Source organism: Pempheris klunzingeri, chromosome 20 (assembly GCF_042242105.1).
Source record: "Pempheris klunzingeri isolate RE-2024b chromosome 20, fPemKlu1.hap1, whole genome shotgun sequence".
Classification (NCBI taxonomy): Eukaryota; Metazoa; Chordata; class Actinopteri; order Acropomatiformes; family Pempheridae; genus Pempheris; species Pempheris klunzingeri.
In genome coordinates, this window is record NC_092031.1 from 20,994,709 (window position 1) to 21,066,797 (window position 72,089).

Here is a 72,089-nt window from a genome sequence, read left to right on the forward strand (position 1 = left end):
TTATGACGTCTTATGAACTCTGCAAGGTGGACCAGACCAAAACGTCTCATTCGGCGTCAGCATTAATACGTGAACGTGTGTCTTAAGAAGACAGAAAAAACCTGTGCGAATGCGTCTAAAGGCGTTTGGACCATTAAGGCTTTCATGCTTTGACTGGTGTCAAGACAGCCACATAAACCAGGGGCTTCGTTGTAGCGTACACTACGATCATGTGGGCTCTTGCTATATGCAACTGTTATTTAGTATTTTACTGTTATTAGTATGGTATTTGGGACGATTGTGCAGATAATTCTGAACGCTGAGGAGATCAGAAAATGCCCTGTGAGTGACTGTGATATTTCCCATACATAAAACGAAACAGTGAAGAACTATAATAAGTGAAGAAAAGAAGAAAAACTGTGATACTCAGAGCACGTGAGTGTGTTCCCGGGTCAGTGGGGGGGGGGGTGTCTCCTCCTCCTCGTCTGTTTGCCTCCTGTAATGTTGAACTAAATGTAAAAGCTGTTTACTGCCTTGTTAAAGTGTTTGATCAATGCACTAAAACACTTGTCACACAGGAAGGAAACACCCCCCCCCCCCCCCCTGCATTGACACAGGAACGCAATACCTCCTTGTTTCAGACAAAGTAACTCAAGGTGCAAATGTGAAGCAACTGGTTTTGGCTTCTTATTATAAATAAGATCCAGACGACTTAGAAAGTTACTCTGAACCTCTGAGGGACGACACACACACACACACACACACACACACACACACACACACACACACACACACACACACACTATGATAACGTATTGTTTCCACTGCCAAAACTGCACAAGTGTAATACTGTTCTTTTTAAAATCAAAATCTGGTTGGTCTTATTTTTAACAGAACTCGATTATCTTGTGCTTATAAGAAAGATCTTTTAACCTAATTTAAGTGGATTCCTCTGGCCTTGTCTTCTTAAGCAACTTAGTCTTTTGCCTTATTGTTACAACCGCAAGCAGGTCAGGAGTCCTCTGCAGCCCCCAGATATCATAGCACCTCATTTTTGAAGTTACCAAAGGCGATAACAAGATTTGATTCCCAGGCCTTAAAAGTTGAACAGAACGTACGCAATGTAACAAGACAGTAGAGCCGAGAGTGCACAGTAACTGTCCGAGGAAAACAAACATGTAGTGGGGGGGTGGGGGCGACTGGAGGGGGCTGCTGTCTAGTGATAATAGAGCTCTCCAAATGTCTCTCGCCTCATTACATCTGCGGCGACAGGGATCCTTGCATTCAAACGCTGACCCAGGCCAAAGTTCACTTGCCGTCTCCCAGTTTAGTGTGTGTGTGGTGGGATACAGCAAGGCTCCAAGGCTGACACAAGATGACTGGAAACGCTTCTGTCTCTGCGAGTACGTGTGAGAATGAGGGGGAGACAAAGGGAGGGCACCGATATCTATATTGCGACTGGTGGCTCAGATAACGATGAGGCGCAGTCTGCATCTTTTGTTTCACTCAGTGGCTTTAAAGGGTCAGTTCACCCAAGTAAAAGAATGCTCTCACTACCTAACGGAACGGCCAGATCCTGATTACACAGCTCATACGATGCAGTAAATGCCCAAACATGTCGCCCCTGAAGACAAGGCAAACACTATAGAAGTAAGACCCAAGTTGCAATACATTGGAATTATCCTTTAATTGGAACAGCACACTGCATCCAAATCTAGAATGTGGTTTTGTGAGATACCTTGTCATGTAGCAGCCTGATGGTCATGGCATCACCTCAGGGGTCCATGATCCCCCACGTCAAACATCATGGAGATCTGGACAACAGTTCTCCAAGACGACCAGCCTGAATGCCGTTACCCATAATACGGTCTACTGAGCTGTACAGCACGCTGATCAACAAACAGGTATTGAATTGTTGAATAAACCTTTATTAACAGCACACAAAATAAAAACAACAAATGTAGGAAAACAACATCTCAGTCAGGGTGTCTTTCTGAGAACAATGATAAAGATAAAGCAAGGATTCCTTTGGATATCAAAATGTACCCTCTCTCCACAAGAAAAACAATCCTAGTTTCTTTTATTCCACTTCAAATAATCATTGGCTTTAAAGCTGCTGTTCTGTAAAACCTCAATTGAGAAAATTTGGATTTCACCAACAGCAGTGAAATTATCAAACCATCAAGACCCAAGATCGGAGAGCTTTGAAGTTTTGTGTCTAAATCTACTACATTCACATAGATCTTCTTTCATCATCTCACATGGTGGGACATTATACATCATATTGAAATACATACATGAAGTGTCCAATGTTTATCTCTGCTGTAGAGAGAGCCAGGTTTCTAATTCCCTTGTTTTCTAAGTTTATATCATCCGATTTCATCCTGACTCCCACAAATGACATTCACATACTTGGAAGAGCACATCCATTCTTAAGGAAATGTATTGCTGTCTGGATTACATTTCCTATGAAATGTTAATTGATTTATAGCAATTTACATATTTGGCAAATGGCAAAATGTTGATACTGAATTTCATTGTTTTTTCACTGGCCTTTATTTGTGAGGGCTGGCCCAGATATTATCATTTGAGTACAAACCAGTTTATACTTTTGAGATGAAACCCAGACAGAAGATGTTGGCACAGAAAGTTACCCAAGGAGCAGTTAGTTGAAATCTTTGGGACCGGTATCGACATACTGTATATTGGAGTGTGTTTATATGGTCTCTGCCTGAACACAATATAACACTTTATATCTTATAACCATGCAAATGAGTGGAGAGAAGGTACAGATGTGAATCACCGAGCTCCTCACACTGTACTCAACTGTGCTCACCATGTAAGCAACAAACTCTCACATATTCAAACATATTTTACCTTAGGTGTTGATGGAGGTGCATATCATAGCGTCAACCTCCAATTCTGTTGGTAGCAGACGTACTGCTGTAATATTTCCTTTACAAAATGTGCAGTATATACAGTGGCATTTACAAGCAACTTTTAAAAAAGGAAAAAAAAAAAAAAAAAAAAAATCTAAAAGGAAAAAACTTCAGTTTCAGTGCAAAAATGCCTGCTAAAAGTGGAGCTTAGACCCAAAACCTAAAGAGAATAGAAACAATCTCAATATACAAAATGTTTGTCATTGGGAGTGACGTGCAGGACTTATGTAAGCATCAACCTGCCTGCAAGACTGGAAAGGAACCAATTCATTATTGCTGTGCTTTGGATATATGGGGGTTATGAGATTCTAAAGCTTCACTTCACCCTGAGGAACAAAAAGAAAGAATTAAAAAAGTTATTGAACTGTTAAAGATGTATGTATATATCATATATATAGAGAGGTCATGTATATGTAAATCAAGAATAACATAACAATTCCCCAAGTGGGCTATGTTTTCCTGTAAGCATGAATCAACTCGTTTGAGTGGGCTGTGAGACAAAACTGGTTTTGTACATCACATAAATAATGTCCTTAATGGTTCCCTACATGCTGTGTCCCCCCCAACCCTTTGCTTCTGCCAGGGCACAGATGTGTTGAGATGTACCAGGGAATTTAGACCTCACCTCCGCCTGCAATCACCATCTAATCTGCATCTGGATTATGGCAGATCAAATGACCAATTACCATTTGCTATTTGTTCTGGTCTTCCAGTTACACCAAACATGTCCAGATACAGACTGCGTGCTAACACCAGGTGTCAGCTTCCTGTGACTGGGCTAAATTTCTCACATGTTGACATCACATGCAGGCCCTCCTGTACAATCCAGCACAACGACCTGCAGTGACCGAGCCAATGTGCGTGTGAGATTATGTGTTGTGACTTGGTGAAGTGTTGTGTTATGTCATCAAACCTGCGTGTGCACAAAAGACGGACCAAACCATTCCAGATGTTCACGCTCTGTTTTGCAGTGTCGTGTACAGAGAACATGTGGGGAGGGTTCCAACTACAGTCTTGGTGTCAAAGGCATCCCATAACAGCTCTCTGCTCGTGTTTACGTGTCTACATGGTGGCTAGCACTGTTGCGTCACAGCAAAAAGGTTCCAGGTTTGTATCCGCTGGCCGGGTTTACTGTTTGAACCTTCTGTGTGTGAGTTTCTCTGTGGTCCAAAGACATGCAAGTTAAGTTGAGTGGTGACTTTAAATTGCCCGTGAGTGTGAGCGTGAACGGTAGTGAGCATGAATGTGTCGGCCCTGTGACTGACCCCGCCTCTCGCCCAATGGCAGCTGGGATTTCTCATATATAGGACGCAGGATGTTCAAGCATGCTTCATGTTGAATCACCGTGAGGGCTCTGTGTCGGGAGGTTAACTTCAATGTACAATGTGAGGCAGAAAAGAAGACAAACAGCAAGAGTAAAGCCACCAAAGCGACACTTAGTTCAACTAAATGTCGCTTTTTTTCATGAACATCAGCCTTTTAAGACGTCATTATCCATTCATCTGCACTTCCATCCGTCCATGACCTTGGCATCACTTTGTTTCTACACACGTGCACACACAGGGACAAAACTTGAGGTACAGGGACACTGAGTTCAACTTGGTCTTTGCCACAACCATCAATGGCTATGTTTCTATAATCCCGGAAGGTTACCGGGAATCTTGGTCGGCAGACGGTGAATTGGAGACGCTGAAATGTTTTCGTGCCAGAGTAGCAGCCTGAATCTGTTCATCACATTTTTTTATGAGAATATTCTACAGGAGCTACTGGGGGGGTCACCTGGATCAAGCTGAAACCAGGAGACCAGCAGAAACTAGGTTACGAGGTTGGTCACACTTGAGAATGACACAAGCCTAATTCCAAAACATGATGTAGGCTTGGTGGCAGAGTGAGTGTTGAAATGATAACTCTCCTAAGAGGCACGTACATGTTAAAACTGAATGTTGATTTGCTGGTCAGATTGAGATTTTTTTACATGAGACCCATATTAAACAGATGCTCAACTGGTAGCTCCTATTTTGCAACTGATTTGTTCATCTTTAGAACAAAATGCAAGAAACTACATGCCACCTTCACCTATGGAGGACAAAAGTGCCTCAAAAAAAAAAGTTGTATTGGAGATGTAGAATAATATGAGTTTGAGAACAACAGGAAATGCCCTTCACTTGTGTTGACCTTTGACCTCACTGTCCCGTGCATCATTTCTTCTGCTGTACCGGTCTCTCTCTCTGCAGCTACAATCATTACACTCTCACAAATGTAGAAAACATAGTCTGTTTTATCATGGCCATTAAAAATACTCTACAAAGAAGTTACTGTTCACCCCTGTGAAGTGTCTGGTAAACTGCTCAATATGGGGGGGGGGGGTGTATTATTTACATTTAGAATTCAGTATACGGAGAGGATATGACTTCATGTATGGGCTGCATGTGCTAGGAGTGTGTTCCCTGCATGCATTGTGAAGTGTGTGTATTGCTGTGCCTTTATGTGATGTGTGTGTATGGAGACGGTCCAACAAGTGTGAGCAGGTTCACTGTGTGGTTCTTCTGTTACTGTTACAATACATATGTGAAATTCTCCTTCCTCTGTCCTGGCAGTGCAGTGCGTGCATGTGACTGCAGGCATGCTTCATTCTTTATATTTCTCTTTCTGACACATACATCCCTCCTCTGTGTGTGTGTGTGTGTGTGTGTGTGTGTGTGTGTGTGTGCGTGTTTAGGACGACATGCCGTTGACCAGGCTCCTCAGTTGTTTGACCACAGTCTCTATCAGCTTCTGTTTGTCTCTATCGTTCTTCCTGAATTGAGAGAAGATGTTGTTCTTCTTACTGGTGTCCTTCATCCTGGATGCAGAGACAGACAGAGTGTCAAAGGGCCAAGTCACACAAACACATTTGTTTGCTTCCTGCTATTTATTAGATCGTTACTGTCTAGGTTTCAATTTGTAACCGTGTTTCTCTCAGAGACATCAGCCGTGGATATATCAGTTTGGATTGGTGGAATAAATTAACTATTGCTTTTGCACAGCATTGCAGTCACTCCTAGTCAAACCTATGCGGTGCTTTTGAAAGTGTGGTTCACTATGTTTTTGATGTCGACAAAGCTGGCCATCCAACTCAGACCAACGGTGCCCAAAAAGGATGGTTCCTGTCCACTCCCAAATGGGCTCTGGTGCATTTCATTTGTTGAGTGGAATTTAGAAATTCAAACTATTATTGGAACCATACGCAGATCGCCTTAAAGGATAACCACGCCCTCATTTTTTTTTTTTTTTTTTTACATATTTTGGGTTCAAAATGAGTATTAGGTAGAAACAGGTTTGGAATTGGTCCAGTAGATCGCCTCAGCCAGCAGCCATAAAAAAGCATGTTTATGTTATTGTGTGTTGCACAGATGCTATGTTGGATCAAAACTATACCTGTAAAACACACAATAAGTCACACAATAACAGCAGTAAACCAGCAAGTTCTGTCTCTGTCACTGCAGTCTGGTGACTTTGAAGAGAGTGACGTAATGGCTGATAGATCTTACAGGTCTCTCTCAGTAGGGATCCTTTCCATAATATTGTCAGGCAATTCAAATAATCTGAGGGCATGTTGTGACAATGATGCAGTGAGACATTACAGCCAGCCAGCCTCTAGGAAATAATACTAATTATTTAGTTCCTTGGTCTGGCCGAAATGAACAGAAGCACAAGTGCAGCATGTCATATTTGTTTAGCAAATAAAAAAATCTGCCTGCTAGATTATCGGGTTTGACCTTAATTAGACAGAACAGGCAGCGTTTTCATCAGGCAAGTGACAAACATGACAATGGCCAATGGTGCGTATGCAAAAGTAGTTCAAACATGCTTATGTCATTCCAGCCAATCATGTAAACCTATTTAAATAAAGGATGTTTTACTAAGTTAAGTTATTAAAGTTAAGGATGTAAAAAACATTGTTGCAAAAATGATCAAAGACATATTAATAAATCCAAATATATTCTAAAATGATCTGGTGCAATGGGATTCACAAAACCATCACACACTGGTTAGTAGTGTGTAGTTTGTGTGCATGAATTTAGCCATCGATTAAATGAAAGAATTTAAGCTGAACAAAACTATTATGCCTTATATCACTATCTGTGCCGAACTCTTAACCGTAGAATCATGTTTAGATTGGTCACACTATACTAGTGGTACTGTGCACATCTGAGTATGTATGGAGATGAAAGAAAGGCAGTGAGGAAGCTGCACCTACCCCCTGTAGACTCTGAGCCGCAGCAGGAAAACAGCAGAGAGAAGATGATTTAGAAGAGCAGCAAAGGATTAGAGCAAAGAATCAACCAACATACAAGGGGGAGGAAAACAGACAAAGAAGCTACATGCAAGAATTAATATAATGAAGTGCTATCATTGTGAAATCTTCTGAAGCACTTCTGTGCTACTGATGTCATTTCCATCCACCTGTGTTTGTGCATTCAAACAATAAAGTAGAACACAAGTCAAACATCCATGCAGTGACACTTGGAAGGCGTTTTACACTGAAGACATGTTAGCCTGTTTGTTTATTGGTGGCTCTTCACACACACTCTAACAGCACACCCACATCCTAAGCCTCAACCCTGCACAAATGTCACTTTGAAACATCATATCCATGTCCCCAGCACATCAGATGCACTCACTTCTCCAGTAGAGCCAGGGCAGTGGCTGGGTTCACTCTTAGGTACTTGGAGGTTGGCTGGCCATAGTCAGCCAGGTAAGTTGACCAGTCCCACACCATGAACAGGTCCAGAAGCTGCAAAACACAGAGGTATACAACAGAACGTCAGAGAGGAACAGAGGTATACTGAGGCTAGTAGAGGGTGAGACTTTGATGAGGGAAAGAGACAGATGTGATCATTTTGTTGTATACATTTGCTGTACGTTTGAATGATATAAATGAATGTGTTAAAGCCAGAGTTGTGGGAGCTGGTAAAATGCCCCATCCAAGGGAGATAATAAACAATACTGTGAAAACTGTGCACCAAGCGAACTCTACAATATGTGACAGTTCATATTGCATTAGACATGTTATCTTAACCCTTTATCGGGCAAGGGACCATATTTGGTAACGTAAGTGGGAGATCAAAATGCCGCCCCATGTCTCATCATGAGGCAGTAGAAGTACGAGATCTCTCCAAGCCAATCAGCGACAATCAGGCTACATGACAGACCGGCAAGAAACAATATATGGTGACTTCACTGACCCTGATTTTCACCATAAAGTTGAATTTTTTTTTTTTTAAAACTCTTTAAAAATCTTGTAATGACCACCAGTAATGGTCTAGGGTTGATATTATTAATTTCTAAGTATTTCAATCAGTGCCCTATAAAGGATTAAACAGTTAACAAATGTCACTTTTTGCAAAACTACATAAAATAAATAAGAATTTTAAGTAAAAATAATCTAGACTGATCAACTAAGTACTCATGTACCTGTACATACTTAAGTGTATTTGCCATATGGAGTTTTAACAACTTACAGGCGGTTAAACGTATAACTATATGTACTATATATATATATGTCAGTCTGCACTGCAGTGATCACTTCAGCTGTGTACTGGGGAAAATTGTGCAATTTTATAGAATTTATTTGCCATTGAACAAAAAGTTAAAGGGTAACTGGTATTTCTAAACCTGGGCCCTATTCTGAAATGTCTTAGTTTGAAATGAGTGGTAGGTACAAAAGTTTTGGAACTGGTCCAGTAGATCACCTCAGCCAGCAGCTGATATTAGTGTGAATGCCTGGAGCATTCACACTAATAATGGCTGCAACGTGATCCTTTGGGACAAATGTGCCCGATCAAAGAACGTCCACTAAAAGTGTTCGTTCTTGTCACTCTTCAAAGTCACCAGACTCCATTGACAAAAACAGTAATTTTACCTCGCATAAGACAGGAATCACTGGTTTACTGCTGCTCCGATCGGTTAGTTTGTTTGTACCACTGTGTTTTAAACAGTTAGTTTGGATCCAACACAATATGTGTGTAAACACAAAAATGATCTTACAGGTCTGTCTCTGTAGATGTCCTTTCTGTAATGCTGTCAGACACAAAACAATCTGCGCCTGTGAGCACTTTGATTGGGCACATCGACCCCAAAGTTGCAGCCACTGCAGCCTGTTTTGTGGCTGTAACTGAGGACATTTACTGGACTAACCCCAGAACTTTTTCCACCTACCACTCATTTCAAACCCAAAATATGTAAAAAAAAAAAGGTTTAAAAGTACAAATGTAGCATCTTACACTCTATAATCATTAGATCATTACAGCTCCACTCAAAATTATTAAACCCCCATTGCAAATTAGGTGTATTGGCAAAATGTACAAACTTTCAGCTGTGTTCAATGAACAACTCACAACAATTGAAATAGCTCAACACAACTAACATAAGTGGTTTCTCCAAATTCAACACAAAATGCCATTTTTAATGACTACTGCAGTCTAAAAATTATTCCACCCCATGAATAGAATCCCTCTTAAGAGCACCCATTTGCAAATCAGGTGTCAGCACTAATCAAGAGTCTCGTTAGTTGCATGAGGTGTGCTTGAGATAGAACACATCTAATACCCAGACTGGCTACAGGTTTGTTCACAGTGACGTTTGGTTGCATGTTAGACAGAAAGGGAAGTCAAGAGAGTAGTTTGCAAGTTCAGAGCTAAAGGAACACTGGCTGCACTACCTGGATGTGGCAGAGAGAGGAAGCTATCAATGATATTTGATGATTAGATTTCTGAGGAGGCAGGAGGCCAAAAACCTTTGAGCGACTGCAGAAGACCTGCAGCAAGACTTGGTGGCAGCAGACACTGAGGTTTCACTTTCTTCAGTAAGGAGCAGACTAAACACTGAAGGCCTCTTTGCAGCACACAAACCCAAGAATACTAGAGAGCTGGAGGCTGTTGTCCTTGAGGAATGGGCTAAGATTCCTCAGGAACGCTGTCAGAACCTGGTGTCTGACTGTGCATCATGTTTGCAGCAGGTCATAACAGCAAAAGGGTGCTTTACTAAGTACTAATGATGCTTGTCAAGAGGGGGTTGAATGATTTTGAGACTGCAGAAGTCATTAAAAGTGGCATGTTGTGTTGAATTTGGAGAAACTATCTATAATATCAGTTGAGGTATTTCAATTGCTGTTAATTGATCTTAGCTGTAAGTTTGTACATTTTGTCAATACACCTCATTTGCAATTGGTGTTGAATAATTTTGAGTGCAACTGTATCTTAGATAAAAACAGCATTGATGGCTGAGAGGACAGAAGTCACCCTCACTACAGCCTGTAAGGTTACAGTAAACCTGAAACAATGCAGGAGATACCCTGTGCCTGTAATTAGTAGAGACTCCTGCAAACATATGTCTGAGCAGAGGGAGAACTGTGTTAGAGCCAGGTCAGGAGCAGGGTCAGATCATGTGATGACGGTAAACTGTAGTGCATCCTGGGTCACAGAGTCACTCAGAGATGTAGAGAGAAGACAGAGGATTGAGAAACGCAGAGAGAGAGAAGGGTGGTGGGGGGGGGTCTGCTGCTACATGATGAGTGTTAAGTGTGAACAGGAACATTTAAAATGAACCCCCCCCCCATGACCCCTTGTTAACCTGATGGAGATGACCCCCCTCCCACCCCATCCACACACACACAGTGTATGCTAATGTCACAGGGTGAAACAGCTGGGTGTTTGGGTCATGTTGAAAGAGCAGTGAAAGAACAGCTTTGTGATAATAGCATTATTCAGCTGACTGAGAGACTCCGACACACAGGGAGAGGCTTAGCAACAATGCCATTATCCTCACCTGGAGCGGGTGATGAAGTGATGAGCCACAAGCACCCATGTAGAGGGTGCCACATCTTACTCTCACATTTACTCAATTCATGACAATTACTGGGATCTCACTGATTTGGTACGACAGTTCCTGAAGGGAAAACTCCATTTTATTATATGATCTTATTTTATAAACGTGACTCGCAGTTCTATCACTTAGAATGCATTTGTGCACACTGTTTTCCTGTGCAGTGAGGGATTATTATTAGTGCCATTTCAGGTAAACGGTCTGTATTTGTATAGCACCTTTCTAGTCATTAGTGTGTGTGCTCACTAAAGCCCAATGGATCCTGTACTTTTGAAACGTATACCAATATTAATATTTATCACAACTATGATAACAACATATCAGCCGATATTCAATTTTCACATAATCCATTACACAAACAAATGCATTTTTTAAAGGAATTCCTAAAGTTGGTTATTAAACAACTGTGACTGAGATATGTAAAGAACAGAACAATTAAAAACGTACATGCTTACATTTGTTGGTCTATTTGCAGTGTGCAGTAAATCATCTATGATTGGCTGGTCTCAAAATAATGCACACATACTGCAGTCATCACAGAGGTTAAGTTTTTAATACTGAGTATCTTCTCATACCAACTCCTGAGCTGATGCATATTTTCCTATGAAATACAGTTGCACTATTTACCCTTGTGCCTACAACAAAACAGAGTTGTCCCTTGTTACTTGAAGTTAGGCGTTCATTCCAATATGGGTAAAAATGTAATATTTCAATTTTCATGCAGTTTAATTTAACTGATACATGAAATATTTGTAATGAAGATGAAGAGCATTTTCGTCCGTTTAAGATTTACTGCTTCTCAATATCCACCCAACCAAAGGAAATCTCTTTCACGGCACTTCACTCTGTCACAGAATCTGACAGATGACCCCAAATGCAGTGAAGACACTGATCAGTGTAATCTAGGAGGCTTCCCCAGGGCGAGCCGAGTCATGTCGTCGCAAGAGTGAAAAAGTAAAGTTTTGCTCTCGGCATCAGAGAGATAGAGAGATAGTGTGTGTTTATGTGTGGCAGTCGCTGTGGAAAGGTTGACTCGTACGATCTACTGGGGGTCATTATGTTGGATGTTTGCTCCAAAACCCAACTTGGCTACAGATTGAAGGAGTGAAGTAAAGGTGGCTGGCATTGCCATTAGAGGCAGTGTATGAAGGGTGCTGCCACGGTGGCCTGGATTGTGGATAACTGGTGGAAAATGGGTGGACAGCAGAAACTGCAAATTTGCAACTATAATGAAAAATGTTGAGAACACACACCTCAAACTTTAGGTGCCTTACACATTTTTACATTTTGTATTATTATGCTATTGGTCCAGAACTGATATTCCCAAACCATAATGAGTTTGAGGTGAGAAATGTATGTAATAATGTTGAAAGAAATAAGCAATTGAACTGTAACAAAGACATGGTGTCCAGGGTTAGACTGAGGTGAATGCTTATGATTAACGGAAAAGGGCCTGAGAGAAAGGAAAAAGACAATGAAGTGTGTGTGTGTGTATAATTTCCCAAAAGGATAGATTCAGATAAATCATCATCTCTGTGACATAACTTCATAGTTGGTGTGAAAATTGATGCTTTCACCTTTACATTGAACAACAGGTTAAGGCGGCATTCTGAAACTGTAGAAAAACTCTTTCTGCTTTCCTTTCCTTTCATGCACTAATATGCACACGAGAAAAGGCAAATTCCAGGTCTGACTAGATCATCTGCTCCATGTTTACACCTTTAAAAACCTGTGTGATGGATGACTCTTCTGTGCTGAATGACTGAGGGTGTTGCGTTAAGTTCTAATTGCATATACAGCCATTGTTAGACATGTTGGCTCCATTGTGTGAGAAAGTACCTGCCGTTTCTCTGGCCATTTGTCTACTCACAACATGGTAGCATTTCTGTGATGCTTTACCCTCCACTCTGCAAAAGAGGGTCTGATGTTCACTCAAACAAAAACAGGCCGTCTCTTACCCTCTAGGCTACATCAATACCAATACATTTTGATCTTAAACAGCAACATAAAACAAAAGCAATCTCTGTACACACAAGCATTTTAGCAATGCACCATGATTAATCTCTGTGAATAAAAACACAGCTGAAAATGTGCATCACATACACCCAGTGTGTGAAAAGGAAGACCAGAGAGTTCTTTGCTTGGATTGATGAGGAGGTGGAACTGTTACTGAATAAAGGCAGCAGGGGAGGGACATGTTGTTACTGCTGAGACCCACACAACACACACAGTGAAAATGAAAAAAGACAAAGCTAAGGGATCCACACAAAGACTGTATGTTTACATAATGTGATGAAAAAAACCACATTATGTAAACAAACATTTTTTATTCAGTATTCATTATTGTTATCATTTTTTTAAACTCCCAAATGTTGATATCAGTATCATCTTTTTCTCAGCTCTCACAGATGCGTCTTTGCCTCGTGTTACCTGGAGTGAAATTACATGTATGCGTCCACCCACGTTCCATTCACCTTACATGTGATCATGACACCTCAATAATTTGGAAGAAAAACATCTGTGGCATAGATAGATAGATAGATAGATAGATAGATATTCCTTTATTTATCCCACAATTGCCCTCTGCCAAGGTTTCTTGTCGCTGTGAGGATGTAAACTCTTGAGTGTCGTGTACAAATACAAATATCCTCCAACAAACATCACATGACTTGCACTCACGTTCATTTATACCTATAACACTGGAGAGGAGAGTTATACAAAACAGGAACCGCACAGTCTGCAGTAAAGACATTTTCCATATCCACAGCATGTAAAGATAGCACATCCTATCATTTCCACGGAACATGGGGAACTTCTCTGTACTACACCGCATTCTGTGCATCACACCTATAGACGAATATATCGTTCTTCCCTCCCATGTAAATGGAATTGGTATTGTTTATTTCAAACGTTATACATTTACTGTGTTTCTATAAATGATATGGTGGGACTTGATGCAGTAAAAGTAAGTAGAGTAAAAATAAAAAGCTGGATGAAAAATACTGTGCATCTAAAAGTCAGTCATAGCAGCAGTCACGATATAAAGGAAAGTGCAGAATGACCTCTGTGCAACCTCAGCCTGTGGATGCATCTCAAGCCCTTCACCTAAGGCTAGGATTAACATGTCAACCAAGCAGCCTGCATAAAAGGGAACATGGACACATCTTCTCTAATGAGCTGCATCACAGGAAACTAAGCTCTACTGTGGCTGTGGCTACCACTGAGGACACTGAGGTCATGTCCTTTGTGGGGGGTTTTGCCAGGGAATTTGGGGGTTTTTAGCAACCTGGTGCAAACATTTACATTCTACAATTACATTTTTGGCATTTAGTTTGATGTAAAAATACAGACAACAGCTTCCGTTACTTTTGTTTATAGGCAGCTGTTGATCACCAGGGGAGTTTCTTCTGAAAGAACTGTGCCTTTTAAACTGTATTCATTTATATTAGGAAATGTTATTCTTAATATATGTTGAATTCTATGCTTACCATTCTATGCCTACCTTAAGTACAGCTGATGTGCTGACTAAAAGACTTGGTAGGTTGTCATAGGATTTAAATGAAATTCATTTACAAAAACTGTTTCAAATAAACTCTATAAAATCCATCATAGTCATAGGCACTAAATCATGTCACCCCTCCCAGAGAAATTTCTTAGAAAACCTGACATCTTTAAGAGAATAAATGGATAAATGAATGATTCCATATTACTCAACCAGAATCTAACTCTTGTCAGTATGAACGGAGCTTTGAAACAGTATTTAGACCTTTTTGTTGAGAAATAAAACAGTAATGCTTTATTTATGAGATGTCAGTTCACAATAGTTTCTATGGGAGTTTCCGGAAGGATCCCTGTAATTGGAACTGATCGTTGTGAAACCAGAGCTCTGAATGAGCTACTTTAGTAATAGTTTAGATAGCTTTAAAATCCAAATAATTCAAACATGTCAGATCATTTTAGAGAAGAAGGGAGTGAAGGGATGTCTGACACACGACCTCAGTACTTCTGAACTGGCTTTGGGCCCAGCGCACACAAAAAGCAGGTCACTGGGGCCACCTCAGCATCCCATCGACATGCCTTTAAAATGCTTGTTTACAATGTCTAAGTTTACAATGTCATGCTATTATGTCAATGAAAATCATGGATCGACCTCTACCCTACAATTCTGGTGGATTGAAAGGATTTGTTCACCCCCTGGGGGAGGGGCCCTTGAAAACACAGTGTCAGGAAAGGAAAGATATTTGATTTATATACTCTACACAATTGAACCATATGGATTGAATGAGGGTTACTTTTTTCAGAATGAATGTTCTGTGAAATCAACCCATTGTGTTTTATGACTGCTCTATAAGTTGTTTCAATATACACACCACACCACACACACACACACACACTGATAAAGACATGGCTGATGCGCAGAATCCTTCACCTTTATATTCCCACATAGTTGTCCCTTGCCCTCTGTTTTCATGTCTTCAGTTATTACTTGAAATGTACAGCCAAATGTTTTGACTGTAGGAGGGTGATTTATCCACGTCAGATTCAGAGGCTCATGTTACTGTAAAAGTCTTTCAAAGTTTTAAGTCCTCTTGTAGCGTATTAAACAAACTCCCTCAGTATGGTGCTGTGACCTGGACTGGATGCAGAGCAAAGCCTCCACCTCAGGCTCAGATTAACAGGTCAGTAGAGAAATGAGTTGATGTGACCCAGTAACACTTTACATACCACTGGTGTTTACAACAAAAAAAGAAGGTAGGAGGTTTGTGTCTTTTCTTTACGAGGTGAACTATCGGACAAGTGAATACTGAAATACTGCTCTTCACTGGCTGTTACCCCGAGTTGTGATTGATTTGGTATGCCAACCTCTATGAGGTGCTGAATGAAGACTATTACAGGAAACTTAGAAACAACATTTGACATATTCATTTGATTTAAAAATGAAAATGTTTCTTCAGTGGGCTCCATTTCAAAGCACAGGATTGAAACCTGTTATCATTCCCAACATGATGACACATGTTTAAAGCCCCTGCGTGTAGGATGTACACATTTCTGGCTGTGGCAACTCATAGTGGATGAGTCAAAAGAGATAACCCTGTCCCAACACATCTGATCGAGGGACACTGAGAATGATTGCTGAGAGCAACACAGACGGCAACAGTTTCCACCAGGACTGTCTGTCTCATTCTATACACCAAGACTTAAAGAGCAACTTACAGGTTAGAGACTCCATCCAATCAATGTGTAGGAACATTATAGAAAATATACTCATATATATTCCCAATAGTGACTTCTGGAGTCAGTTTTGTGATAGAACTTTAATGATAATGATAATTTCTGCCCTTTTCCCGTCTTGTAAAACGTATTAATCCTGCATTAATATTGTCATTTTCAGACAAGGTTAAGTATAAAGGTGAAGAAAAAATTAACCTGCAAGTTGCTCTTTAAAAAAAATGAAGCTGTCTTAAATTCATTCTGTCAGTGAGACAATTTACCTGTCGTAGGTCGATGAAGGCCAGCTGGAGCGTGTCTCCCTGAAAACCAGGGACCGGCTCTGAACTGGCAAACACTGGGAAGAAACAAAAACACACAACCAAACAACAATCACATTACAGTATACAGAACACATAGCTAGTATCAGAGACTGTGGCTCCACACCTGCTTCTTAGTGCTGGACACAGTGGACAGTATATTCATTCAACTAATTCAACTTCACTTTCATTATCTATATAAAAACACCACTGATTGCAGGATGCTCCTGATTTATTGTGTTTTTGTGTATTTTAATACTTCAACGAGCAAAGAGTTTTCCAAAACTCCAGAATGATTATTCTTGTTGTGTATGAATCAGGTTAAAATCAGATTATGATATAATATGTTCTTTTATATATTTTGAAAATGCATTTCAATCTGACTGCCGTCTGATAAATCACTAAATAATCAATAAAAATGACAATTCCATTTATTTTTACTTACATTCACACTGAATGACGTCTAAGTTGAATTGCTGAATGGCCCCCATACTGATCTGTTTCAGTTCTGTGTCCAGCAGCATCTGCATCAGTGATGTGGATAGATGCTTGCAGGCGGACATACAAGCTGTCTGGGCCACTTTACCCTGCAGAGACGGGGACAGTGGGTAGGAAGGAGGACAAGGAAGGTGACAGAGCAGGAGAGGATGCAAAAGAGGAGGGAAGGATGGAGGTTTAGGAAAGATTAATATGAAGATGAGGAGAACAGGGAAATGAGGACAAAAAGGCAGAGAGAGAGGAGATGTGAGGGCATTGGAGGGGGTGAGCATGAATAAAAAGAGGGAGAGTTCATGCTCAGAAAGTATTGAGGTATGAGAAAGTGTATAAGGGGGACAGGTGAATAAAAAGAGGTATAAAAGAGATTGCGGAAAAGAATAGCAATAGGTTAAATGGGGATAGAACAGAGGGAAGGTTTGTGGGAAGAAGACATAGGAGTAAAAATAGATATGGGGGATAAAGAGCAAAAAGGGCAAAAGATAATAGACTGTTAGCGCCACCTTGAATTCTAACAGAGATACGGGTGCAAATATGTATCAGTCAAAGCAAAAAGCACCTCACACAATCAACTAACTAGCCCAGGGGTCAGGAACCTATGGTGTGTGAAAAAAGACACTTTATTATTAAAGTTTCTTCCAATTTCAGGAGTTAATTGACAACACAATTTAATGTGTTTCTGCTTTGAGAATTCGGCAGCTGCCAAACCCCACTTGGAGAACAGAGCGGAAAATGCGGAAATGACTTCTGTCACCAGAGAAGTCCAACATATACAGCAATATAGCTGTGAATGAAGTTGTTCTTAACAAAAGAAGAGCCCACATTTCTGGTCAAAAGGAGAAACACACCTACATTTGAACATTTTGATAAGATTTGGATATCAACAGGTTTTTGGATATGTACAAACATCACAATGCCAAGTTTTCAAAAAGGTGGTTGAAAGAATAAAAGAGGGAAGGTTGTGTTTGCACGGGCAAGCAAGTCCGCAACCGCTGGGTGCAGTGATATTAGTGGAATATTCATTTCATTAGCCATGTCAACAGCTACATAAGAAAATTATCTTCAAAATAAGGGCAAAAATGGTATATTTGGTGCATGGCAACATATTCAGAGAGGAATTCTCAAATATTAAACGCTGGCAGAGAGTTCAGCCACACAAACATGCAAAATCCATGACATTTTGTAGCAATACAAAATTTGGAATCTATCAGTGGTTTTGCTCCTACTGTAAACCTACTCGTGCTGACCTTTGAGGGAAAGGACAGCTGGAAAAACAGAGGAAGCTAGTAGAAGTGGCCAGCTACAATAGTACACCAACCAGTCCAACCAGATGTTTCAACAATTCTAGCACCACCAACTTTGTGAGGCTTCTCAGATTAACTTTGATGTGCTCCTTTCTCTTGTGACAAGGGCTTTAACATGTGTTAAAACACAATTGATAAAATTGCTGTAGTGAATGCTTTTTCTCTCTGGGTATAGACCACTTTGCAAAGTAAGATTATCTAAGACGGTGACCTACAGGGGCAAAGGGAACTGCCGATAAGACGAGTCTATTTGAAATCACGACCGAACCAAAACAGGAGTCGCTGCTGCTAACACGCGGAGAGACCCATCAGCTTTAGCACGAGTGGCACAAGACTAAAAACTGGCGAGGCAACACACACGTATCCTAGCGTTTACAACAATGTGGACAGAAAGGTGCTTGAAGCTTAACGATCTGTATCAATGCATAAATCGATACAAATTGCAATATGGTAACAACCAATCACAATGACAATGAATAACTGATAGAAAAGCAAGACACAATACAAGAAAGAAAAACAGACAAAAGGACAAAGATGGAGCATGTGGGTGTTTAGTCCAATCAGCCATGAGAGCTCTGTTCTGTGTGCAGTCAAGGAGTTAAAGACAGGAGGTCAATTTTCATTTGAGGTTTTAATTTACTTTTGTTTCAGTTACCCAAACCTCAAAAATATGTGTCCTCACTTGTCCCTTGATCATTCGGATTGTTACCCTTGTCTATTAAACCGATGGTATAGTGACCGTAAACTGTTTGCACTACGAGATATATTCAGACTAAAGCCCAAAGAATGAAAATAATCAATGACAAAAGTAAATTACCGTCAGAAGCATTTTTCAAGTAAAGTGGAGTATTTGAGTAAATTATAGAAGAAAAAGTCAAATTAATAATTAAAAGTTAATATTATAAATGAAAAATAACATGATTAACTTGACAAAAAGGTTCCCAACCCCTGATCTAGCCTAGAAAAGAACTACGATACAATGGAATTCATCACACATAAAAAACAAGTCTTAATTCTTTTTCATTTGAAGAGATTTTTATGTCATGAACCTTCACCTTACCATGAATTTCTCCTGAAACATGCTGTGATTACCATGAAGTGAAATTATCATTGTGCCATAAAATCTGTCACTGAAATTTGAGAGGCCTTTTCTAATGCTAATAATTTGTGTTCTCTGCAAAACATCACATGTGAAACAAAAATCACAGATAGCCCAGCACATGCAGGTTAGGCACAATATAAGCTCAATCAATAATTGTACATATGTTTCCAACCCCGAGATAAGAATCGTGAATGTTTCCGCTACTTGAAGTTCCCTTGATTTTGTGCCTTTTGTGAGCAGGCATGTTTTAACTTTATCTTATCCAACTTGAAACAAGTGTTCAGCACCCCCTCAAGTGTTTGAAACACTAACAGTAACTTTTAAGGGATCTATAAATCACAGTTACTGTTTGTGGTGAACAGGCACACAACCACAAATCAACACAAGCCATTCTCACAGATACTCATGCAAGGACTCTCAAACCCAGGGATGATGTGGTGACCCCAATGTCAAGGATAATGCACAGCTAGTAGTCTTACTGAAATACAATGCAAACACCCCTAGAGAGCTACAGAGGCTTGATATAACAACAAGAATAATAATAATAAAAATAATAATACATATATTTGGCTTTCCTTTGTTTGAGATCCACAACATCCCTTTTGTCCATCACATTTCAACGTCAGAACTGCAAATTTGTTACATCACACAAGCAAACTGCTGACTCAGTACGGACTGATAGCCAACTTAGAGACAACTGACAGATGTAGCACGAAGAAATAGGAAATTCAAAAAAGTTCCCACTTTAGACATGTGAAAACGAGGCTTTTTGAAAATGGTGTACAGAATGCCAGTTTGGGTTTTAATGGAAGATGTGGAAATTAAGATTTAAATAAAAATAACACGTTACTTTTAAAGAATTGCACCATGAGGTCTCACAAAGGCAAAAGATCAAAAATAAAAGATGACCCTAACTCATTCCATTATTATACTGTATGTTTTCTACGGTACACCTTAGAATTAAAAGAGCTTCACTCTTTAGGTTAAATAAAAAACTGTGAAAAAAAAAAATCAAGAAAGTGACAGAAGGCATTCTCAAAAGTAACATGAAAGCAGGAGCATGGGATGATGTGCCAGACAGTAACAGATAAACTAGTTCTGATAGAGCTGATATTCACAAACTGCCCAATGACCTCGATTGAAACAAAGCAGTGAGGGGAGAGAAAGGATACTGACGCTCATTTATGACTTTCCATCATGCAGCTTGAGTAGCGGTTTACAGGCTTGTTTAGAAATGGTATCAAAGTTGGTCCAACTTTCTAATTTCTACAAAAACAAATCCCAAGAGTGCTCCTATTCCTTTCGATACCTTTGTTCTTTAAGGGTATCAAAAGGGACCAGAAAAAATTATGTTCCTTTTATCAGGGATTTACACATCATTAACTCTGTGATCATCCTTCACAGGAACTTAGGAATAGTACATGTAACAACACAATCAAAGATAGGCAGCATGGTGGTGCTAGTTAACACTGTTGCCTGACCGCAAGAAGGTTCCAGGATCGAATCCAGGTTTGAACCCGGGGTCTCTCTGTGTGGAGTTTGCATGTTCTCTCCCATGCTAGCGTGACAGTCTCCGGGCTCCGGCTTCCTCCCACAGTCCAAGGACATGCAGGTTAGGTTAATCGGTCACTCTGAATTGCCTGTGAGCTTGCGTGTGAATGGTTGTCTGTCTCTCTGTGTGTTGGCCCTGTGACTGACTGGCAACTAGTCCTGGGTGTACCCCGCCTCTTGCCCAAAGTCGCTGGGATAGGCTCCTGCCCCCGCGACCCTGACAGATAAGCGGCATAGATAATGGATAGATGGATGGATGGACCATGGAATGCGATTGAAAGTGTAGGAAGAAAAAGCTAGTATGCAGACCTTTGAGTTGAAATGGTTGTGTCATATGACAGCTGCTATTATGCCTGTTTAATTATCCATAGTCTACTATTCTACTTTGCCTTTGCTCTGAAATCATGCATCCTCCCCTTCTGAAATGGAAGCTACGCCCATGTTTCTAAACAGACATTGTTGGGAAGTAATATTAGCTACTGAAACCATATCTCATGGAAAAAAGATTGAATTTGCATTTCAAAAGAGAGGTTGAGATAAGTGAATGAGCTTTCTTGGTCAGTATCAGGTGATAATTCAAGGACCTCCTCCTCTTCTTTGAACACCATCCTTCAATGTACCTGTAACCTAAGGGTTACAACAGGTGCCAGAAAAACCAACAAGCCTGGAGTAGGAGAGCTTCCACATTCAAACATAAGCATGCCTTTCATCTCTCCTCTGCCTCTAAAATGGCAGCATAGTGTTGTAACAGCCAGGCAGGAATACTCACCGACATCGATGCATGGTCATTGTTGTTATTCTGAGCAGAGAAACCCCCAAACCAAACAAAATGGAAGAGGGGGAGGAAAAGAGGGAAAGGACAGGAAAAGAAATGTGGGAACAATAAATGGACAGGAGGAGGTAAATTCAACCAGAGATATCTTGCATGCTTGACAAGTCAAATTAATCAAGGAATAAAACTGCTAGTAAAACAAATTAGTTGGAGCGCCGTTTATTACAGAGCGTGGATGGAAAGACGGGACATATTCTTGAAAAACCAAAACAACATAAGCTGGAACTCATTCAAGACTGGATAAGAGATGTTGGAGTGAAGATCGGGCAAGTGGCCAACTCAGAGTGGAAATGAACAGGCTGTAGCTGTTTATGGCCATAACACACATTTACTGACCAAGTTCTTCACACTTTGATATCACCAAACGTGTCCCGTTGAAGATAATGTCAGTAATGTGCAAAAGCAGTCTGAGTCAATAACAGCACAGTTACCATGCACGTGGACAGGTCACCGATGTAGCAAATAATCAATTCAACTTTAAATTCACAATGTAAAACATTTGACTTTCAGACAGTGCACGCATCTTAAAAGGAGTGTGGGGAACATAGAGTAAAATTGCAGAAAACAGTTGGGGGTTTAGGGATAGCGGGAAGAAAACAAAGAAAGGAAGTATCACATCCCTATTATCAGCAAAGATCAATCAGAGTGCCATACAGCACTTGATAGCAGCTAAAATATGTCTAAAAATCAAGAAGGCAACGTCCCACAGTTACAAAGTAAAGGCCGCAGGTTCTGTGGGTAGAGGTTAGTATGTGGATCAGACTCACCGGGAGATGTGTGAACACCTGGAAAGTGGAACGCAGGAAGTTAATCAGGTCCATGAGGTATCCAGAGGCACGCCCGTCTGACTCAGCCATGCCCCACTCATAGTCTGCTAACTGGATGAACTCATCAATCTTCTGGTTGAGTTTGGTGTAAATCTCTCCCTCTGCAGCGTGACGAGCATCCTAGAAAATATATTTCAGAAGCACTGAGGAGACATAATAGGACTCAATACTGTTTTAAATAGAGTTTTACTCACAGTCATTCAGAACAGAGACACAAACTTAGCAAACCTGGGAACTGTCAAGCTAGCAATTATGCTAGTGTTAGCAATAACTGAGTTAGTTTGATTTGACTGTTGACAATTTTTGACTTTTCTTTTTTAAAGCTGGTGCATCCAGAGCTCCTTGGTCCTTAAAAAGTGTACTCCATAGATTTAGCACTGCACTTCTATAACACTGTCAGTACTACTTTACTTTGTTAGTGTTGCCAGCTTATCATCCTTTCTTTCCAACAAAGTTAACCATGGGTATCATAAGTTGCTCTGTGAAAGACTGACGTGACCACTGGAGGAAGAGAGTTTTTAAATAGTGTTTTGAACAGCATCCTCTGCCTTGCTCACAACACTGTGGAGCCCCCTACAATTTGCATCCACCACTGAGAGATGAAGAAAAGCCGTGGCTGCGGCTAAAAGCTTTTCTGGGCTATGAAGTAGCCATGAAGAAGCCATGGAGGGTCCTGGAACCGGAAACAAGTGATTCGGCCCATTCTTTGTGCATTCATCTACCGTTGGCTAGCAAGCAACACCACAAGCGCCTCTTCTTGGTCCTGTCAAGATGCTTGGAAGTACAATCATTCAACCATAACTACATGCATAACCTGAAGTAGTCATTTTGGAGTTTTCAGTGTGCCACTGTGAATGCTTTCAGAAACAAGTCGCCTGAATCAACTGACTTGACTTTAGGTGATTTAACAAAACTACTGTTTGTACAGTATAATATTAACAAAGGTAAATAATCTAAGTTTAAAGTTTATTGATACATTTACAAAAGTATATTATTTGCATAGTATGTAATGCTGCTGATCTCCTAAAGTCTCCATCCTGTGATGTTCAGAGGATAAGTTACCTTAACATGTTGCAATAAAGTATAAACAGAGGCTTCGACTGCGTCCCTGTTGTCATGCCTGCTCATGTAGCGCACCATTAATTTACAATGGTGAACAGACAGTTTCACCGAAACTACTTAGTAGGTGTCCTATATCACATTTTAACAGGTGACCAGAATTAAGTATTCACCCAGAGGAATGAGAAATGAGAAATGAGACTTTGGTCATATTGCATAGCCCTACTGTCTTGTTTAGCACGCTGTCTCCAAGAATCTGGTATGCCTGAGATCACATTGCTTTCAATCCAGAGAGACAAGACTACAGTGAGAGCAGAACAGTCACCAGGTCCTGGGACCATCTTCCAGAACCAAGAACAAAGGAAATACTGTGCAATGTAACACCCTTTGGACCACTCTGTAACTCTGTATCATTTCAGCACAACTGTATAATCAACACAAAGAAAAAATAAAGACACAAAGGAGGCATCCACAGTGCATTCAATTGTTACCTTGAATGTGGACAAGCCATAGAGTCTTGTGGTATGTACTGTTTCGGGGGAGACATTGGTGATGTTTGTTATAAACTCCTCCAGATACCTGCAGGCCTGCTCCAGGTGGGTGGTGTTAATGATGATCTGCACCAGCTACAGAAAGAATTTTACAATTTCAGACTAAGTGACTAAATTCTTGATCTAGATGACGTGTGTGAGTGTGTGTGTGTGTGTGTGTGTGTGTGTGTGATTTCTAACAGTAGTGTTTGTCCCACCTCAGTCAATCCTATGTGGGGTTTCTTGATCAAGTTTTGCAGACAACTGCTGAGTGTTCTTGTCAGCAGCAGGTTGGTTGATTTTCGCAACATGTCGTCAATCTCTGTTGAACTGAATACACAAACAAAGTTTAACAAGTCCAGATGTTTTTCAGTGGCACAGCAAAAACACAAAAAGCCGAGGGAGATTTGAACTACAGAGGCATTCTAGTGAACACCTAATAATTGATCAGTAAGACCAACCTGCGGTGTAGGGACTCTGAGAACTTCAGGCTGGCATAAATGAACTCTTTAACCTGTGTGTAGATCTGAGGGACAGACTGCGACATTGGCAGCTTCTTTGGAAAGTCCTGCTGCTTACACACACACACACACAAAAACACATACACAACAATATTAATCAACCCATCTAATGTACACCCAGGTTAATAAATTCAAGTCTTTATGCCTTTGCTGAAGGAGAAATGTTTTCATTTTCTCGTAAAACGGCTCACTGACAACCCCAAGTTACATTCTTTTAAAACCCTTTCAACGTGGAAGCACTGTAGACATCAAATGTCCCACAACAGATCAAATTTCTAACTACACATTTATTTTATTGACTTTTTAAAAATCTGTTTCATGCTTATGATTCTATGAATATAAATCTCGCTAAAGCTAAGGGAAGGTAAGATGATTATTTTGCACACTTTTCCACTAGCTGCTTTGTGGATATCTAACTAGAAGTCTTTTTGGATGGAAAGGTTTGTGAGTCTATGCCACCTTAACTTGTTACCTTTTCTATCTCTGTGTCATGGAAGGGAAAGCGGCTGACAACCAGTTTGTACTCCTCCTCCGTCTCCACTGGGATGGGGCTGTAGTTGTCCAACTCAAAGATCTCCCTGTGGGAAATAACACAATTAAGTGTTTACGAACACTCACATGTGGCACAGGCAAGATCCAAGAATCTCTCTCTTTAACACAAATGTTCAAAAAGTGGAGTTTGTTCGGTTGTTTTTGTCAGATTTCGTCAACTGACGACAATATGGTGTTGTTGCTTTTGTACTCATCAGAAACAACATGCAATGGAGGTCACTATTGTCATGGAGACATGTACATGTGTTAAACCAACAAGATGATATGTGTGGAAGTGCAAAGAAAGTCTTAGTCTATGGTGATAAGTGAGATAATTCACTGAATGCACCAAGAAGGTTGATGTCTTTGGCCAAACGCTCCACAACAACCTCTGATGGCTATAGCTCAGAGATAAAGCAGGTTGTCTATGAATCAGAAGCAGCTTGATCCACAGCTCTCCTGTCCTCATGCCAAAGTGTCCTTGAGCTCAACTCAAAATTGCTCCCAAAACTGTACAGTCCATTTACCACATAGAATTAAAAAAAACTGTATTGTCCGACTGACAAGTCTGGCCCTGATTGGACTTGTTAGGCTCATGATTGGTCTCACAAAAAAGTTGTTCTCAACGCTAAAAGTGTTGCTTTCTCTTCTCCATGCAATTTGGAGGTAGGTAAAGTTGTGCCAAAAATGACCACTTTGGAAATGCTAATTTCTAACAGGGGCAGCTGTGGCTCAGAGGTAGAGTGGGTCGTCCATCAATCGGAAGGTCGGCAGTTCGATCGAAGTGTCCTTGGTGGGCAAGACAATGAACCCCAACTTGCTCCTGAAGCATAGTTTCAGTGTGTGAATGTGTGCAAAAGAACAGTCTCCTCCAACTTAGATTCCTCCTGTATGAATGATGTGTGTTTGGGTGAATGAAGATGTGATGTAAAAGTGCTTTGAGGAGTCGAAATGACTGGAAAGGCGCTGAACAAATACAGACCATTTACCATTTAACAGACAGACTTCTGACAAGTCCATGAGATGAGATTATGTTTTTGGTGTGCAAGAAGCAAAACAAACATGAGGTTTCATATGAATGTTTCACAGAAAATGATCACAGCCCACCTGAAAACCAGTGCCCACTTCTTCAGTAGCGTTTCATTGTACTGGTCTCTGACCTCAAACAACAGGTCAAACAGCCGGTTCACTGGGAAACCATAACTCTGCACACACATACACAGACATGGCACATGTCGAACATCAAAAGCGTCAATCTCAGTTGTTCTACACATTTCAGAGTCACAAGCTGTTCAGCTGAATTGCATGTCTGAACCAACCTGTAGTGTGTCAGCAAAGATGACTATGAGATTCTTCAGCTCCAGGACCAGGTCTGGGTCATCACAGTATGACTGGGGACAACAAACATCAGAATCAGCAGACAACCCTCAAACACTGCAGGTGGGGGGGGAAAGGGTCCATGGGAACAGCAGCAACAATAATACAGTAATCATTTATGAAGAACTGTTCATAATTCAAATGTCAAATGTTGTAGAATTTAAAAAAAAAAAAATAATCATTTGTTAGAATGTAACAATGACTTGTTGGATCTAAGGAAGATGAGGAGTGTTATATTTTCAGTTCTGGTTAGGTGATATAAAAGACAAGATTTGCCTGCTTTAAGTTGAGCCACTAACGTTACTATGCCTGGCCCACTAGTTCTCAACTGGCTGTAGCAACCTAGAGTTACTTTCATATGCAGGATTTTGCTTTTCTTTAGTTAACTACAGTATTACTTGAAAAAAAAGCTCCATTTAGAAAAGGCACTCCCACTGCGTGAGAGTCACTCTTGCTACTTTATCAAAACTGTTAGTGGCTTAGTCCACCTCTTTTTTAAAGGCCTGTGTAAGGGAATAGAGATATGTTGTAATGTAATATATATGTAAATGTTTAATTCTAAGTTTATGCTTTTCCACAAATGGTCCATATCATGTATAAGACTTTGCTCCAACTATGTAGAATGACAGTTGATAGATGTGAAAGGAACAGCTGTACAATCCTCCACCAGTGACTGATGAAGTAAAATGATGCTTATTCAATTTGCTGCTCACTGTACACTAAGCAAATGCAAGAAATGGTGTAATTTCTAGAAACTAAACTGTGTATTTGAAGTGCTTAGAAAGAAAGCTTGATAGGCGTAGCAACAGTAGGTAAGGGGGAAAGGGCTTAGCCCTGGGTCAGTCAAGACAAATGAAGTCCCTCCATTTTTCAGGAATACAGAGTGATTTATGACCCTGAAAGCAGGACAGCTGAGTCCCTCAACTCTGGCACAAGGATACTGCCAGGAGTGTGTAAATCAACAGAGTAAATGAACACAGCCTGAGATCGGATGTAAAGCAGCAACCGCCTGCCTCTTTGATTACTCAGACACACACACACACACAAACAATCAGGTGGAGACCTGACTAAACAGTAGCAAATCACAGCCGAGGCAGGAATGTACCTCACCATTTGAGACGGTTTTATCAGTCTAGATTCTGATCCATTGCTTTATGTGAATGTGGTGAAGGTGTTTTAGTCATGCAGTGTGTGCTATTGTAAGTGTATGCTTTTCATCTGTTGCTATAAATGATGATTTGATAACAGAACTTTATTTATCTAAATATTCTGAGCACTAACAGTGCAGAGGCCTCTTATAATTTGCCATAAAAGTGACACTGAATTGAAGTAGACTGACTCAGCATGTTTGGGAGAAAGACTTTCTCCTTGTGGCCTGACTGTGGAGTGGTTTTAAGGGCCGGACCCTGGCAGTGCAGAGCTGCCTGTGTCGTGGCCCAGCGGAGGAGCTGGAAGCCAGGGGGAGACCAGGGCTTTTGTTAGTCTTCTCACCCCACACTGTGTGGCCCATTCTTTGGCCTGTTAGCATAATCCTCTGGGTCATTTACAACTGACTAGAGCCCAGCGGTCAGGAATATGCCTTCTTAATCTCCTGTTATTGTTGCAATCTGTCTCTCATTAAGGCCCCAATGACCTCCTCTTTGGCTGCATGCGTATGTGTGTTTTGACCTCTTCTCTTGTGAGGGACATCATTAGTGCATTTGTGGGTGCACTGACCTCCACAGTGTGTGTGTCTGTGCGTCTGTGTGTGTGACTGTGTGTATCAGCCAGTGAATGAAGGCTCTTACAGGATAAAAAGATCCACAGCAGGCTCTATTATCTTTCTTAACTCTCATCTGTCTCCTTCTCATTCACAGTCCACTGCCTGCTGCCGTTGTGCATGTGTTCATCCAAAAGTGTGTGTGTGTGTGTGTGTGTGTGTGTGTGTGTGTGTGTGTGTGTGTGTGTGTGTGTGCCTACAGAGTGCGTGCGGAGCACAGCGATGATCTTGGACAGGGCCATGTTCCACAGTTCATCAGTGTAAGCTCTGGTCACCAGGCCCTGCGTGGCATGGAGGATATGGTCCTCCACAACAAAGAACCTGACGACACACACAGAATACACGCAGATTTCAATACTTTCATTTATGTTAACATTGAAACGAACACAACTGACTGACTGAGTTGGTTAGGCACACAAAAGAAAATGAGTTTTAAAAGGTCAGCAGACTGTCATGTTCCTGTACAATGAAGTGAAAATGGAAGGAACATCTTACCCTACAATCTGATTGAAGTATCTTCTGTAGCCTTCCACTGTCTCGTGCTGGACACACACACACACACACACACACACACACACACACACACACACACACACACACACACACACACACACACACACACACACACACACACACACACACACACACACACACACACACACACACACACACACACACACACACAAAAAGCAATTTTACACAAAGTATGTGAAACATCTGTCTTTTCTAACATTTTTTAACCTTAATAGGCCAACAAATACTAAGTAATAATCCATCCATCTATCCATTATCTATACTGCTTATCCTTAAGAGACACGGGGGGGCTGGCCAGACTTTGGGCGAGAGGAGGGGTACACCCTGGACTGGTTGCCAGTCTATCGCAGGGCCGACACATTCACACCTACTGGCAAGTTAGAGTCACCAACCCAACCTAACCTAAGCTAGTGCCTGGAAAAAACCCATGCAAGCACGGGGCACATGCAAACTCCATGTTCAAACCTGGATTCAATCCTGGCACCGTCTTGCATCAGTGCTAACCACTGCACCACTGTTATAAATGTTTCAGTGGCAGCGTAACTAGACAGTACATTTAACTATGAATTACACGGGGGTGGAAGCATGCTTTGTGGTTTGCCATGGTGTCTTTTTGATCTTACCATTTTTAGATTTGTAACTTTAAAAATAGTGACTATATCAAAAATGTGAATTTAGCACTATTAACCTTTCGTAGTGTATTTTTCCTTTAGTGAATTGATAATTGTCTGCTTGCTTCTCCCTTATTTGTTTATTCATTCAACTATCAAGTTTCTCTGGGTCAAAGTGCTGATCTTTTATTATAACAGCCACTGACTGTAATGCTATCTGTTGCTCACCATGTTGGCCTGTGGCTGCAGTACTAGCCGGGCCTGTTTCTTCCTCTGTTTCCGGTAGTAATTCTCAAATGTTTCTCGGTCACCCTGCAGACACAGAGAAATACAACAGAATTCAACAACTTCTCCAAAAGTTACTGACAATAGCAAGTAGTTAGATTAAGATTCTTTTTGCTGCCACGTGCCAGGTTTATTAACAAAACTATAAGCAACTATAGGCAATGACAGAATTGAGAAGAGGCATGTTTGAAAAGCGCAGTGGAGAAACTGACAGAGAGACAATCTCCAAAACCATTTATACATGAAAATGTTCTCCATAGAGGCTCAATCTGAAAATGTTAATCTCATGTTTTTCAAAATGATGCTGTGTGTCTATGCCTCCCGCCGCCGGGCTAGCTAGTAGGAGCAGCAAATCCAATATTCTCTAAGCTCTGAGAATCAGCAGAGCTCCGGGCAGTTGATCAAATACACATACAAAAATGTAGTATTCAGTGTGAAGGCCTTGAATCAATACGGTGTTACTGTTCCACTGAGATGGACTTGGCTTTCAACTTGTTTCTGCCCTCCAACAATAGGAATTCTAACGCTGCTACACCACAATGTTACATTTGTGGATTAGTGTATATATGTGTGACAGAGAGACACCTACCAGCACAGTGTAAATGTGTAAACACCTGTAGACAGGTGAGAAGTCCACCAGGTCCTGAGCCGTAAGAATCTGTCGGACAGTTGGGGAAACATGATCATTGTCAAGTACTTTTTAAACATTTTCTTTACATTCATTCAGCAGTGCTGAACACACTAAGCACTGACAACAAGCAAACAAACTATAAAAAGTACCTACCCTATTCACAGGAAATAAATGTAGTGCTTTTACAATTGTTACAGCGCTTCTGGATTTATGCTTGAAAGGGAGTTCTTCTACAATATAAACTCACTGCTGAGCCTATATAGTGAATGACATTTACATAACAGAGGAACACCACCTCCATTTTCTATTAACATTTAGCAACCATCACATGAGACAGACTGTAGTCTGAGGCTACAAATAAAAGCCAGTTTAGAGTGATGATCACAATAATCACTTACTTTCACATCCAACTAAACACAATGTTTTTTCACCTCTTCATCTGCTTCCTCCTCATCTCCTGTGTCATCGTCTGTCATCAGGCCATTGTGACTGTGCATATGTGTTCTTCCATTGAGGGTGTACACAGGCTTGGTGTAGTGTCCGATACTGGCCTGCTTGGCTACTGCACTGTTAAAGGTCCTGTGCTGATGTGCCTAAAGGAACGAACAGACCCACATACACACACACACAGAGTGAGTGAGAGAGATCATCCACCCATCCATCATCTATATCGCTATAGTCGCATGGGGCTGGAGCTAATCCCAGCTGCCACTGAACACAACACACATAGAGGACACACTTACACACCTACGGGCAATTTAGAGTCACCAATTAACCTGCATGTCTTTGGACTGTGGGAGGAAGCCAGAGTACACAGAGAAAACCCACGCAAGCACAGGGAGAACATGCAAACTCCACACAGAAAGGTTCAAGGCTCAAAGCACAAACCTGTCAGCCAGCGGATTTGAACCCAGAACCTTCTTGCTGTGAGGCACCAGTGCTAACCCCCGCACCACCGTGCTGCCCTGATCAATGACCTGATTTTCACAGCTATTGGGAGAATTGTTAAAAACAAACACTCCCGTACCTGTCTCATGGCAGTCTCTCCAACCTTGTCAGAGTGTTTTCTGATGCTCTCCAGGAAGTCCTTGAGGTCCGACATGGAGATCTCCTTGATCTCCTCTCTCAGTCTGGGCAGATTCTCAGCCATGATCTGACAGAACCTGTACTGATTGACCCTGAAGTGGACATATCAGAACCAGTCCAGTTATGCCCACTTTAAAAACTTATTATCCATTCTAACCAGGATTATTTAATTTTACATGTAAAACAATACAGTCTAACAGTTGGCAAATGAACCAAATCAAAATAATGAGACCATCTACCTAATATGGATAGTGGTCAAATGGACAGTAGTCTTCATTCAGTCGCAAACACATTAAGAAGGAAAGAAAATCCACAGACTAACTCTTGACAAGGCACACGTGTTAATTGAAAACCATTTAATTCAATGATGGTATAATCATACCTAGGGATGTAGATCTTCTCCAGCTGCTCCATGGTTTTCAACGCAGCATAGTATCTGCAGAGACAAGCGGTATAACTTGGGATGCAATGACAGCTATGGTCCATTAGTCACAACCTCTAAAGAACAGGTTCAGTTCCATCATCAGGACAGAAAAATCAGGTTTCCATATGAACAATGAATTAGTTTTTCTTTACTGGATTCATTCCCATTGTTCAGATTGATCTTTAAGAGATCTGTTCCTAATGTTCTTTCAGTATAAAAATCCATGGTTCTCATTCTGGGCAAAAATATATTGCAAATTTTATCTGTCCCAATTTGAGTCTTCAGCAATCCAAGTTACTCAAATCAAGTGAGTAACTTAAATTACAGATGATCATTATGTTAGTTATCCTTTCCATGCAGCTTAGCAAGAAAACATTGCCTGGGGAACCGGGAGATGAGAATATCATACTAAAACATTTGGAATACTTTTTTTACAGAATGAGCACAGTGGAATTGTTGGCCTGTCACTTGTGTCATACGTCCACCGCATGGTAAAACTCTACTCAGCTTGCTTATGGTGCCAGTTAAGTGCCAAATGAAACTGCAGGGACAATATCTTCAATGCAACATACACACAGAGGAACACTGAGGCTATGAGGGATGGTGCTCATGATTCTTGTGGTGGTGTTTTTTTGGGTCGACTGAATAAAAAAAAATTGTGTTCACTATTGATGGTAGCTTGGCAGTTTAAAAATGCCAGGTTTGTGCAGGCTGTCCTGACTAAATTTCAAAACTTTTCCATCAATACTAGAACTTATCACTACACTGAACAGCAGGGACAAAGTACCAGGTATTAACAACTTCATAACTTTTTTTTTAACCAATTTTACACATCACAGTGTGTTCCCAGGTGTTAAGGAGTACCACTACCTATGTAAAAAGAGTTCTTTTTAAAACGTAAGTGCCTGTTTAATATCCTCCTGTCATGTCACTTGAGTCAGTGTTGGCTGGGGCTGAAGACTACAAGTTTGAAAATAAAAAGTTAGTGAGCTTACCATACCTGTTTGGCCTACGCCTCAAGTTTGTTTGAGGCTACTGACGATATTAGCCGCTACTACCATAATATAGCCGAATCTCTGTCCAAAATGTTGCTGAGAGAAGAATGCAGAGAATAAAAAGAGACAGTATCTCTGGTTCTGCTGCACAGATTTTGATCCTAAACTGTCCATCTTGAGTCTGACAATGTTATAGGAATGTGATGATAAAGAAAAGCTCACTTTTGTATATTTCACTGACCAGTATGTGCATTCAGTGCTGTCTCATCAGGCTTCATGTATGTCTACTATATTACATGCAGTGCAATGTGATATTTTCTTCTCAATGCCTGTTCAACCATCAGTGCTAAAAAGATATTGTGGTCCTTCATAGACTGCACAAATCACAAGAGTTCACCCTTAGGTCAGTGAGTTGAACTCCCATCATTAGGCTGATATGCAGTCTGTGAGGGGATGTAATTGGTTGGTCAGTGAGTGTAAAATGGGTTGTATACACATGAACAGAAAACAGCCTCATAAATTGTACAGTGAACAGGTTTGTCACAGTGCAGAGCACCAGGACAGAGGACACAAAGGCTACAAGTGGCATGACACTGAACAGGATGGGGCATAAGCACATACAGCACGGATAACAATGTGCATCTGTGCCAGACAAACTCATTCTAATTTCTAGTGAGTGTATAAGCTATGTCATTAGTGCTCCAAATACGCGCCACAAACACAAATCCCACAAGGTGGCCAGCATGGTCTAATTGCCTTGGATTGGCTGTGGGCCGTGAAAGAGCTGCAGTGAGAGTTGTTGTGAACAAGGGCAAACTGAGGGTCAATTGTCCTGCCAGTGAATGGCCTCTTCCTTTGGTACCCAGTAATGAACAAGAAAGGGTCATTATTTTCCTGTCCAAAGTCTTAATACAGACAGGCATATAAATATGACCAAAAAAGGAGTTCATTTGTTAGAAAATTAAGTTCAATAAAACCCGTATGGCAGTTTTTTTTTTTACACTTTTGTCCATTGTTTTAGTAACACTTCCATTTACTTAAAAGGAACTTAATACCAGGTTGCAAAGCAGTCTTTCACTGCCTACTGTGGTTCAAAGTTTCACGTCTAACCACAGCTTAGATTAGGCTTTGAGTATAGGGCTTTAATGGAGTACCTTTTTGAGAATATTTTTGCATTTTCTGAATATATTTCTGAAGCAAGACGTAGCTGCATTAGTCCATATTAGTTGAAAGGTGAAAGGTAACTCTGGCCACACTTCTGGCCACACTTCTGGCTTGCCCTGACAACATGCTTTTTCCAAAACCTGTGCAGCAGTATTGTACTGTGGTGCCATGCTACATCTCAGCTAGGTGTGGTCTGATGTACTTGCAAGTACATCCTGGTTATACACCAGTCGCATTGTGATGCCATGCTTTGTGAGATGGATACCTTTTGCATTGCAGCTGTTCCTTTAGTTTGCTGTACATTTCTAGCACTGCAAAAGAAAAGACAGGAGACGGGATCAGTAACAGGGTTTGCTGGTTCAAGCATTTCACTCACTTTTGCTCCTACAGAACAAATTTGCTGCTTGTACAAAAATACATATGTACACAACCTAAAGCATACCAGACTAAAAACATCCATACCCAGTCCAAGATTGATGTCATTTTTGGAAAACAGGGCCAAAACACCAAATATTTAATGTTGCCACTGGCTCAGTAATTGAAGATGCAGACCTCCACTCTGTGACTTAGTACTCATCATTGTTGCTGCATATGGCACATCAGAAGCCTTGAATTCTTTTAAAAGGTGCCATCTATGATCGCATGTATACACAGTGTTTGGCAACAAATATTTTGTGTGAATATGATTACAACATGATTATCATCACGATAGATCCTAGTTGGTCAGAAACATCAGAAAAGTCTTAATTTGCTGGATGGAGCAAGGAGTCAGCAGCAATATCTCCTCTCCTATAAATAATAACTCTGCTATTCCGAAACTAAAGGGGATAAGAACAATGTCAATGGTAAATGGGCCATATTTGTATAACGCCTTTCTTTTTACATTACATCCTCATTCATCCGTTCACACATCGTTCGTATCATTCATACGTACATACACTTGAGCCGCGTTTCCACCAGCACGACTCGACTCGGCACGGTTTAGGTTGCGTTTCCACCGGCCCTAGTACCTGGTACCAGGTACTATTTTAGTACCTCCTCTGCCGGGGTTCCAAGCGAGCTGAGTCGAGCTGACAATGCGACGTCACCAGACTGCAGACCACTGATTGGCCAGGGAGCAGCGTCACTTGATGAGTCATAAGAGTGACTATCAAACCCGCTGTTTTTAAAACCCCGGAAACAGAGAAGGAGCGTTTTTATTATTTCTGCGAACGAGGTAAACGGATACACGCAAAACTCCACATCCTTAGTTGTGTTTGTTTGTGCCGTACACAAATTACGCTACCGGAGTTTCGGCCTGCCTTGCTATGACAACTCCGCCCACGTTTGAGGTGGTACCTGGTGTAATGGAAACACAACCGTGCCGTGCCGTGCCGTGCCGTGTCAAGTTGAGTAGCTAACTCAGAGGAGCCGGGGATCGAAACCAGCCGCCCTAATGTGATGCACCATCACACTGACACTTAAGCAGCAGTGGTGGTACCTGGTATACAGAGCTGGAGCTTCTCCACAGTGGTGGCCATGTTCCTCTGCTGGATCCGACAGCGAATCACCTCCTCTGTCTGAGCTGTCACCTGAGGGAAAGAACACACAAGGGAAGGAGACAATGAAAAAGGAGCCACCGCTGTTAACTGCTGGGTTCAAGAACGGTCATGTCTAATGTGGAACGGTCTTTGGAGTTAACAAGCAACAACAGTTTTCATCTTCTGTAGATTGATGCAGACGTGCTCACGCGGACTTACCTCCCTCCCAGCCTCTTGTAGTCTTCGATTAGTGTCCGTCACTTGACCCTTTCAAAACAAGCACAGACATGAGTTTAACTTCACAGCCTTAGAACCTCTCCTTTTATTCTTTCCTTTCTCTGCCAATGGTTCCAACATATTTTTGTTTATTGTCAACAAATCCCATGTGTCTCATTCCTCTGTGCCATGAAGCTCCATTGTTGTCAAAAAACTATACACATCAACAAGCCATTCCGTAGCACTGGGTGACATGTAAAAACACTGTGGTTTATTTTCACTCAGTCCCACATGCACCATCCTGCTGCCCCAAATGCTCACTAGAGCACCAAATGTGGATTATTCCTCCACAGAAAATAGTCCCAAACAAATGCACCATTACCTCTTGTTTACTACAACTAGGAGCCTTTTTAAAAAAAATAAAACATTAGATTTGTTTGCTGCTTTTAAAGATTTACAGCTTCCTACTATCTAATTTTTGTGCACATTTATGCCACATTTTTTGAACAACCTCTCGCAGTTGCAATGATTCACACTCTTATTAACTGGATGGTGGGAGCCACAAGTGGTCAACGACTGCTTTAGTTTGACATCACAGAGCAAAAGGAAATCGGCTTGGCTAAGTACAAGCCTTGCCTACTCACGCATATTTTGGCCTTTGTCGTGGCTTGAAAACTGACTTGAAAACTGAAGTTCAACAAATATCTTGTTTAGGATGAATTATGGTCAGGCATAGCAGAGAACGTCTGGCTGAGATCTGCATTCTATTGAATGCAATGTTTTAAACGTTTTTTGCAGTGTATCAATACTTGGTTCAGACGCACATGCCGCCACATGTCTATCCATCCCTTCTCTCCCTGTCTGGTCCCCCTCTTCATGCCCTCTCTTTTCCCTCTTTACCTCCCTTGCTGCAGCTGCTCAGCCTTGTAATCAACTCATTGTCCATGAAGGAGCAAGGACAAAGGCCGGCAAATTTAGATTAACCAGGCAGTGGAGACCTGAACCCGTTGTCGGTGTACTGGGCCTTTCATGGGATTTAATAGCTTGTGACAGGCTCTTTCTAACAGATTCAGTGACAAACTTCTCGATTCTGGATGTGGATTTTTGAACTCTCGGCTCTTGTCACACGGCTGAGAGCCATGACCCAATTGACCAGTCGGCTTTTTGATGACAGTCCTTTCAACAGGGAAGCTTCCAAACAAGGGGGATTGACTACATAACCACTGCCTATTTCTATTTCTATTGCCTATTTCTTCATCCAGCACCATGGCAAGAGTGCTTTAGCTAAGAGACAAGTAACATTACTAGAAACTTAGCTGAGCCACGCAGCATTATGTTGTTTTAGATTGCAGTCTAAGTTTCCAGGCAGGAGAACATATGATCTTTCCATTACAGAACACTGTCTGTTCTCCCTGCTGGGGTCTTAAGTGCAAATAGGGCATGTAAAATCAACAGATGAGCTAATGTTTCAAACGCTAATTCCTGCAAAGTGAAAGGCCATGGGGATCCTAAGTCATTAACTTGTCACATTGTCACTTCTAAGTAGATTATCCAATAGAGATGCTTATTACGCATATGCCACCCCACCAGGTGTGATTTTTTTTTATTTGTATCCAAAAATTGATACTAGCAAAGACATATATCTGCACCAAGAGCAAAAATGAAACTGCAATTCGAGCAAACGGTGGCTACAGAGAAACCACATGTCGACTACAGCAACTGTGACTGCCTCCTTGTGTCTTATCCAACAAATGACTGATTGTGGCGGAGGGTGTAGCTAGTGAAAACAATATGAAGCAAGTTGAAAAAAAGACTCCTTTATCTCCTCTTTTTCAGAAACACTCAAATATTGAGATACATCCATTGCAAACCTTCTGCTAACTGAGATCCCTGCCCTCTAAGAATGGACGACCATAAGCACATCAGAAGTCCTGGATGTAACTCCAGCTGTGTTTAGCCTGCCAACGTTCTCCTTCACAAGACAAATGAAAGTCAACAAAGTTAATGTGGGAAATATAGCCTGCTTAAAGCACTGCAGTACAATAATCAACAGGTGAAGTCAGACACTCAAAAGATATTTCTGTTTTGTGATATAACATTTTACATTGATAAAGGATAGTTCCTATATCACCAATCTCTATTTGACAATACTTAACAACATTACCTTTCGAGAATTTTGGGTGGACTGTGCCGCAGTGCACTGTAGTAAGCCCAGATGATAAACAGACCTTTTGACCATTGTAATATAAGGGGTGCATTCACAGGTACACACAGGCCACCCTGTAATAATGGCAATTTTACTAAAATATGGTTCCAACCTACAATCATACGTCTATAATGCAATAAGGGGTTATAATATAAAAAGCCCTCTACATGTGTGTCAAACATCATTTTATTTAAAGTAATAAACAGGTTAACATTTTTAGTAGGGATGTGCATTTCAAGCAAAAATACTATTCAATAGCCAATGTGAAGTATTCGAAGATTATTCTAATATTTCCCCCTCCCCTCGTGTGCACACAAACACATGCCACCACTGCCGCTAGATGCAGCAGGCTCAGCTCATTCAAAGTTCGCTCATTGTTTTTACTATCCTTATTGTTGAAACACTTTGTTACTTGTGGCAGTATTACATGTTTGAATTAAAGCAGATATTGATTAATTACTGGCCACAGCGTCCTCTGTCCACCCAGACCAAGCGCCGCAGCGGTAGGAGAGGAGAGAGCTGGGATCAGAGCTAAACTCACCACGCTAATACCTAAGGCTGCTTCTAGCTAATGTCCAGTCGTGGGAAGATCGGCTGGATGAAACGGGACTCAGGCTGCCTAAACAACGAAAAATCTGAGATTGTTGGCGCCCACATCTTGCACATCTGCACCTGGCTCCATCTCAAAGCCCCGTATGAATCTACTGCTCCTGACGGCCTTACTAACGGAAAATGGTAAAAATGGAGGAAAATATACTTTTTTAAACAAAACAATAGTATAAACTATTCGATTTTTTATAATTTAATGAATATTCCAAAATTATGGCCCATGCCTAATTCTTAGAAACACTGTTTTGTGGATATCGACATCTACAGTAACATAGTGGATTAGTTCACATTAAAATCTAAAATATCCACTGTATGAGACCCAATGAGAGAAACCCAAACTTTATTGGGTCTCTTAACAGTCTAGTTGAGAGTTGCGGACTGTCGTGCTATTGCTTCTTCTGGCCAATAAGTCATCTTTACAGTAATCTCTATTACCATCAGCTTCTCTGCATCAGCACGGACTTTGAGGAGCTCCGTGATGGCATCCACAAAGCCTTGGTGGTGGAAGTTGCACATCTTCTCAATCTCACGGTCATGGTTCCTTATCCTGGCATCCAGTTTTTCCATGAAGCGCTTGTGAGCATTGGGCTGGTCATCGTATATAGACCTAGAGAGAGAGGCAAACAAGGTGAGGAAGAAACACAAGAGGAGGGGTCGCCAGGAAGGGACAGACTACCAAATACAGAAAACAGAACAAGTGTCACAACAACTGCTAGAATAAAAAAGGGTTGCTCAAATGTCACTTTGGATCTCATCCAGATTACAAATTAAGGATTTTCTCACCCCAGCACAGCACCTTGGGAATGACTGCCGGTTACACATCATCGGCTATGACTAAATTACAATTCCATACATGTTCACTTGTCTGACAACAAAAATACAAAAACATATGAACCAGAACAACTACATGGTGAATTCAGCTGCATCAAAACACAGTGTAGGTAACCACAGAGATTGAACAGGCTCTGTCTAACAGGGCTGTACACAGGTAAAGTTAAGAAGGCAACTTTTTATTGTCTCAAACTTTTTCTGTTATAATTTTTTACCATATATACAATGATTCAGCGCAGCAGTCAGCATTAACTTGTATTTACATTTATTCTGTTATGGTCGAGGTTATACTCAAACTGTTAACAGAAACGTCAATGAGAAGACATGATACTGAAGACCTCTACAGCTCATCATCAATTTTTGATTGCCACTACCGAAGTGGCCTAATTCACGCTTCATTATGTGTGTACGCTGAACAGAACTGCAAAAATACTGAAAACCAACATGACGGTGCTACTGGGGAGGCCTTGGTGACCAGTTGTTGGCATATTATTGTAAAGAACCCTGCTATGAATCACTACTGGCCTGGCTCCAGCAAGCACAGATGGTCATGTGTATATAATGTGCGTACCTGAGTTGGTGTATGTGTGTGTGTCTGAGTGATGGTAAGAGAGAAGTGTCACTGTGTGTAAGTGAGTGGCCAAAGCATAGACTGTATATAAAGATGGACAACGAGGCAAAAGGTGAAACAAAAGATCTCGAACACCGCCTGGTAGCTGACTGCAGTGCACGTCATAAACCCTGCCACACTGATGTTAGTCGATTGAACATGGGCTGCACCAAGATAAAATATCAAATCAAAGTACAGTTGCATTCAAAATTATTCACCCCCCCACCACAAATTTGGTGAATTGGAAAAATGTACCAACTTTCAGCTGTGTTCAATGAACAGCTAAAAACAAGAACTATTGAAATAGCTCAACACAACTAATATCACAGGTGGTTTCTCCAAATTCACCACAATCTGCCACTTTTAATGACTACTGCAGTCTCAAAATGATTCACCCCCCTCTTGACAAACATCTGTAGTACTCCCTTACTTTTTGCTGTTATGACCTGCTGTGAACGTGATGCATAGCCAAACACTATGCTGACACTACGCCTCCAGCCCCGATCACTTAGACTCCGGCTCCAAATGACGGGCAGATAGGTGGTGCCCATATTCACTGTAGTTTGGCTTCATTTTTGTACAGTGGGAGGAAGTGCAGACACATTGTCCATCTTCACATAGAGTCTACGGTCCATAGACTGAGACTGAATGGATCGTGCCTTCATCACAACACAATATTCTATTAATTCTTTGATAAACCATACAATATTTTGCCAGTATCACAAAGCCTGCCAAATACAACTTCAATTCGATTCAGGGGACGGCAATCGGTATGAGACAAAATCATATGCCCATTTATCACAATAAGTTATACTTATATCAACTCACAACAAGCAAACAGTGTTTTCCCTTCCATTATATTAGAGGTTGATGCACCCATCCTATCTAACCCCAGCCCCATGTGACTGACAAATTATTGACTTCATTTATTAATTTCATAATACATAAATATATAGAGATCAAGAAATAGACTTGATATTTAAGGTTAAAAGACTTTCGTATAAAATGTTACTTCAGTATATCAGTTTGTCACGTGCTCTTGGTGCGATGGTTCATGCTTTTGCTTATCTGTAGACATTTTTGGTTTTTAAAAAGCACTCCACAATATTACTAATGTCTTATTCCTCCGTGATATGAAAGCCTCACACTTCCACACAGTCAGAGAAAGCAGAAGCGTGCATCCTGATCATACAGCAGTCCAGTTACAGAATCCTAGCACACTGGGCCTCGTCCCTCCTGTCGAACTGCTGACAGTGCTGTCAGCTGAACACTAGACAGCAGTGGAGGAGGTTGTACCAGCCATTCAAAAGTAGTTAAACTGACTTCACCAGCAGCTACTACTGGAGCTGAGAAGGTCAGAGCAGCCAAAAGGCACCAGCACATTGCCTCGCACTGTCCGGGGTCACACTGTTCCCCATTTCAATTACCCTTCACTACTTCCATCAAACTTAGTTTTTTGGAAACTGAAAACTTTGGAATTTGAAACCCACTGTAAAGCTGACATACTGTATAGGGCTACATCTCCACTGCGTTAAATACCGCTCCAAAGAGTGACCCATGGTTGAACCTACTTGCGGACCTCTGCTGTAAATCATGTCCTGAGAGGTCTGAACTAAATATGAGCTATTCCTGTGATTTCTGCAGTATAAACAAAGAAAAAAAATTTTCAGTGTAATAAATACTTTTGGGATGAACTTTCTCTCTAGGAGAAATGGTCATATGGTGATATTTTAATGTATTTGTATGTAAGCAGGTGGCAGGGACATAATGTGACAATCTTAGAGACTGAACGTGTGTCTACCAGCAGCTACTATACATGTGTCTCTGAGCAGGAAGGTGAGGTTAGGAAATGATGAATAAGGATCCCAGACTGACAAAACCTATGAACTCAAAGCCTACACTAACAACAATCACCATTTATTTAAACTGGAGTAACAGCTCCATCTAGTGGCAGTGTAGTGGAATTGGTGATAAATAACAGTATCTTGAAATAAACAGGGTTCTTTTGTCCTTTCTGAACATCTGTGACATTAATTTAAGGAGGACCTTTCCTTGAGGTACACCAGGACATAACAGAGGTCCTAGTTATTGATCCAAAATATTAAGAGAGACACTGTGAGACAGCTCGGCTACATCTTACCACTCTATCTCAGCACGAGATCTGGTTCTTATTTGCTTATCTATTTGTTTGAGTCTACCGATTCCAGTTGCAACAAAAGGTACTGTCATTCTATCATTTAAAGAATAACTATTCAAATGCAATTAAGGTGGAGCCTGTAATTTTGCATTTTTAGCTTCACTTTTACATAGAATGTGTTGTTACTTCAGTCATGGTGAGGCATTTATTTTTATATAATAAATAGAAGCTTTGATGACTTATATAAATAAATAAAGATTTCAGATGGAAGAAAGAATATAACTGGACAGGAATTATACCATAACCAGTATACAATAGCCAGCGCCGTGGATGCCCCTAAGTGCGGCCTTATTGCCCCTTCTGCCCACTGCCAGATTGGTATGTACTGTTTAGAACTGAGCATTGTACCCTTAAACAGCAACTTGCAGGTTAATTTGTTTTGGACATTTTATACTTAACCTTGTCTGAAAATGACAATTTTAAAGGGCACTGCAGAATTTAACCGGTCAGCACGTGGAATCCAAAGGAAAGCTGCTAGCTTTCGGGCCTGGTTGCGTTTTGTGCAGGTGAAGACAGTGGACTTCATTGCTTCATGCATTACAAACAATGTGGTTATTTGTGGCTGGACCAGGAGCAGCGGTCTCACGATACAAGCTGATAGTATCGCATCACTTTCCGTTATGGGTAAGAATCAATACTTCTTGCTGACAATGCTAATTTTGTTACAGCCTAACACATGATAGCAAACTACAGTGTAGTGATGTGAACACAGCGTTAGCCATAGCCCATACGTGTAGTGTTATCTACCACTCAGCAAGACACCTGTTCCCAGTTCTCCACTGGGTCTTCTCACACCACAACTACGTTTCTCTTCTCTGACCTTTAACCATCTTTTATCGGGGATGATAAAGGGGGCTCAGGGAGAGGGAGTGCATCAAGCTAGCAGCAACACCATGTGAAACAGCTCAGCAGTTTCACGCTGCTCATTTATTCCTGAGAGGGAAGTAAATATCCTCAGTCTTTGTCTTGACTGCTTACCATTATCCACCAAGCACAGCACTGTAACAGTGACAGAGCCTTATCATGGGAATTTCTAAATACAGGTGTGATGTTTTCATTTTGCATCAATGCTACTGGATAGTTGGTCATTGAATCAATATATAGGTTAAAATTGTTACTACACTATTCATTTATTTATTTAAAAAAGTTAAAATTCAGCCAAATGACCAGCAACAACGGGACACAAAGGTAAATGGTCACGAGCACTAGCACAGAATTTAGGAGCACCACTTAAATTGTCATGCAATGCAACATTCATATTTTTTTCCATCTTAATGTTTTTTTTAATTATCTGACTAACGGGTCTAAGGAGAGATAGTCTGGTATGGATTGTAAATAGTGCTTTTGGCCATATTCATCTCTCTTGACTTGACTACCAGGTCAGATATACAGTACAATATAAAGTTCTGTGGGACACACCTGGCCCTCTTATGGCAGTGTTCCACACTTCTGTGTTTAAGCCGGTGCGGCTGCAAACTTGTTTATTTCATTTCTACAAGCTTCACTTCGTTAGTGTTTCGATCATTTGGAAAATGGAGCAAAAGAAGAGAAGCTACGAGAAGTGGACGGACGGCAAGGTCCAGGCTCTTTTGAGCGTATTTGCAGAGGAAGAAATTCAGCGGGACTTCGAGTCGGCAACTCGAAGCGGCCGAGTCTATGGAAGAATAGCCGACAAGCTGGCGGAGCTAAATATAGGGCACATGCTGAAACAAATTTGTGAAAAGTTGAAGAAACTTATGCAAGATTTTAAGAGGGCGAAGGACCTCTTATGTGAATAAATGTTCTGGAACTTTGAGGTGCGTTGGAAATGCAAACCACACCGATTATCAGAAATTCTTTGACCCACGTAAATAAATTCCTGGTAATAAAAGTTCCTGGAAATGTTGGTGGAAAAGGGGCTAATGTCTAAACTCAGTACAGGTAAAGAACAGTGCAGATAAAAACACTTTAGCAAAACCAGAATATGAGCATGGCCCAATGTGAAAGGGAGAAAGGAGGAAGAAAATCTGACCACAAAATCAATGAAACAAGAAGACAGATTAATTGATAATGAGAAATGAAAACTGGTAGTTGCAGACCTGCTTGTAGATGCATGTTAAACTGAGACTTAACGCAAGCACAGAGAAGCGTTTCCACCTCATAAGTGAGGCTCAAATATCCAAGTAAGAAAACAAACCAAACCACACGCTTGTCATACATCTAAATAAATAAACTAGGCTGAATATGACCACAGAATATTTCCATAATAACTTCCATGTGGTCGATAAACTGCCAAATTGTTAATGGGAAAAATCCAACCGGTAGTTGAGCCCACCTGTTAATCACCTTTGAGATAAGTGCAGGCGCAGGTGCCTCTATCCATTTTCAGGAGCACACCTCTGGAGAGGAGGGGGAGCCAACAACAAGGGAGGTGATTTTTAGGATTTCTAAAGTAATTGATAACTTAATCAAAATTAGAAACATGTAAAAAGTTAGGAAATATATAAACATGTTAACAAAGGAAGACTAAATACATCACATAACCATGAAATTGTGAAATAATCCAATAATTCTAAAGAAATTTGATCCTGATTCTTTTCACAACAGTAATGTTATTTCAATTTCATAGTTTGTACTTTAATTTGGGCAGTAGGCGGTGCGTGATTAGCACTGTTGCCTCAAAGCAAGAAGGTTCTGTTGGCCAGCAGGTTTGTGGTTTGAAACTTGAACCTTTCTGTTTGTAGTTTGCTGTAACTGTGATCATAGAGTTACGGCTATGCACCTGTGTACTCTAAAACATCTTGTGAATCCATCATCCTCATCAACTTAAATAAATAGCTTTTCACAATAGCAGGGTTTATTACAGGTCATCTGTATTTAATTCCAGCAGCTTTTATTCCAAAATTTATTTCACTTCAAAACAGCATTATTCCCGATGATCATTTTATTTAACAGCACCACTTTTCTTCACAAAGCCGTTGCCTGTATAACAAGACAGACAGGGCTAAAGCTCCAGTCATTTCATGCAACCATGCTAATGGTTAATCCACCCAAAACACAGGGGTGTGGCCATCACACCCCTTCTAAAATGAGCTACCCACATGGCTGGTTTAGCATGCCCCTTTTTGAACTGGCTGTTGTGCCTTTAAAAGAAAGTTGCATATTTCCTCATTTAAAACTACATGCAATGCAGCAAATAATTAAGCTCACGTTTCCCATCGTCTCCACCAACAGATATCGGATACAGTAGCACGTTTTGTCCCACTGCTGTATATAAGTATAGTATAATGTATAATGTACATGTAAGTATAATGTAAGTATAATGTAACATTAACACAGCATTAGCTACTTAGCTACTAGCGTATACCTGAATAGCATGTAAATAAGAGTGGGATTAGTAAGAAAATACGGTTCATGCAGCACATCTGGTCACAGTTTTATCTGGGCAGACCGCTATATTTTAGAGAATTATTTTTTATAGCCTCTGATTAGGGTGTACTAAAATTTTAATGATGGTAATATTTAATGTTTAAATACTTCATTTTTATGAGCAGTTTGCAATGTTTTAAATCTTATTTCATTGACATGCACCTTTTTTAACACATTGCAATCTCAAATAGTGCAAAATGTCTTCCATGTTTGACTGAATGTTTGTTTGTATATCTATATTCATAATGTTCAATGTTTTTACATCGATTCCTAATTGTTTGTTTTATATGGTTTGGCACACAATGGAATATCACTTATTATCATTGGTCCCCCACATTTTGGCTGTGAAGCCCCTATAAATTTGCATTCTAAAAAATCATTGAACAGGACTTGCTTCCAAGCCTGGAATAGGTTATTATGCCACTGGGCCCATGGGTATGGACACGTAAATGCCCCACATGGCCTGGCTCCAACAGGCACAGATGGCTGTGTCTATATACACTCAGCCACTTTATTAGGTAGTAAGGTAACCTAATAAAGTGGCAGGTGTTGTCCTTTATGCTGTGGTCCATCTACATGATGTGCGTTCAGAGATGCTTCTGTATACCTCAGTTTTAACGAGTGGTTATTGCTACTGTTGCCTTTCTATCAGATCGAGTCAGTCTGGCCAACAAGGTCAGTCAACAACAACAGAGCTGCTGCTCTTCTCTTATTTTGGACCACGTTCTGTAACCTCTAAAGATGACAGTGCATGACAATCCCAGCAGATCAGCATTTCATGAAATACTCTAAGTAGCTTCTGGGTTGCTGCCATATGATTGGCTGATTAGATATTTGCAGCTGATAAGGTGTACCCAATTAATTCAGTGCAACAATGAGTTAGTACTGGCCTGAACTGTTGTTTATACTATCTGCCAATTTTTTCGCTTTTATTGCTGAAACACATATAAATTGGCATAAGTGGCAGAATTACACGTTTGAAATGGTTTGGATTAAAGCAGACGCTGATTCGATCATTGCCTGGACCAAGCACAGCAGCGGGAGGGGTAATCACCGCGAGAGGAGAGGAGAGGAGAGGAGAGGGAGCTGGTACAAGAGCTAAACTAACCCAGATAATACCTAAGGCTGCTTCTAGCTGGTACGGTCGCTGGAAGAACTGTTCGTACCCACATGTTTACACAGACCTGGCTCCATCTCAGCGCCCCTCATCAATCCACAGCTCCCGACAGGCGTACTACTGTGCGATGGTAAAAACGGCAGAAAATATAGTTGTTGTTTTTTTTTAAAACGAGACGATATTTGAAAATCATGGGTGATCCGTGCTGGTCACAAAATACATCACTATCAGGGCATACAATGAATTTATCTGTCAGACTTAGTAACCAGTTTCTCTTTAAATCACTTTAATAGACCAGCATGTTTGTCAGCAAGATGCTTTGTTGAGTTGGACATGTTCGATGCCTTGCTCTGTGTGGGTTTAAAACATCTTTTACAGGCGGGCTTTGTGGTGAAAGACATCGTGGGATTGATTGTTGGCTAGGTAAGCAAAATGTAGCCATATTTTGCTCCATCCATCTGCTTTGTCAACAAGCCACGGACGGTCGGCTCGAGCACTCCATTTTCAGTCTTGTGTTTCATTCTGTCACCACAAAAGCTGCAGCGTGCGTCTGAGGAGACGTGGGCGCACCCACTGTGCCTTCAGGGAGTGGAAGCAGAGCGCAGCACACCCTCACACGCAAGGTGGCTCGCTGTCGCAGAAATATTCAAACTACAAATTAGCGTGTGTATGTCTTTGTTTCCCTCAGTGTCTTTTTCCACGGTATTTTGAGTTACAGCAGATACAAACTGACATTAGCCTGAGGCATATTACAGAAAACTGACACAGCACCTGTTTTCTTTAAGCTCTTGGTAGCCTGTGTGGTTGTATTATGTAAGAAAAGAGAGGGACAAGATTATGCTAAAAAAAACAATACGAGCTCTGACTATTGGCAGGCATATTATTAAAGGATCAAGAACAAGAAATATATTTTATAGAGATGCTCTGGATTAGGAGCCCCCTGACCCTTTGGGCCATGGGCTTGTGCCCAGTAAGCTCTTTCAGTACTCAGTCTATGGCTATACTGTGCTTGTTTAGCAACCACAAAAAATCTGATTTAAATACACAACTTTAACAAACACAACATCTTTAACTGCTCTCCACTCAGCCATCTCCTGATTCAATCGTTATCCATATAGAGCTTGTTAGGCTGACAGTGAATTGTTCTGAACAAGTAAAAAATGTAACTGCATATAGCGTTTTAAAATGTAGCAAAATCTTTTGAGTCTGCAACCAACCAGCCCTTCCTCCCATTACATTAGGTACCTGCCAATCCATTTATTTACTATTGTTAGTTCTCTTCAAAAATGTTCTTTTTCTTTATCAAACAGAATCTATTAGCCGTATTGATATGCCAACAAACCCTGCTTGAGAGACCTGTGTGGAGTTACACAGTGGCCAACAGTTGGAGACATTTGTTAAACAAATCAGATGCTGCTTCCTCTAATCAAATGTGTGTCCATACTTTCACATAATTTGCATAAGAGTCTGAAGTGAAAGATAATACACCTGACACAAAAAATAGCAACCACATATTTAAGGCTATATATCTAGATTGAAGAGCCCAAAGCAGATGAATATACTTTAGAGCTCTAGACGAAGCCTTTTAGGGCTGCACCATCATTTTTATCCAAATATCACACAGAGAAGAGCAGCAATAGCTTACAACTGAAAGCTGGCACTGACTAATGTTTGGTGCTCTTGATAAACAACTGACTGATTACCATAGAACTATGCAAGAAATTGGAGCTAAGACCTAGGCCTCTTTAATAAACAGCCCATAAAAATGCAAACTGGACACATGTACATACACACAGCCAAGTAATCATAGCCTCCACGCTTAGGTGGTTGCTGAAATAAATAGATGACTGTCTTCCTAACCTGTCAGGAAGCTAACAGCCAGCCAACACTATATTTTATTATTCTAATCCATCCATCCATTCATTATCTTCCGCTTATCCAGGGTCGGGTCACAGTGGCAACAGGTCAAGGAAGGCACTTCAGACATCCTTCTCCCGAGCAACGCTTTCCAGCTTCTCTTAGGGGATCCCGAGGTGTTCCCGGGCCAGATGAGATATGTTATCCCTCCAGTGCGAAGTGCCCGGTAAACCTCCAAAAGTGAGGCGCCCAGAATGCATCCTGATCAAATGCTCAAACCACTTCAACTGGCTCCTTTCAATGTGAAGGAGCAGCAGCTCTACTCCAAGCTCCTCCCGAATGTCCGAGCCTGGGCAACTCTGGAAAAGGAGATAGTCCAGCCCATCTCCAGGAGTTTGGTTCCAGAGCCGACACTGTGCGTAGAGGCGAGCCTAACTACATCTAGATGGTACCGCTCACCACCAGCTCTGGCTCCTTCCCCGCCACAGAGGTGACGTTCCACGTCCCTAGGGCCAGTCTGTGATGCCAGGGGTCCGCATGCCCAGGACCCCGCTTCAGCCTGTCACTGACCCCTGTAATGGCTCTGCGGGTGGTGAGCCCACACGGCGGCGGCTCCACACTATTCCTTTCAGGCCTAGCCACCAGACACTCGCTGACAAGCTCCCTTCCCAGGCCTGTCTCCAGGAGGTGGGCCCAGTTTCCTTAACCCAGGCAAGGGGACACTGAACTTCTGCCTCCGCTTCATACAGGGGGTTTTTGAGTCATTCTTAGTCTGGCCCCTTACCTGGAATCCCTTTGCCTTGTTCAATCCAATTTGTTTTTCAATTTCCAAAGTTTTGATATCATCACATTTTCAAAAATTAAAGAGTAACAAGCACCCTGTAATCCAATTCCAATTTGTCACTAAATTTGAGCGCAATGTTTTGTGTTTTTCCAACTGCAATTAGCAAAGTCTTAAAACAGTGCTGTCACAAAAACAGACACTCAGACAGACACCTAAAAGAGATGTGACTTTTCTCAGTTTCAGCCGAAGTCATCTGCTTCTTTGGATTTCATAAGCCAACATAATAACGATAGCTTGGAGCAGGAAAAAAGTGATGGCCACTGTATCAGTCGATATCATCACTGCAGTCTGCAATTGTCTCCTGCAGATGGACTGCCTGGGAGCAAGTTAATTTGCTGGATTAATGGAGAGGAGAATGAAGTTGCTGGAGGGTATAATTACAAACAACAGACTTTTTGACTGGTTGCCAGGGGTTAGCAAGCAAGGCCAGCTTTACTCAACTGGAGTGCTGTCAAAAAATATTCTGACATTTCACATACAACAGAATGCATTTTTAAAAAAAAACTATAGTTACAACTTGAACCATTAGCCACCTTTGTCTCACATGCCCCTTTCCTCATGTCTCAACATCAGTCAGTGTCTGCGCACCATGTACATCTCAGGGTCAGGGGTCATTTACTAGCGGCTAGCTAGGTACATAGCATTCAGTGTTGTTTTCATTTCATGCATGAAGCATGCAAGTCCCAGTAAGTCATTTACATTTAATCATTTACACAAACACACATTTTAGACTGGAGTAACTTGATGTTTTGCATATTTTTCGAGTGACTGAAAAAAAGGTTGAGAAATGCTGAGCTTGAATGTCATGATTAAAGTTCGCTTGTTGAAGTATAGATACTGAATCCCAAATTGATACAACAATGCAGGATGAAGTCATGGCAGGTTCTAAAAAATGGAGTCTTGTAACTTAACTACAAAACTTTAATAGAGAAGGGTGATGGAGGCAAGCAGCTGCTCTGACACGGTCACCTCCAGTCCTGAAAGTAAATGAAGCCAACTGAACTACTTTTCAATCAGATGCTGGAACAACCTCTGAGTGTGACTGACTATTCAGCTAACACTGTCAGTAGCCAATCTGGAAGGACAGTCTTTGACGGGCAAGAATTTTATAAATGGACTATGACCAAAACACACACTTTTTTTTTGTGCAAATATGATGTTTTCTATTATTCACGACTACAAGAAAAAGGTAAATATCAATCAAATATTAAGTAAAAAAACTAATTACATATAAAAAAATAAAGTACATGAATATAATAAATATTAACATCAATAAGTCTTGCCCTGAGGAAATCCTGGTAAACTTTAAAACACATGTGTATTGATACTAATCCCAGGAACACACTGCCTACCTAAGCAGCTTGTGTGTGTTGCTGAACCTGTCGGGTTAACAGGTCAGAGCAGCATGGCTCAGGTTTGGCTCAGGTGCAAGCTCGGCTGCCAGTCACCTAGACTCAGAGGCTGGCTGGCAGACAGAGCAGCAGCATCATAAATGGTAAATGGTCTGTATTTGTACAGCGCCTTTCTAGTCATTTCAACTACTCAAAGTGCTTTTACATCACATCCTCATTCACCCATTCACACATCATTCATTCAGGAGGAAGTTTGAGGAGACTGTTCTGTCACACACTGAAGCTTTGCTTCAGGAGCAAGTTGGGACATGCTGAGTCACAGGAGCCAGGAATCAAACCAGCGACCTTCCGATTAATGCACGACCCACCCTCATCTGAGCCACAGCAGTTCAGTGAGGCACACCGTCAGGCACAGGTAGTGTGTTCCCAGCGTTACAGTGTACAGTTACTGTACAGTGTTTTGCTGTTTGTGCTGATCGCATAACACTAATTATTGTTAGCTGTGGATATCTGTGTTAACGTTGAACGTGTTAATGATGGAGAAACTGAGAAACGTGACTTTGTTTGGGGTTTTTTGCTGCGTCACATGTAGTTCAGAGCTCTACAGTGCAAGTATTTTGCTCACATTTGACCCTACAAAAACCATTTGTGTGAAACGCAAAATAAGCACAGTGTGTAAGTAGTAAAGTAAAGATTACAAGTCCCACTTCCTACAAGCCGCAATACACCGGTCACAGGGCAGATGTCTGTGATCAAAATAAACACAATCAATCATCTGATCACATTTGTCAGTAGCACGGTTTCCACCCCCACATGGCGTAAAAGCCTGATACCTCTAAGACAGTTAGAGTTGTTGAACTTGCTTTGTGATAAGGGACCCAGGTGTGTCAGTAGCATTAATTGGGTTTATGATAGTACAGGCCAAAAGTGATTATTAGGAGAGAGTGAACATCACTGATGAATGATCAATGAAGTCTTAACATTGCCTACTTAACTGACTAGGTGCTTGTCATTATATGCTCAGAAGTCAGTCAGTCGTAACAGGCAAAACTCTTCATGACTCCCCTTTTTTAAACTAGCCATGTATTAGTCCACACCCAGAGGGAGGTATATGCAACTGCAAGGCCACCCACAATAAAACTCCATAGCGGGTATAATCAACACAGACCTGCATTAAGTGAGAAAGAGAAATGGGCACTTGCAGTACAGTGAAATGTATTAAGACATCATACACCATTAGAAAACTGTAGTATAAGGGTGGCCTGTTAGCTCGAAGAATGACCTTGTTTTGCTCATGTCTAATATGTAGTGTAGTACTGCTATTATGTCCATTCTTGTTCCTACACAGATACAGATAATTCAGTGAATTTACAAATACATGAAAATACACATTTCCAAAGTACATTTCCATGGCATGGTTGCCAACCATGGCATGGTGATCAGATGATTGATTGTGCTTATTTTGATCACAGACATCTGCCCTGTGACCGGTGTATTGCGGCTTGTAGGAAGTGGGACTTGTAATCTTTACTTTACTACTTACACACTGTGCTTATTTTGCGTTTCACACAAATGGTTTTTGTAGGGTCAAATGTGTAGAGCTCTGAACTACATGTGATGCACTAAAAAACCCCAAACAAAGTCACGTTTCTCAGTTTCTCCACCATTAACACGTTCAACGTTAACACAGATATCCACAGCTAACAATAATTAGTGTTGTGCGATCAGCACAAACAGCAAAACATGGCATGGTTGGCAACCTCCCACCAGTGCATGAATGGGTGAATGTGAATCTAGTGTTGAAGCTCTTTGAGTGGTCGAAAAGACTAAAAAGGTAATGGTACCATTACCATTTCCTGCCTTTACCATCAGTTCTATGCACAGACTGCGTGCCAGTGAAACATTCCACGATTTTAAACCTCAACTTCCACTAACTGTCAACTGGCAACAGTATCTCCAATAACAGTGATGTTGATTAAACCAGAAAGTTCACTTTGGCAAGTGCATGACACCATTTAGGTCAGCTGTTCAAAGAGAATGACACTGCTGATAACACCATAAGTGAATCATACAGTCACTGGTTTCCACGTGCATGCTGACAGAAAACCATGGCCTGCAGGGGTGTCTAGGGACAGGTGTGTCTGAGAGGTGGAGGCACTTAACCGAGGCGGAAGTCTGTTTATACACAGGCTTGTCAAACTAATGTCATTCATTGTGGCCTTGGAAGGCTTGGTAACTACTTATCATAATCAATGCAGTGCGGTAGAGACCGTTACCTTGAGCAATTCAGCATCCTATTTCACCACTATCAAGCTCTTTGGCAACCACAAGGACACAGCGGATCGAGATGACGCATCGTGTCTGCGGCGATATTTTCAGATTTGTGCTAAACAACGGGTTAGCCCAAACTGTTAGCACCGTTAGCTAATATAGGATGCATACTGACAACATGATGTGGAGCCCCACAGCCACACCCACGCTATGTGTTTACATTTTGACAGGTCACTGGTCGTCCGTCAACACACAGAACCTGGAAAATCCCCCATAAAATCGGTGTTAATATAGCTGCATGCATATGACTTGATTAGTGAACGGTGTTGGCCTGTTAGCTAAAAAGCCAGCTAGGCTCATCCTTCATTCAACACCATATAGCTTATTGGCTAAAATTGCTAATGTTAGCCTGCCGGTGGCTAATTTAGCTAACCTAGCTCATGAACAAAAGGTCTAATAATGTAGGAGACGAAAGCAAACACACAGACATTATGATATGCAATTGCTTTGTAAGAGGCCATATACTCTTACCGAAGAGTGGGACCAACACAAGCCGTATCGGTACTCTCAATTTCCTGTAAAATCCGCTCGTGCTCCGTTATACACTCGGGGGCTTCATGCTCCGCCATGATTGTTATGTGTGTGTTTTGCCTCTCACTGCAGCTACGGCAGAGTGCAGAGCAGTGTGCGGGCTGCCCTCTGGGGGGCGCACTTCAGCTGTAATGAATCAGGTGTCAGCAGCTGTGTTGCCACATATCCTGTATGTTACAGTACAGAAGGTCACAGCAGCTCAGCAGCACACCCCCAAGCGTTCACCTCCAAACACTGTGGCCACAATAATTACCATATCAGCAGCATATTACCAATTTACCTACTCACTAACTCTACTTAACCCTTTCATGCATGGATTATTATAACCCCAGTCAGGATTTTTCTTGTGTTTTTATTCATCTTTAGGCATGATAAACAAGGTTTGAACTTTATTTTTTTTCAACCCATATTTTATATTTTACATGTCCAGTAGTTGAAATATAGCTACTGATGCATGATGTACAATTCAGTGGACATGTGATTAATCATAATTTCCTCCAATATATAATTTTAATACTTGGAAAATGTAGCAATGATGTCACCATATGTTTCTTACCTGCAAGGGTTTCTTATTATAGAAGGTCTGTTGACCATCTTGGTTTCACTCTTTTCTTTTTATTTCACTTGCAATGGCTTCCCACTGTGCAGCAGTGTATGAGATGATGCAGTAGCATCCACTGTAGGGGCTGATGTGCCACTATGCCATCAAAACTCATGCATATACAAGAAAACAGCTTTTGAATAGCTGTACACTGTAGTGACCCCTATGCACATGAAAGGGTTAAAATAACATTTAGTTGAACTGACAGAAGTGTAATTATACGTGCAGAGAAGGCAGTGGTATTTCTTTCAGGCCTGAGACTCAGATATTTAATATCAGGCAATATACTGCCCCAGAAGTACTCAAGCATTTGCTGCTGCCCATAAAGCTAATTTGTTTGTATGTTTAGCGCATTGCACTGAAATTTTAGATATAAAATGCATGCATGTTTCCTGGGTTGTTGGCATATCTTTCACATATTACAATCAATCAGCATTGTCAAAATCCTGAATATTGCATATGTTTACCTTAAGGTAGTTCCCAGAGGCAGGTCCACAGACTCTAACTCTGCAAAGATATTCTCAAAAGCCTTCTCTTCTTCTTTGTTCTCCTCTTCACTTTGGCAGGGAGGGTCAGGTAAAGCAGCATGGACCCTGTCACTGGCCATTTCTCACTTCAGACTATAACTATGAGGACTAAATCTCTGTATATGTGTAAGAGAAGGAAACCAAGAGTGTGTGTGTGTATGTGTGTGTGTGTGTGTGTCAGTGTGTGTGGTGAATTCCAGGGCACCTGCTATGGTCAGCAGAAAAAGAGGGAGCAACAGGAAAATGAGACCTTGTGATTCAACGGACTTTGAGGCCACAAAACAAACTTCGGCTGCATAAATCTCAGCAACTGTAAACCCATAAAGAAACCTGGCCCGTCGGCTTTACTCATCACTGCAGATTCAGAACACAGCACATGATTAAGGTCAGAGACGGCTCTTGCATACCCAACTGCTATCTTTGGTCTGTCAGGATTGGTACACTCACACGTGATATGCTGTATGTAAAGTACTTTCCTCGGAGTGACATGCTGGCATTGGTGGAAATAAGTTACAGATGAAGACGTATCCTTTACCGAAGTAAAAGAAACAATATCACCATAAGTCCAATAGCGTTTGTTAGACGCTCGTGCACTTATCTTTCAAACTCAAGCCCCCAGTTTGTAATGGAGGCTTTATGTGTGTTAAGAGTGTGTACTCCCAGAGCCCATACTGAACATGTGATATGATATAGAGTCACGGTATATTAGGCTACATTTTTTGTAAGCTGAAACAAATAATATGTAATATTTTTGCACACCTGTGAAATGATATCAGTGTGTGAATCCCTTGCGGTGTGTGGATAAAAATAAATGTTACACCACATTTTTTGAAACTGCATTTCGACCAAGGCAAGCTTACACAACCACTTTCTATTTCCTGCTATTCTTCTCGAAATGGATTAGCCCATTAGGAGTGTGGACATGGTAGTAACAATAAGCTCTTTACAAAAGCCCTGACTATGGCTTTCCTTAGTACTCCACCAAAAACAAGAAGTGGCTCTCACACACATGCATGCACACACACACACACACACACACACACACACACATACATATACCATATAGCAGTATAGGAAATGTGTCAGAGTTGCAGGAACCAGGCACACAGATGGCTTGATGCAGCACAATGGGGTTAAAGAGAGGCAAGAATATATCTGAAGATGTAAGATGACAGATAGATGGCTGGAAAATGCATACTGTCCCTCACACACACACACACACACACACACACACACACACACACACACACACACTCACAAACTCCACTTTCTCTTTCTAACTCCATCACCAGACATCAGCATTGACATTGAGTGTTTCCTGAGATCCAGGTTACGTTCAATGCCAGTTTGATTGTGAGTCATGACAAATAAACTATGGTTAAGGTATGTTGAGGAACAGGCAACTAAAACACAGTCATAAAGTGAAAACTAAGCTCGTGAGGCTTTAGCCTAGTTTTGTTAAACCCACCTCCTGCTAGACAATGTTAAGAAACATGTATTTGTTAATAAAAATCTTGCCAACAAAATGAATGAATTATTTTCATTTTTATATGTATATATATATATATATATATATATATATATATATGTCTCATTTATTAGATACATTCATTTATTCTATTATTATGAATGATGATCATTATTTGCATGCAATTGAAACTCGTGCACACCACACAAAAAATAAATGTTTTCCATCACAGTGCAAAAATAGAAAAAAACTATCTATTTAATGCTATAATAATGTCTAAAAATCTCATATAGATAACCTTTAAGGCTTGGTTTGTTTCATTCTAATCTAAGAGTAGATTTTGAACTTTATCTAACATGTTGTGTCAGTGTAACAAACTTTGACAACAACTTTCTTTTGAGTCAGATCTGTGAGAGTGTTCTTAGGAACAACAATGGCCGACCCTCGGATTATTCATACCAACTGCTGCTCTTTGCGTGCATGTGTCCCTTTTAAAAGACGATATATGGATCACAGCAGTAAGGGTCCCGTCATCCGCTGTCATCGTGCTTATTCCTCTCTCCATGTGCTCTTCCTTTCGATACTCTGCCATCTTCCTGCCAACGTCCTGTGTCTGTCCGGAGCACAGGCTGCTATACATCTGCTGACCTCCATTGTAAGTTAGACTCTAAACAAATAGCACTGAAGGACATCCTGGAATGGAGACAGTCCCCTGTTAAAGCCAGGGCAGTTGTCCAGATGTTTCAGACAAGGCCGGGGCCCCACTAGATCATGTTTTACGTCTCAGTTTGACATTTTGGGAAATAAAAAAAAAAAGCCCGATGGGTGTGTTTACCCTAGCTTAGCAACAATGACTGGAAACAGGGAAAATAAGATTAGCATGGTTCAAAAGATAATAATAAAAACCTCTAACAACTCAGAAATTGCCTTATTTAGGCTACATGTTTATGAGATATATATATATATATCAATACATTCAAGATTCACCTTGGATCTTTGCAATCAACCTACAGAGAATAATCAGAGAATCCCATTAAGCTCACTGTTTAGCCATCTGCTCTTAAACTGGCTTCCCTTTCACTGCTCTCACAGGGTCATTTTCAGGTGCAGCAGGAAACGGTTTTCAGAGAAGCTCTAAAATCCAGTCACAAACGGTGCACAGACCCAGTTAGAGACACATCACCTGTGATTTTGGTTGAAAGTCTCTGTACACCTTCACAGATTTATCCTGGCTGGTTAGATCACTTAACACATAGATGCCTGCTACAGCTGCAAGAGGACTGTTAACTGGCACTGTGAATTTAATCACCTCTTGAAACACATTGTCAGGCACTGTGAGCTCTACCCTGCTGCTGCTACTATTTTCACAAAGTAATGCACTAACTAACTGGAAACTTTTTAAAGTTGTTTTGTGTTGTGATGCTTTAGTGGTGTATTAGTAGATCAGGTTCTTTCCAGTAGTACAGCTGCTGAGGTTTCTCTGTTGTGTCTGCTTACGGCGCATTGCTTCAAATATAGCTGAGTGTGTCTGGGGCTGTTTCCATACATAGCCAGGGCACAGGCAGAGAAAGCAATGCACAGCATGCACTCACTACTCTGGGAGGAAACTACCACAAAAAGAACATTGCATAAAAACTCAATAAAGGCACACATGTAAGCTGGTATTTGTTTGTATGTATTATACTTTTATTATACTCACTGTATGCTGTATACTGTATACTGTATACTGTATACTGTATGTGTTCTGGCTGAAGCAGCTGACTGTGAAGCAGCATTGACAGATGATAACCTGCAGATGGAGCCACAGAGAGTGAGTAGAGTTTACTGACCTCATCTGTAGTCAGTGCCAAAGTGCTTTGCAGATTTGTCCCACTTATCTGAACACAATACGATAATAATGTCTTATTTATATTATAGTATTTAATATTTTTTTCTCCCCTCTCTTTTGCTCTGATTCACACAATTTTATATCTAATCTGCACTAATTTCTACACAAACAGTCCAGGGCCAAAAACAGTTCTTCAGTGAACCTACACAGAGAGGCCCCCGTCTATACAGCATGACATTCTTTGAACTCAAATGTAGCCTTGTGTATCTGTCTTAGTGTTTCCACACTTGCTTTCGAAACACGTACATTTTAATCTATAGCATCAGTTAGCACCATAGACTTGATGTCTCATCTTTCATCTTACTCTGTTTTGTCTAAGTGTTTGATTACTCCTTCGACCATACCATTTTTCACTTTCTCCACTATGGATTTTTACCTAGAAAACATCCTGGTGGCACACGATAACAAGTGTGCATGCAGGTTTGATATGTATGCATACTAAAATATTATGATAGGTTAACATTGATTACCCCCTTTATACTCTTATTTTATTCAACCTCAACATATACAGGTTAAAAGGGTTTAACTGGCAACATTGTTGGGAAAAATATTTCATAAAAAAAACCTTTGTAAAATGAAAATCAATCAATCAATCAATCAATCAATCAATCAATCAATCTTTATTTATATAGCGCCAATTCACAACAGCTTACTTATCTAGCTTACTTATACAACTTTCCTAAACGAGATCACAATATGAAATATTTTGGAAAATTGAAGCATTACATATCGGGATGCTAACTGTAAAGATTTTTTCTTTCTACTTATGACAGTACTGAAAAAAGGTGCTGCCCAAAAAGTTTCCCCTCCAACTATAAGAGACCAACTATCGATCTATTGGATTGGATCACCTCTACCATCTCAAAATGGTGGAGATCACATGTTTCTTTATTTTGAACAAAATCCTTTTGCTTTATGACTATTCAGTGAGTCTGATTGTTGTCATGTGTTAGGCTATATGTTTAGCCACACCAGTAAGTTGACGTTAGCTCTGTTTCACACAGACTGCATGCAACTTAACTACCCTTTTCTAGCCTGCCACTACTGTACGTACGTACTCACACATACATTCATGCAAATTAGCCTCACCCAGAACAAACAGCAACACACGTGTGGTACACCCATCCATCCATCCATCCATTCATTATCTTCCGCTTATCCAGTGAAAGATCACGGTGGCTACAGGTCACTTCACTTCAGGCGTCCTTCTCCCGAGCAACGCTTTCCAGCTTCTCTTAGGGGATCCCGACGCGTTCCCAGGCCAGATGAGATATGTAATCCCTCCAGTGAGTTTTGGGTCTGCCCCAGGGTCTCCTCCCTCCTCACCGTATCTCTAAGGCTGAGCCCAGACACCCTACAGAGGAAACTCATTTTGGTTGCTTGTATCCATTAACTCGTTCCTTCGGTCATCACCCAGAACTCATGACCATAGGTGAGGGTTGGAATGTAGATCAACTGGTAAATCAAGAGCTACGCCTTTCGCCTCAGTTTTAGAAGTGACACAGAGATGCAATTCTGAGGTCATCTCGCCTTGAGATCCTGTCCATGAATATCACAAACAGGATTGGTGACAAGGGGCAGCCTTGTCCACCACCCGCCGAGAACATGCTCGACTTTGTGCCGAGAACGCGGACACAGCTTTCACTTTGGTTATACAGGGGCTGGATGTCTCTTAGAATCAAACCCAGTAGCCCATGCTCCCGCAGTACCCCCCCAAAGACTTTACTGAGGGACACGGCCATAGGCCTTCTCAAAGTCCACAAAGCACATGTAGACTGGATGGGCGAACGTCCATGACCCCTCCAACAACTGCTCAAGGGTAAAGAGCTGGTCCACTGTTCCACTGTTCCACTGTTCCACGTCCACAGACGGAATCTGCATTGTTCCTCTTGAATCTGAGGTTTGACAATGTGTGGTACGTGATAGTAGTTAATTATCAATAATAATAATTCCAAATTGATAGAGTATTATATTTAATGAGACTGAACCAGTTAAATTGGCGTTGTTCTTTTGGAAGAAGTGGCAGAAGCAGTGAGTTATATTATTTAGTATAGTTATTAATTATCTCTAATAATTGTCACCCCGCCCCAGAGATGGTGTGACCCCAACAAATCTTTTTTCCATTAAAGTTTAACATTTGATAGTGATGGAATGTACGCCTACATGTACTCATGTGCTGTAGACCTACTGCAGCACAACTTTGAGGTATCTGTGCTTGAGTTTTTCCATTTGAATACTTCCTCTCCACAACGTTTTAAAAGCCAATATTTGATTTTTAGTCCAGTAGTTTTATTTGACATTAGTTACTGGTTACTTTGTAGATTCAGATTACTTCTGTGATATATATTATTCTGAAATGAGTCATTAGTGTAATGAGTACACATAGATAAGTATATTTGATGATAATACCAAGAATACTTTAATAACATACAATGATGCATTACAAGCAGTGCCAGTGATATTATGGTATACACGGTCACCTCATTGTGAACGTTATATGAACGGAGGAAAGCAGCTTGGGTTGTCCAGCGCAATTAATAATCATTGAACAACAACTGACTACGACCAATACTGAGCAAAAGTCTGAATGATTTTAAAATACAAAACAGCTACCGCTCAGTATAGGCCGTGGTTAGCTGTTGCTCAATGATAGATTAAGTTATTGTTGCTGTTAGCGTAGATGCTAACTGGACTGCACCAGTTCGATGAAATAATGGCGTGTGTGTGTGTGTGTGTGTGTGGTGGTGGTGGTGGTGGTGGTGGTGGGGTGCTGTATGTATTTTCTGTATGTGTGTGCATGAGATCCGCTCATCCGATTGACTTCACACTTGGTACTGCTGGGAAAGCCAAATGAGTGCGTTATCAAGTGTGAAGTTGTTTGGATCAGCGGTTCTGTATGTGCAAAAACCCAGCCAAGCCTTTGGTGCACAGAACAGTCATATGCTAAAAACATTAGCAATAAAAGTAATCCTAATTAGTTCCATCTAAAATCCCTTTTGATTATACTAAAAATGGAATCTGTAATGGGTTTCAGAAACACTGCCAATAAGCGGACATCTTCTGCCATGCTGATGCATTAAAGAGATTGTTCTTTCTTTTTTTTTACGTTCTGTAAGCTAATTGCTGCAGCTTAGCAGCTAAATTCCACTGTGATCGCTGGTATTTTAACGGTTTAGAACAAATTAAGCATATTTTAACAGTTCATTTCATCAGTATGAGTTACAAAAAATACCTGGGTCTATATTGTTATTTTCTTTATGCACGCTACACTTTTTTATTTTGTTTGTTATTTTCTAGCTGAATCTGGAGACAGATCTACATTGTAACCTAAGTTTACAGTGGGTCCCACATCCTCATTACCTGGTTTACTGTTCAATACATGCAGTCATAATCAGCAGCTGTTTCACTATGGTGACTTAGCTCCTGCTGTTTTTGAATTACTCTGAGTCTGGTCTGATTCTCACAGCTTTTTAATGAGCATTACTGCTAGTTTAAATTTGAACAATTCAATCAATCAATAAATCAGTCTTTATTTATACAACAAACGAGCAGGTGAAGGCCAAATATCTGGAATGCCCATATGAGAAAGCGCTTGGAGACAGTGGAAAGGAAATAACTCCTGTTTAAAACCTCAGACAGAACCTGGCTCAGAGGCAGGGGCTGGGCTGTGTGTGTGTGTGTGTGTGTGTGTGTGTGTGTGTGTGTGTGTGTGCGTGTGTGTGTGCGTACATGTTGTTTGCTTTTCTCAACAACTGTTCAACAATTAACAGTACTGCAAGAAGCATTTCTTCTCTCAATAACTGTTCATTCAATCGATGAACGGTGGCAAAGCAATAGGTCCTAATAGCCACAGTCTCCAAACAGACAGTGCTGGAAGCAGAAACACTATGAGCCAAGTATTTGTTCTAATAATCACACCTTCCTTTCCATCCAGGAAAGAATGTATCTGATGCCTGATCCATCCCTGGCAATCTTCTGCAGGTTTATCCAGCATTCATTGTGTCCAAGAGGGACATCTGATCATGTGAAAAGTGGTCATAGACTTTCTACTTAGTGTTGGAAATTGTTTTTGGTTATATACACAGTTACAGTATATCAGACACTGCTTCTGCAGCTGTCAATGTTTCTCTGTACGCGTCCCTTACAAACAGACTGATAAACTAAACTTAAACTCCATGATGGGCTGTTAACCACTCTGTGACAGTGAAACACATCTGTGAAACACCAGTCATCCCATACTTTTGCAAAAGTCTCTCATGGATGTCATCAAGGAACGTAAACAGACGCTCTCTGTACCAGTTTGAACAATATGGTCACTGAATGCATTTTGTGTGAGAGCAGTGAGAAGTGATTCACAGTTCAGTCCACAGTGACGTCCGCTCTGCTGAGCGTGGAAAAAGCAGTTGAAATGAGCAAAGAGCAGCTCAATTACCAGTTTACCATATTGACTAATGTTCAACTACTGTCCCTGAGCAGGTGGGATGGCAGCTACAAAAGAAACACAAAAGACATCAAAACAGTAATACTATACATACAGCAGAGCATGCTTCATAAAAACACATGGAGGGGATAATGTACAGTGAGACGGCCGTTATTCGGACAGGGTGTTGAAGCATCCTGAAGGGGTACATCATCCCGCTTATTACATAGCTTCATATTAAAGAAATAATCCATTTGACACAAAATACTGACTTAAAAACAATTTTACTGCTTTAAAAATGATGCCATTGCTTCTACTATCAGGGCTGCATCCATAGCATGACAGACCTTAGAATGGTGTAACTGACCAATCAGAGCAGAGTATTCAACAAAGCAGCGTAATAAAAAATACTAAACACAAGCCCAATAATACATGAAACATAACATAACAAAGCCTTATTTTGACCAGACGTCTGCCGGTGGAGCTGACAGTCATGGGCAGTGAGCTGGGCTTTGCAAAGGTTGTTCTAGGTGGATGTTTGTTTCTGCAGAGAGCTCTTGTCAGGTGGACTAAAAACCCTGATGGGTCTTTGAGTGTCTCTCTCAGTGTCTAGTTTACTCAGGCACATTCACTACTCACATGCACACATTGTCTGTCACACACACACACACACACACACACACACACACACACACACACACACAAGACTATTGCTCAGCAGACATAAACCTCTCAGAGGCTGTCAGCTGTTTCTCCCGTCTCCTTCAAGTGGAGAGGAACCAGGACAAATGTTAACATTTGTACACACATCTCTCTTTCTCTCTGTCTCTCATTGTTTCTTTTCGTCCTTCATCCACTGCAAAAAAACATCACGCTTAGGAGCTCTGCGAGCTTTGAGTGGTCGAAAAGACTGGAGAGGTGCAGTACAAGTACAGTCCATTTACCATTTAGGAGCGTTTGCTTCTGTTTTTACTCCTGTAAGAGAACTCTCTAACGTTTTAGTCAAATCTCCAACAGGTGTTCAGTGGGGTTGAGATTGGATGGTTGCAAAGACCATAGCATGTAGTTCACACTCTTTTCCTGCTTATTAAACAATTTCTGCCGTCCCTGTAGTCTTGCTTTGTCGCAGCTGGCACACTATGTATTAACATTTAGTTAGATTGTTTGTATGTTTTAATCAATGGTTTTAACACACATTCTGTCCTCTTTAATGTTGTACAAGAGTGAATGATGCCAACCTGTACTTTACCAAGAACTCTAAAAACCTTCAACTAGCTGTCAATATGGTAATTTTTTGGTTGTAGTTGTTAAGTCAGTTATTAATCATAATACCAATTAGTGGTTTAGTTTATTTAATGAGACTGAATCAGTTAAATTCTTTTTCTTCCTTTAAAAGTGGTGCCCTTATGAAGAGGACTTTACAGTAAGTCCTACTGATCAATATAATCAACTATCTTTGATAATTATCATTTCTGGTAGCCACAGCTGACCACAATGTCCCAGAAATGGTCGATCCCCAATCAAATTCAGTGGAGTAGAAGTGAAAAATAAAGTTGGAAATACTCAAGAGAAGTCAAAGTATTTCAAAGTTGTACTTGAATACTGCGGGGGGGCTATTAGGTCAATGTTCATGACTGAAATGATGTTCATACTCAGATAAGCAGGAAGTCAGACTAACAAATGGCAAAGGGAATCTGGTTAGTTTTCAAAATAAAAGCCCAGTGCAGCCTTTCAATCGTATATTCCACCACCACATCAATATTAGTTTATAATCGGTGGCACCAGGCCAGAATTTAACTAGGCAGAGGGGATTTTAATACCACTTTCACTTCAGCTGCTGTCTGTAGGCTACACCACAACAAAGCAATAAATGCACACAAGAAACACATTTAAACAGACAAAATACGAAACATAGCTCGTTAGAAAAAACCACAGGAAAATGACCAAATCAACCAGAGAAAACCCGGACCGCTGCCCGAACCCTAAAACACCTTAAAACCAAGTCTTAACCTTAAAACAGTCCTTTGAAGTTGTAAGGACTGGCCAAATGTCCTCACTTTTCAAAAATGTCCTCACTCCCAAGGCCTAACACAAAAGCTGTACACACACACGTGCACACCAATAAGATCATTAGAAAACATGAAACTTTTAAAGGGGGACGTGTGTGTGTGTGTGTGTGTGTGTGTGTGAGACAATATATGCATGCTCACTAATCCAGTCTGTCTGTCATGATTGTGAAATTGGCTTCTTATTTATTTAGAACAGGGAAGTGAAAGAGAAGCTGTGATATGGACACACACACACCCACTCCTACACACACATGCAGGGTGTTCAGTAAAGCAGTGCAGTCTTACGCCCTAGCAGACTCGTGTGGTCTTCGGTAGCTTGTTGTTTTTGAACAGACACACATGTGCTTTTACTGATAGGCAAATCCACTGGGTGCCATCACTGACGTCAGACTGAGCGGGAGCTTCCACATGACTTAACAGCCAAAGAGACACACTAAGAGACAGAGGTCAAAGGTGAGGGAGGCAAACATTTTCTTATTTGTTTCTATAATTAACGATATGATGTAATACCTATCAATGTAAAATAAATGTGTTCTTAGAATGACAATATACTTGATCTCACTGATACAAAACTTGGAAGTTGACACTGGAGGTGGAGTTAGATGGTAAAATAGGTGTCAGATGGTTTTGCAAGCAAAACTGGAGAGACTTTGTCGGAAATGACTTCTTGTGATCATTTTATCATTATCATTTTATTAATTTTCAGGGCATACATGAACCAATAGAACAATTTCTAGATTTCAGTGCCTTTTTCAGACAGGTAAATATAAATAGGGTAGCTAGAAAAGAGAGATAGTAACAGTGGTAATAAAAAAACAGGTAAAAAATACTACAAATAACTAAAGGAATGAATAAATAAAATGACAACTCAAAGCCAATAGCACAAGTTATCATCATGTGCGGCATACACCAAGGTGATACACCTGCTGGAGACCAGTTCAGCGCTGCACCTCATCTCCCATGGACCCCTGAGAGTCCATTTACAGGCCTGCAGCTTTCTCCTCCAGCCCCAGCCTCAGTGTGGCCTGTACCAGAGCAGACCACCTGTTTCATGGCAGCGACACGAAGCCCTGTCTGAACCAAGCTTATCAGCACCAGCAGGTATGACCTGAAGTCTGCCAGCTGATCTCCAGAGCAACAGGAGCACCAGCAAGTTAACACCAAGCTACTAACTATCAAGGAACAAGGGAGCGACCAGATTCCTCCAGCCTGCAACCAGGACAGCAAGGACAAAGAACCACAACCTTCTTCCAGCCTGGTTCATCAACAGGCTGAGAAAGCAGCACACTGAAGGACCTTCTTCTTCCCTTTGAGGACTGGGAACAAACTCTGACTGGGCATATGTAGCATAGCATTACTGTATACATGGCTAAGCAATGGTTAACCTTGTTAATGTGTTGGTTTTGATTTACTTTAATGTTCATTGAGTTTGATCCGTTTCAAAAAGAGGCCTGTCTATTTGGGGCGTATCCTGTTAGAGGACAGGTTCAACACACATAGCCAATGATTTGGATAAAAGCTTTAGGTCTACGAGCTTTATTTTTCTTTCGAAGTAATGAATTTGAAGCTAGGTGCTGGGGTTGTGCCATTTCTGAAGCACATGGATTAAATTTGGCCTAACTATCAGAGATATTTAATAATTATGTTAATCTATAGGGCTTAATGTAACGGCCACCTCAGGGAATCAGCTCATTGAAAAGAAGAGAAAAGATTCAACTGATTCAGTCTCTTTAAATTTACTAAACTATTAATTATGTTTAATGATTAACTACAACCAAAGTTGAAGGATTTTGTAGTTCTTGGTAGAATAGAGGTTGGCATCATTCATTCTTGTAGACATTAAAGAGCACAGCATGAATATTCAAAGTGATTATTAAAACACAAAATACTATCAAACTAAATGTACCTAACAAAAAAGGTATAACCTGCCATAAGGGTGGCAGGTTACAACCAGGATAGTTCATTTGCATGCATGTTGATGTTTGTTCTGTGTGAAGCAGAACTAAGATCACATCACAACAATCACACACAGTAACTAACATTAAAGCAAATCCATCCATTCACATTAACAAGGTTAAACAGTTATGCTATGCTATGTAAACCACATTATGGTTTGTATTACCAGTCTGTGGAGAGCAAACAAGAGAAAAACCTGTTGATGAGCCAGACTAGGAAAAGAATGGTGATCCCAGTGGTCAAAGGTGGTCGGTGTCGTTGCTGTGCAGTGTTCTGGTTGCAGGATGGAGGAAACTGGACCCCCTTTTTTGCTAGTTAGCTGCTTAGTGCTAACTCACACACTGGCAGCACCTGGCAGACAATTAAAGCCTGCTGTTTTGCCATAGACGAGATGCAGTCTGTAAAGATCACAATTTCGACGTGTGGATCGAAGGAGCCAGGATCAAGCCTCCGACCTTCCGATTAGTGGATGACACACTCCGACCCGCAGTGAGCCACAGCTGCCCTTACATCCCTGTGTGTCTAGGGAAGGGAAGACCACAAAAGTGGTCTAGTTAGGCGTATAGTCACCGTTAATTGCACAAGTGGACAAATCACATACCCATAATACAAACCACGAAGCAGGACAGTGGGGCAGCATGGTGGTGCTGTGGTTAGCACGGTTGCCTCACAGCAAGAAGATCCCGGGTTCAAATCCCGGTTTGACCTCGGGGTCTTTCTGTGTGGAGTTTGGATGTTCTCCCCATGCTAGCGTGGGTTCTCTTCGGGTACTCCGGCTTCCTCCCACAATCCAAAGACATGCACATTAGGTTAATTGGTAATTGGCGACCAGTCCAGGGTGTACCCCGCCTCTCGCCAGCTGGGATAGGCTCCAGGTATAGAAAATGAGATGAGATGAGATGAGAGACAAAGCAGGACAATAAGATCAGTGGGTTGGTATGGGTGGAGGGCTGCCGGTGGCGCCAACATCAACAACATAGAAACACGACGAAACAAAGCCGAAGCTACGCTAGCATATCGTTAATATTAAACACAAACACATTAGCGGCAGACACCCCTTATCCTAAAGCGGAGAAACTATGTGAAGGTGCAGTGATAAGACAACAAAAGAAAACTAAACCTTTGCCCAGTCCCAACCCCAACGAGTGTCCCTACAAAATGTGCTTCTAACAAAAGTGATGTCGTCTTCTGAGGAGGACGGACCGACCCAGGAGGTGAGACTCATGATATGTGGAAACCTCACAGGCTTCACTCTTTACTTCTACTACGCAAATTACTGTGCAATGTATGACTGTTTGAGCACCCAGAGTAAAACACCCATTTCAATTAAGCAACTCCATAACTTGTAGCCCTAAGCCCTAAACTGCCTGAAGAGAGCAGTATAGACACAAGGCTCAAAAGACATTGCCTTATACTTTACGTGTGAGCAGACGGCTGGATTTAAATGTTAAATCTACTTTTCAGCCCACTTGTTACCAATTTTCTTCTTTTTCCTTTCAGGTCTTGAGTTTCTCTCCACCTCCTTCCCTTTTCCTTCACTCACTTTGATGCACTCCAAGACAAAGTGGGACTGGGAGGAATTGATAAAACACCACATCCTGTTACTCTCATTGTCACAGATAACACTTTCCATGGACCACAGGAATGCAGCAGGGTCCAGGGAGACCTTGTTTTCTGACATGAAATGACTAGACTCACCTCACATACACAACTGGCTGGTCTACACCTAAACCTATAATGAACATAAGCTTTACAAGATATTTATTGAACTTTTTTTTATTACGACAGGCGTGTTTGTAGCAGTAAACTGGACCTGTACAGGCTGCATACTGTAACCGCTTCAATAAAGTTGTCAAAAAAGCTTCCAGTCAAGATTACGGCAATGATAACTATAAATAGACAGATACATGGGAATTTATTCTGCAGATGTCGTTCAAAACGAGACCAAACTTTTCTACGGAGGTCAGTTTTAGATGCTTTTAGCCTAGCCGAATATCTTTTGCTCTTTGATTTCTTACTGAAGCTGTTAATGACTTGGTTATTAGGCTGATTGGTCCAGTATTTATTGAGATTAGCTGTGGAAAGACAGATACACACGCACACACACACATACATTATGTTATAGTGCAGTGGTGTTTCAATTCATCCCCCTACTGCTAGTATGCTAATGTTAGTTTTCTCTTTCTCCAGCCAACATCTTCCTTCATGCTGGACATTGCCCGGCACCCCCACCGGCATTCCTTCATCTAACATTGTCTTTTCCTGTCTCTGTGGCCATCGCTGTTTTTGCAGTCCTTCAGGGGAAATCAAATTAACGCTGCATTGTTCTAGCCAGTCACATTATAGCTGGAAACATCAGCTCAGTAATAGTTTCCTGAAACCAGCCATCAATAAGCAAAGGCCAGTGGTGATACATGTGTGTGTGACAGAGTGTGTGTGTGGACTTGTTCAGCTCAATGTTTTGTCTCTTCCCATGACTTCCCCACCCTGTCTCCTGCTTTTCTTTCACTGCAGCTATGATTACACACCAGTAAACTATTTGTGGTTATTGGGCTCCCATTAATTGGTACTGCAAACTGCCTGCCACCGTGGTCCTGCTTGACTCCTACTGTTTCTATTATCATTATTTGTCATACTATTTAGTATTAGACGTGTTGGTATTATATTTGCTTGTTGTTATTATTGTTGCTCCTGTGCTGTTCCTGTCCCGACTACATGTTTTTTCTTTTCTAAACTCAGTTTCCCAGAGTCCTTTACTTTGACACATATGTGCTAAACGCATCCCTGTACCCAGCTTTACAGCCACCATTGGTCAAGATGTGACACTTCTCCACTGGAACGAGGGAGCGGCCAGATTCCTCCAGCCTGCATGGTCATTTGCCACAATCAAGGTGGACTTTACAGTTCACCTCGATTTTACAAGCCCCATTAATCAGTTTAATTATTAATTATCTTTGATGATTATTGATTATTTCTGATAGCAGTTCTCTGTTGTCAGGGGCATTTATTGGTGCCCCAGAGGACACAACACTGCCCACCTCTGAGCTGGGTTCTTTCTGAGGTTTCTTCCTGTTGTCGCCTGGTGTTTACTCATATGGGCATTCCAGAATCCTTCCTTTTGAATTCTTGACTTGTTGGGTCTCTCTTAATTTAATCTAAAGTTTTGTCTTGACCTGCTCTGTATGAAAAGTGTCTTTAGATAACAGTTGTTATGAACTGACTCTATTAAATTAAAGAGTGACTGACTGACCAAACTCAAGACATCAAGTTCTCTTGAGCTATGAAAGAGCAGTTTTCCGGACCTTTAACGAAAGCAGTTAAATGGACATGTCAGATTAGGTTAGAGGTCAAATAAATGTCATGAGAAAGAATAGCATTTTTAAACATTATTTCTCGTTGGGATTATCACGATATCATCGAATCCAAGCGCACAAGCCACCCAACACATTGCTGTGGACTGAGACAGTTTTACAAGGCGGTCTGATGTTTACACAGGAAGTAAAAATCTGTTCCATAGGATGGGAACAACAGTGCAAGCATGTCATAAAGCAACCAGCAGCAGATCGATGAAAGCTCATAGCTTATCGTTTAGGTATGTTTGGGATGAGGAGAGCTGCTATTCAACACTGTGAAATTAAATACAAACTGTGTTGATCAAACCTCTACACATACGTCCAGAAACACAGGGGGGTGTAAGTGAATACAGATAAAGTATTTTGGTAAGAACTGATAATGCACTTCAAGCGGATTTATAACTAAATATATAACCCCAATTCCAAAAAAGGTGGGACGCTGTGTAAAATGTAAATAAAAACAGGAGGCAATGATTTGCAGATCTCATAAAGCCATATTTTATTCACAGGGCCATGTTTACCACTTTTGGGAGCGTAATGTTGCCCCATTCTTGTCTGATGCAGGATTCTAGCTGCTCAACAGTCCTCTTCTTTGCTGGATTTTTTGTTTTATCATGCACCAAATCTTTTTTAATGATGAAAGGTCAGTTCAGAAAGTTCAGCACCCGGACTCTTCTACCGCTAAGCTGTTGTGATGGATGCAGTATGTGGTTTAACATGGTCTTGCTGAAACATACAGGGCCTTCCCTGAAAGAGACGTTGTCTGGATGCTGTTCTAAAACCTCTAGACATTTTTCAGCATTGATCGTGCCTATCCGGACATGGAAGCTGCCATAGGGCAACCCCATATCTTCAGGCTTACCAAGCAGGATTTTGAACTGGTCCCTCTCCTCTTTAGTCCATGGTTTCCAAAAATAATTTCAAATTTTCATTCATATGACCACAAAACAATTTTCCATTTTGCCTCAATCCATTTTAAATGAGCTTTGGCCCAGAGTGACCCAGTCATGTCACCAACCTGTTGCCAGTTAACCGAATTAGTTCCCCAGATGTTTTTTTTATTAGTACCATTTACTTTTCCAGCATTTTGTTGCCCCTGTCCCAACTTTACCATCAAATTCAAAGTGAGCTAATATTTTTCATGAATGATAAAATGTCTCACTTTCAACATCAATATGTTGTCTATGTTCTATTGTGAATAAAATGTGTATGAGATTTGCAAATCATTGCATTCCGTTTTTATTTACATTTTCGTCCTAACTTTCTTGGAATAGTGCTCCTCACCCACCTGTTCAAATTCTTAGACATCTTTTTGAACTGAGTTGTAGTGTTTGGATGTTGTTTTTGCCCGTTACACCATAACTGTGTATTTGTGTGGTTAAATAAATATCAAATTCATGGTTGAAATATCCAGACCATTCTCATTCCCTGGTTGTCAAATGCTGCTTTTTTGTTTGATACTAATGAACAAGGCCAACTTTGAGCCAACACCCGGAGATTAGCGTCTCTATGAGAAGTGTCATATGTCTGCTGCAATATTAGACGGTCTATACAGACGCTAAAGAGGGCCTAGTGCTTTGCTAGCAGACGCTAAAGGGGCATGACAAACTATCAGCATTTGACAACCTGGGAATGAGAGTTCCTGTGAGGAAGGGAACTGGACTTGGACGGTAAGGATGTACGATGTGCATGTGTATTTAGTGTGTGGGTGTCACATTACACCCTCCTGGTAATCAAGTGTTGTCGACCCAGTCCAGACTACATGTGTATTAAGGGTGGTGAGCAGGGTTGTAGAAGTCCAGGGTCCATGACATAGTAAGCTTAAATACTATGTGACTTTCAGGTCATTTTTGTGGTTTAGACTTTTAATTTGAAGATCTCTGCATTCAAAGAGACACAATATTCTAAAGAAACAAGTATGAAAGTAAATGCAAGTATGAGCATGTCTTTTATTTTATTGTTTAGTGAAGCTGAAAACTGAAAACTAAATGTATTATTTGTTTGTTTGCTTGTTTATTGCCCCCATATCATCTACACTGTGATTCACAAGTCATTGTTTTTTTAAAAATATATTTGGTAATTACTGAACATACTAAGATTAAGACTAAGAATTTCATGAAATAAGTTAGATGAAGAGATAATTAATATTAATAATCAAGATAATTCCTTTTCATTGGCAGCTTTTTACACCACTAAAAGCTTTTGGGGAGCTGTCAAGACTGAAAGTCAGAGATAGTCAATACACAGT

The 72,089-nt window shown here is 41.0% G+C and overlaps 1 protein-coding gene across 4 annotated transcripts; it reads right to left on the reverse strand.

The window, feature by feature from the left end:
- Positions 1-4,994: 4,994 nt before the first annotated feature.
- On the reverse strand, positions 4,995-54,821 carry exoc6 (exocyst complex component 6). 4 transcript variants are annotated; one of them, XM_070851354.1, is made up of 23 exons: positions 54,628-54,821; positions 38,917-39,088; positions 35,670-35,717; positions 35,411-35,501; positions 34,196-34,241; positions 31,730-31,783; positions 31,289-31,439; positions 30,693-30,854; positions 30,220-30,288; positions 29,574-29,657; positions 28,696-28,742; positions 28,401-28,521; positions 26,384-26,455; positions 26,172-26,269; positions 25,006-25,111; positions 24,474-24,583; positions 24,231-24,342; positions 23,974-24,108; positions 22,364-22,543; positions 16,758-16,899; positions 16,277-16,350; positions 7,583-7,695; positions 4,995-5,760 (listed from the first exon to the last, which is right to left on the reverse strand). In XM_070851354.1, exons 1-23 carry the CDS (start codon positions 54,765-54,767, stop codon positions 5,634-5,636), a joined length of 2,454 nt encoding a protein of 817 aa, XP_070707455.1. In that variant the 5' UTR covers positions 54,768-54,821; the 3' UTR covers positions 4,995-5,633. The 4 variants fall into 4 exon arrangements, with proteins under 4 accessions (XP_070707455.1, XP_070707454.1, XP_070707458.1 ...); XM_070851353.1 differs by having other exon boundaries at positions 24,474-24,586; XM_070851357.1 differs by lacking the exon at positions 54,628-54,821 and adding an exon at positions 53,500-53,597.
- Positions 54,822-72,089: the final 17,268 nt, after the last annotated feature.

Excerpts from the sequence above, each read along its gene's own strand:
- exoc6 (XM_070851353.1), bottom strand. The coding sequence starts at position 54,767 with ATGGCCAGTGACAGGGTCCATGCTGCTTTACCTGACCCTCCCTGCCAA. Across the intron at positions 34,242-35,410 it reads GCTCCAGCTCTGTATACCAG|TGCTAGAAATGTACAGCAAA; the intron begins GTACCACCACTG and ends TTTCTTTTGCAG. Across the intron at positions 24,343-24,473 it reads TCAGAGTCCCTACACCGCAG|TTCAACAGAGATTGACGACA; the intron begins GTTGGTCTTACT and ends TTGTGTATTCAG.